Below are 72,089 nucleotides of genomic sequence, written 5' to 3' on the forward strand. Positions count from 1 at the left end.
ATTAGTTGGGTAATGATTTCAGTTTCCGCTTGACATTTCAGATTTTTCCTTAAAAGGCTTGCGGAGAAAGTAGAAAACAGAGTTTCTACGAAGCATTAGGGTTAATTTTTAGGTGAGATTCTAATTGCGGACATATGAACTTCTATTTTTAAATTTTTTTTTCCTTCTTTTCCTTAGTTTTCTCAACAACCAGAGTGCCATATGAAATTGATGTCTGTGGTGGTGACCATTGTTTTTTACTGGGGTTAAAGAAATAGATGTTTTGATGCCCATTTATTTTTGCTAACTCTATTGCTCCAAATTTTCCTTAAAAAAGAATGAATTTTCTCATCTTCACATGTGCCACGCAGTAGTCTTGTGGATTGCAGTAAAAAATTATTTTTTAATATTTCAAATTATATGAATATCTAAAACAAGACCAATATTCATTTTTTCACTAACCTATATGATTTAAGATAAATATGGTGGAGCTATTTAGAGTAAGTAGTGCATCTGCATGGTTTCTATGGACTTGATAGTTGATAATAATCTAGAGTTCTGTATTAAATGGTTGCATAAGGGGTTAAAAATCATTTATAGTACCATATGAGTTAATCCTATGTTGCATTGGATGTGCTCACGGTAAACATCCTCCATTTGAATTTCTTGATATGGAAAAGAAAACAATGTAAGATAAAGGATTCAAAATCATCTTCTTCTTCTATTTTTTAATTTTTTTTTCCTTCTTTTCCTCAGAGTGTCAAGGTTTATTTATGGTTCAGTATTTTATTGTAAAAGGCTGTTTCAATTTTTGTAGAGTCGTACGTTAAGTTGGTGAGATACATGACCTGTGAAATTTTGACAGTGCTATATGAAATTGATGTCTGTGGTGGTGACCATTGTTTTTTACTGGGGTTAGAGAAATAGATGTTTTGATGCCTATTTATTTTTGTTAACTCTATCGCTCCAAATTTTCCTTAAAAAAGAATGAATTTTCTCATCTTCACATGTGCCACGCAGGAGTTTTGTAGATTGCAGCAAAAAATTGTTTTTTAATATTTCAAATTATATGAATATCTGAAATATGACCAATATTCATTTTTTCACTGACCTAAATGATTTAAGATAAATATGGTGGAGCTATTCAGAGTTAGTAGTGCATTTGCATGGTTTCTATGGACTTGATAGCTAATAATAATCTAGAGTTCTGTATTAAATGGTTGCATAAGTGCTTAAAAATCATTTATAGTACCATATGAGTTGATCCTATGTTGCATTGGATGTGCTCACGGTAAACAGCCTCCATTTGAATTTCTTGATGTAGCCAATATGTCATGTAACATAGACAAAAACTTCATATATGAAGCCAGCATTTGAAGTTATAGTGAAGCATCTCTGCAGACAAACACTTGAAACACCAGAGTAGACGGTCTGGGTTGTATTTTACTTTAAAAACGTTGCATGCTTGTGCATGCAACATACATTAGCTGGTGTAAATTACAGGTCTATTAGTGTAGGAAGTTTGGTGTCTTTTACATGACATATAGCCTAGGTCATTTTGCGATAACCTTTTCAATTATTTTTGCAATTATTCTGATCTTTCTTCCCCTTTTTCTGTGTGATAAACACCAAAGTAGATGGTCTGGGTTGTATTTTGTGATAACCTTGAGGCATTATGATGAAATCCTCTGCTTTAGACCCCCATTCTAAGTAGTTTGCTTTCTGATTAAATGTGGTGACTATGTACTTCATTATCAAGTTTGATTTCTACCTTCTCTTCCATCATAAAATAGAGTACTCATTTTGATTTTGATTTTTGTTTTTCTAAACCTTAAATTGATTTGTTAATTAGGTATTCTCTGGATATCACCACCACCACGGCCACTGTCATCGTCTTTGCTTCGAACCCCTTCCGGTACCTCTCTCCCTCTCTCTCAAACCCTGTGTCTCTGAGGTTTAAATTGATGTTCTTTGTGGCTATGTCTGTTCAAACCAGTGAGAAAGAATGTCTATGCTATAGTTCTCTCTCAAACCTTGTGTCTCTGAGGTTTAAATTGATGTTCTTTGTGGCTGTGTCTGTTCAAACTAGTGAGAAAGAATGTCTTTGCTATAGTGACAAATCTCTTTGATCCATGTTTAAGAATTTCAATATTTATTGGATCTTAAAGTATACGTGGTGATTAAAAAAGAAAATTTTACCCATACTCAAAATAATGAACACCTACATGACAGTGGCTAACCAACCTAACTGGGCAAAAACTTAAAAAAGGAAAAGAAGAAAGAAAAAAGGAAAAGGCAACATATAATAATTCTTGCAAAATAAAATTATGAAAGGGTTGGATAGTGCATGAAAAACAAATAAGTGTAGTACCAAGCAAGAAACATATTTACATAACTTCCAGAACATTTCAAGAGAATTCAGAGGTTAAGGAAATAATAAAAGGTGTAGTTGCCTTGCTGCTGCGCAACTCACCTACTGCCACTGCTCTCTCCCACTCTATCTCTACTTTTTAGCAATCAAAGCTTATTTTAGGAAGTTTGTTGAAAATTAATTTTTTAATTTTTTTTAAGAAAACATATAAAAAAATAAAAAAAATTAATGTGACTGAAAATAAATTAGAAGTTAAAAATTAATTTTTATTCAAATTCCCAAAACACGCCGAATTCATCACTCATGAAACATTTCTCACTATCTGTCATCTTTCACATGAATTATACAGCTTTGATTTTCTAGTAGCAATTGCAGACCATCTATATATGATATCTACTTTGATAAGCACTGCACTTTGTGATAGGTTGGTATAGAGGATTCACAAATTATATGACCCCACCTCATTTATGTTTCTTTAGTGTTATTGGATTTTTTTTATATTTGATATCATGATATGTGATCAGATTATTTGATTTGTGTATTTTATATTTTAAAAAAAATCACAAATAATTTTTGTTTAAGAATTTAAATATTTATTGGATCTTAAAGTATGCGTGGTGATTAAAAAAGAAGATTTTACCCATACTCAAAATAATGAACACCTACATGACAGTGGCTAACCAACCTAACTGGGGAAAAACTTAAAAAAGGAAAAGAAGAAAGATAAAGGAAAAGGCAGCATATAATAATTCTTGCAAAATAAAATTATGAAAGCGTTGGATAGTGCATGAAAAAGAAATAAGTGTAGTACCAAGCAAGAAACACATTTACATAATTTTGAGAACATTTCAAGAGAATTCAGAGGCTAAGGAAATAATAAAATAAAGACAAACCAAAACTAATTTTACCTTTCCAATACTGGAGGCTCATATCGCATCTCTTCTGTAATTGGTGGTATAAGAGATTTCGGAACCCATTCATCACATAGCTCATCTATTTCCTAGAAAAACCAAGCAAACACCTAAAAAATGTTAGGTTGTCAAATTGTTTATGGTAAAAGAGCTACTATCTTGAAACAACGGCACATAAAAGACTCATAATAGTTGTTTGGGCCCTTCAATCTTAGTTTTACAACCATTCATGTATACATAATTTTAGCCTCATTTACCTCATTGCCTTTAGAAGTCAGAAAGTTCTCCTAAACTTCAGCTCAATATGTATTTTCAATAATTTACGAATATAACTCCACCATTATTAACACTCTCAAATCCAAGGCAGAGTTGTTCTGCAATTTTCAAATTGGACAAACCCTATGTGAATGGATCAATAATTATCAATTTATCATCATACTTGCATTTGCAAGCAAGTAAACCTCGAACAGCTGCAAATCTATCTATATATGCCTTCCAAAGGCACCTCAATTGAGAACAGCCAATTTTCTTTCTATTCTGAGGTGGAAATAACATGTCCTACATTTTGTGTCTGCATATACAGTGTGTTATTGGGTGGTGGTGGTTGTGGTTTTTATTTTCTTTTTCTTTTTATGATCTTTCCATTACTGGGGACTATTAGTGTGATTTAGGATAAGGTGATATTTAATGCATGGCATGTAATACCTTTTGTTTAGTGTGATGTATGAAATTTTCAGTGGTATCTATTTCACCTTTGTTGACGTTCTTTTGCATAGTAAAATCATATTCACTTTCTACTGATCCAAAACATACCAGTTGGTGGTATATGTTCTTTTACTTCTATTTTTTTTCTTGCCAGTTATTCATACTCAAAGTATAGTCTTTATATGTTAATAAATTGATTTACATGGGTACTTCGCACAATGAACATGCTCTTGTTGACTAAGAAGCAGAGACTAAGGAGCCATTTTAATATTGCTTTTATTTCTTTGAGCCCATATGGCACATTACCTTGACATCATAGATTATGTTATATGTTACTGTTCATGATTGAAAGGCCAACCAACAGAAAAATTATTGAAAGGTGTTAAATAGCATTATAGAAGACTTTGTTTAACCAATGTGTTTATGAAAAATATATAGGTGATAAATTTATTTTGTTCCCTTCCTGTAATTAAAAACAGTAGGTATGGTTTAACCAATGTGTTTCTTTAGTTTTTTTTTTTCCAATACGTATAGTTTGTTCCATTGTTTGTTTGTTCGATTGTATTTTTTTTCATTTTTTATTATGAATTTGGGGTTGTTTGTTCCATTTTTTTTTTTTTTTTGGGAATGTTCCATTGTATTTTTCAATGTGTTAGGTTAGTTTTACTTGATAGTTAGTACAAATTGTTGATTAAACATTTTTTTTTTGTGGCGTACATTTATGTTTGGATTTTCTAAATGATAATGATAAATTTAATTTCAACACTATAAAATTGAAGTCAATTGGGGAAACGAAGAGTTCAAATTTGGACAATTGTTGTGTTTCCATTTCAATACTCTTCATGTTGCTAGGGTTGATTTTAATTTTATCATTTTAATGTGATTGTTAAAATACATCATCGAACAACCATAATTATATAACCAAATATTTCAGGTTGAAGTACAACAGTTATGGACAATATCACTATTTTCGGTAAAGTAAGTGTTTTTATTTTTTTCTCCCTCCATAGAAATTTAAATACATCTCTTATAATGTAAGGCCTATTTATTTATTTATTTTAAACTTATCATATCTAATTTTCTTCTAATAAATGCTTTTTCCCTCATACTTTATAGGTGGATGAAGACTTACACCGAACGGTAATATCAAGAAAGAAATGATTTTTTTTCTTATTTATTTGTACAAAATTTTATTTATCACTCTAAAGTTTTTGTATATATAGATTCAATTTCTTCAAGAAAGAAATGTTAATGTTGTTGTCCGCGATGAGCGTGACCGTAATACTATTCGCATTTGTGAGGTAAGCCTACAAATAACTTATATTCGCATGCATTTTCTTATCATTTTAAAAATATATTTGAATTATATATTCTACTTATTTTTTATGGGCAAAGGTAAAGGAAAGACACAAAGCAATATCAAAGGAGACAGAAAAGGCTATCCCTTCTGGCAAAGGAAAGGAACATGCAAATCCCGTAGTATGGTGTCTCAACAGTTTTAAAAAGTTTTTTTTTTTAATATTTATTAATTTTTTTTTATATAGATTTTTGTAAGAATTGCATAGTGTCATATACTCTTTTCTATGTATATTTTTATGAGTTATTATTTTTAAAATATTTATTCAATTGTTTTAACTTATTGTGAAATATTTTTCTAAACCATGTTAAAGTAAGCATTTGTGCAACATGTTAATGCATTTGTTTGAACATTAATTTGAACACATGTTGCATTTACAACATATCATAATAAACATATAGAAGAAGAAAATGAAAAATGAAATGAAGTTTTTAATTATAGAATATAGATTTTTTTTAATTTTAATTTTACTAATAAGTTCTTAAGGAAAGAAGAAAAAAACAACAATCAATTTTAATATAACGGAAAGAACACGAAGAACGACGAGGGAAGTGGAAACTAGAAAACATTACCCACTAATATTCACATTGTACGTAACCATTGATCTAATATTTATCTTTTCAACGTAGGACAAAAAAGATGAGTGTAATTAGCAACAGAAGTGTGGTCTCTAAAAAAAATAATAAAACCACGCAAAATTATAAGAGGTGTATGGGAGGTTGGTTAATTTAGTAAGTTATTTTAATTTTCTGGTTACTTTAGTAGGTTAAAATAATTCTGTTTAGCAAGATTGTACAATTTTTTTATAATTAGATATGATGTATATGAGAAAAAAAAATGTAAAATGATTAAATACATTTTTAACTTATTTTTTCTTTTAATATTATTTTAATCAAAAAAAATATTTAAATACATACAACTCAAAAAAATGTTTGAGGGGGCATTGTTTAAATACATTATAGATATATATATATATATATATTTTGATAAATACACTAAAGTTTATATATGACTCAACTCAAACCACATTTTAAAATTTTAAAAATGTGTTAACCTACGGCGATTTTTAATTCTGTACTTTTTTTAGATGGTGAAATTCTATAAAAAGTTCAAATACAAATTAATATTTTAACTTAAAATTTTAGCAATGAATTTGATAAATTACATTTTAACTTAAACGAACCGCCATCGTACGATACCTGCTGAAGTCACGGTCGACGGTGGTGTTGCTGTAGATGGTGGAGGAAGTCTTATGTGTGGAGTTTTATATTGCAGTGAAATTATTATCATCTTGAATTGATTTATTATAATTGATTTATGTAGCAATGAAATTATTATCATTTTGAATTAATTTTTTTGTAAAGGATGTGATACTAATATTAATAATTTATGTTAATTGATTTTTGTAGAATATGTGTACCAATATTATTTACACTGTGCCTTTAGGCACGGGTATACACTAGATGGATAATGTCTTTTTGGCATTTGGTGAAATTCCATGAGTTTTTTTCCTCCCTTTTAAATTTTATCAATACACACATTGGTTCTTATGTGACTAACAACTCAACCGAGCGAAGAAGAAAAGTTAGTTAAACTTTGAGAACAAATACATGATAACAGGAATGCAAGAGATGGGACAATCTTCACATTTTATGCACCTAATTATATAATATTCTCATTTTAGGCACACAATGATAATGTGTTATCAAAAGCTGCATTGGCTCAACGTGCACGGCGAGAACGTGAAAAAAATCAAAACTCATGCTCTGCATACCAATTAGGACAACGCCTGCGACGAGAATGAGAGAGATCAAATGAATGTATTAACCCAAGACAACCCGTCTATAACACCCAATTGGTAAACAACTCTATTTAATTCTTGAAATATGTACTCTTACTCTTACTATTACCACTTTATTATACAGATTTTAATTTATTCACAATCCATTTTTGTAGGCCTGCTCCTACAACCCCATCTAGAAATGTTGGTGTGGTTATCCGTGATGAGCACGACCTTAATGTTATTCGTGTTCGTGCGGTAAGTACAAAATCAAGTAAAACATTGTATGTATTTTTATTTATATAAGATTTTTTTAAATCTTTTGAATATTTTATTTATATTTGTTAGGTAAAAGAAAAAGAAAAGGTCAACACAATGTCTAAGGGAAAAGAAAAGGTGGCTCCTTTTGACAAGAGAATGACAAATGCATGTCAAGTGGTATATATTCCTTTTAAAAAATATGAAGCAAAACTATGCGAATTTGTTGCCTTATGTTGTTTTTGTAGAATGATTGTAATATATTTTCCTATAATTTGCTATTATTTATATGTGTTTTCCAAATTTATTTATTTTTATTTGGCATAGATACATGTGTATTTATAATGTACCACATGAAAAGAATAGGAAAAAAGAAACGACGAAATAAAGACAAACTATCTAATGAAAGAATAAACTAAATAAGATAGATTTTTATTTCTTCTTTATTTTATTTTATTTTTTGATAAAAAACAAAATGCATAAAGAAAGAAATGAATACAGATATCACTATTAAAGGTATAAAACAAATAAAATATAAAACAAAATTAAGAGAAACAAAATAAACAAGAAGATATTTCATGTTAAGTACAAAACATTCACATATTTTGCACCAATGACAAAATATTTTCATTTTAGGCACAAAATGATAATGTAATATCAAAAGCTGCATTGGCCCAACGTGCACGACGAAAGCGTGAAAAAAATGAAAAGTCATACTTTCAATGCTCGCAACGAGAACAAGAGGGATCAGAAGAATGTATTCAAGCAATACAACCTTCTTTAGCACCAAATCGTCGCAATCGCGCTTTTCTGGAATGGGAAACAATAACTGAAGATTCTTATTCAACACAAAAATGAACAATGTTTGCCCATCATTCTACATGTTTGTTTTCTATACCAAGCACATCTTTACCTCCACAAAGGAATCGATAAACTACTATTTCTAATCTTGAAATGCATACTCTTACCATTTTGTTTTATAGAATTTTATTTATACACAAATATTCGTAGGTCTACTCCTATAAATCAATTTCTTCAAAAAGATCTATGTACTGATGATGAATTAGAAGATATGCCTATGATTACATCAATTGATGCCCGAATACACAACGATTCTTGCCATCATTATCTTGGCAAGATGGACGTATTATGTCCTTATTGTTCAGCCTTACATTTGGATGGATAAAAAATTGACCAAATCATCTATAAAGCGTCCCTTATTCAGAACTTGCTGTTTGGAAGGGAAGATTAGGCTACCTTTACTTATTACACCCCCTCCATCACTTCAAGCGTTGTATGATGGGAATAATGATCAATTAAAATCCTTTCAAAGTTATACTCGATTGTACAATGCAGCCAATGCTTTTACGAGTCATGGTGCTACATTGGATCCTAGAGTACTTAATGGAAGGGGTCCTATATCATTCACAATTCATGGGGAATTACGACATCGAACAGGATCACTACAACCACAACCAGGGCAGGATGCGAGTTATGCTCAACTGTATATCTATGACCCTGATTCAGCATTAGAAATTCGCAATCGTAGAAATCCTAACTTGAGAAGGGATGTGCTCAAAACTATTCATGATAGTTTGTTGCAAGTCAATGCATTTGTAGCTACATTTCACCAGGCTCATGCCATTTTACATCAATTAGACGCGACAGGACACAATCTACCTGCTCATCTTTATTACAATTCAACAACTGATCAACGTCGGTATAACTTACCAATTGTAGATGAGATTGCAATTGTAATACCAGGTGATGGAACAAAGGTAAGTGGAATGAAAGATATTATCTTACATTTCCAAGAAAATAATAAGTTGATGCAAATTAATGAATGTCACCCAGCATACTAGCCATTACATTATGTTCTATTATTTCCATATGGTGAGCTTGGATAGGAACCTGAGTTGAAATTGTGGAACGTTTAATATGATCGACCTTCAACTGATCGACTTACTCAAATGGATTTTTATAGTTATCGTTTGTTTGAACGACCCACAGAGTATTCAACTATTTTGAGTGGTGGGAAACTATTTCAAGAGTTTTTGGTAGATGCTTGGGCCACAACTGAGAAAAATCGACTGACATACTACAAGCTTAATCAAGGGAAACTTCGGGTTGAGCTTTACCAAGAGTTGTCAGATATTGATCCAGATTATGTGTGACCTAGTCAAATTAGTCAAAGGTTTGTTTTGCCATCTTTATTTACTGGTAGTCCTACACATATGTTTGAAATCTTTCAAGATTCAATGGCTATCACGCGATACAACCAACACCCAGATATTTTTTTTACCATGACTGCAAATCCTAATTGGCCAGAAATTACTTCAGCATTATTGTCACATCAAAAGCCTATTGATCGTCCTGATTTAATTGCCCGTGTTTTTGAGTTGAAGAGAAAATGTTTGATAAAGGAGATAGAAAAAAATAAAGTATTTGGAAATAAAGTTGCACATGTTTTTACAATTGAATTTCAAAATCGAGGCCTCCCCCATATGCATGCACTTTTATTTCTTAAGGGTCCAGACAAAATTCGGACAAGTAGTCAAGTACACAAATTGGTCTGTGCAGAATTTCCAAACCCAAAAGATAATCCTATACTTTTTGAAACTGTCAAATATTGTATGGTACGTGGACCATGTGGTGCTTGAAATCCGCATGCACCATGTATGGAAAATGGTAGATGCAGTAAGAAATACCCTCGAGCTTTCACAGAAACAACAACTATGGATTAAAATTGATACCCTATCTATCGTCGTCGCAATAATGGTTAAGTACATACTGTGAAGGGGAAAGAAGTTGATAACAGCGATGTCGTACCATACAATGCATATCTTTCTAAACTTTTCAACTGTCATATAAATGTGGAAGTTTGTGCCAGAATGAGATGTGTCAAGTATATACATAAGTACATTTACAAGGGTTGTGATCGAACAACGATGGTGTTGGGATCGATAAATGAGATTCAACAATATCTCGATGCAAGGTATATTGGACCTCCAAAAGCTGCTTGGCGAATATTTGGTCATCCTTTGCATGCAGAGATACCAACAGTTGTACGATTGGCACTTCATTTACCTGGAATGCATCGTGTTATTTTTAACCCAGAAGAGTCATTAGAAACGATTCAATCTAGAGCTGGTCAACAAATGTCAACTCTTACTGGCTTCTTTGCATATTGTGCTGCCAATGAAGATGAATGTCCATTCACTTATCAAGAATTTCCACTGCATTTTGTATGGCTTAAGTTAGAAAAAAGATGGAAATCGAAAGAAAGGGGATATTCAATTGGTAGAATGTACTTTGCCAGTTCTAATTGTGGTGAAAGATTTTATCTGTATTTGTTACTAATTGTTGTCAAAGGACCAAAGTCGTTTCGGTCTTTACGCACAGTCGATAATGTTGTGCATGATACATTTAAATTAACATGTATTCCAAGGGGGCTTTTAGAAGATAATGAAGAATGGATACAATGCTTGAAAGAGGCTACAGTTATGAAAACTGGATACCAATTGAGGAGATTGTTTAGTATTATTCTCACCCAGTGCTCTCCACTAAATCCATGTGCATTATGGAATCAATTCTCAACGCATATATGTGATGATCTTGCACATAAGATTCGTACATTGTTTTCCATTTCTAACCCAACTGAGGCTCAAATTAAAGATTATGGTCTCCATCTTTTGAATCAAATGCTTCATGAATCAGGCAATTTTTAATTGACTTCCCACCCATACCACAACCTACTGCAAATTGGAGTACAGTAGTTGGTAATCGATTGATATTCGAACATCAACAACTGCAGAATAAGGCACAACAGGCAGATCCACAAATTACTATTGATTGTCTCAACAATGGACAACAGAATGCTTATAACTCAATCACTTCTTCAATTTTTCAAAATAAAGGAACTGTTTTCTTTCTTAATGGGGGTGCTAGAACAGGGAAAACATTTATGTACAATACGATTCCATTAAAATGTCACAGCCTTAGGCATATCGTTGTTACTGTGGCTTCATCTGGAATTGCATCATTGTTATTGGTAGAAGGTCGCACTGCACATTCAACATTTTCCATTCCGTTAGATGTCTTGGAAAATTCACTTTGTGGGTTTACCAAACAATCATTACAAGCTCAATTGTTTAGAGAAACAAAACTCATAATTTAGGATAAAGTTCCTATGCAACATAGACATTGTGTTGAGGCGGTTGATCGTACATTGAGGGATATTCATGATAGTGAAAAGCCATTTGGGGGTATTACGGTTGTTCTTGGTGGAGACTTTCGACAAATCTTACCAGTTATACCCAAAGGAATTCGTGAGCAAATTGTGAATGCATCATTAAGACACTCTGTTATATGGAAGCATACACATATCTTCACTTTGGATTTGAATATGCGCTTGAATCATGGAGACCATGAAAATGCTATTTTTGCAAATTTCTTGATGGAGGTAACACTACTTTAACCTTTTTCTTTATTATATAGATTATTTTAAATTAATAAATTGTGTTTACACTCATATTTTTTCTAATTGATTTCACTTTTTTTAGATTGGGACTAATCCTCAAAAAATCATCAACCTTCCATCAACAATACACAAATGTCAAGATTTGAGTGAATTACTCTCTACAGTTTACCCACAGTTGAATATGATAGAGACGTCGACCCCAACATTTTAACTGAACGCACCATTCTATCTGCGCATAACGATGATGTCAGTGACATTAATACTACTGCGTTGAATATCTTTCCAGAGAGATTATATACTTATTTTGCAGCAGATAAAATGTCTGAAGATAATGAAATTGATCCTACCATTACAAATAGATATCCTTATGAATATTTAAATTCATTGGATCCTCTCGGGCTACCAACTTTTAAGTTAGAGTTGAAAGTGGGTTGTCCTATAATATTGTTAAGAAACATTGCACCGAAAGATGGACTATATAATGGTACAAGATTGATGGTTACTAGGTGCGACACTCGCATAATTGAAGCTCAAATTTTAACTGGAGAAAAGTTTGACAATTTGGCATTCATTCCAAGGATATCTTTGACACCATCTTCTCAGAAATGCCTTTCCAAATGACAAGACGTCAATTTCCAGTCCGATTAGCATATGCCTTGACCATTAATAAATCTCAAGGACAATCTGTGAAATTTGTTGGGGTTGATTTGCGCATACCAGTGTCTAGCCATGGCCAATTATATGTGGCATTGTCCAGATGTACATCCTTTGATCGTATAAGTATTCTCCTCCCTAAAGATAGTTTGGATTCTACTACAAATATTGTTTATCCTGAAGTGTTGTTGTAGTGTTCCATGTTCATTAAATCATGTTTTATCAAAAGATAACCATGTAGATTTATTTCTATTGATTATATATATATATATATATATTTTTAATAAAATTTTAATCTAATAATAATTGGAAATATGGATTTTTTTAGGATTGGATCGAAAAATTTATGGAGCTTAAAAGGAGAAATACAGCTAGCTTGCTTCGATGGGGATGTAATAAGGTAATTTCAATCTCAACGTATTTTGATATGTATATTTCCAACAAATATACCAATCTATATTTTTTTTTTTTTTTGTTTCCACAAATTACCAACTTGTTGTGCATGTTCCTCATTGGGGATACATACAAGTTGATACAAAGACTTTTTCGAAAGTAATGAGGAGGAAGTTTGGGCAAACACATATTTGAAGACATGTTATTGACACATCTTCTGTAAAGCATACATATTCTAGAAAGCTTCAACCCACTTTTTTTTTTTATAAAGTTTTAACCCACTCTTTTGGTGTATAACAATATAATGTTTGTTTTTCTTATGTAGTTATAATTTGATTGGCAGCAGTAACACTAACTGGTGTGCATTTTAATTTTAATTTCTTTTAATTACAGAGCACTAGCTGGTGTGCATTATTTGATATTTAATGTTTTTTATATTTGATTTGTTTGGAATTATAGAATATAGTCTATTAAATATATTTTTATAATTGCATTTTAATCTTAAATTTAAATAGTGTTACGATTACAATTATATTATAATTCTCATATTATTTACACCGTGCCATACGCTAGTATATATAAATTACAAAATCATGTCTTAAATACAACATGGGATCTATCACTTACAATCTCAAAACACGTTTACAAACTAGTTTCTAATCCTCCTAGGGTAGTTGTACGTCCTCAAATGCTTCAGCTTTGCCTTCGATTGGTATAATAGTCTTCAATACTTGGCATGAAACGCCATGAGCTTTAAATTTCCAGTAAACGCACACATACCCCGTCCCTTTTTCCCAATCCAATACACCATCACATTTATAGCAAGCAAGTAGTGAAGCGCGATATTCAAGTCAACAACAGCAATTTCAATAATAGAGGAAAGGAACAAGTCATTCAAATAGACAACAAAGGTTATAATGTTAGTGGTTAGTATTCTAGAAATCCCCCAAAGAGATTTCATCCTCCCAGCCACAAGAATTGGACACCGGACTATTTAGAACTCCCCCTTTTGCTGTTTTGTTGCAAAACTAACCACGGATGCCTCCCAACGGTTATATACCGCGTAGCGCCAACCGCAGGGCCTCAAAAGGGACAGCGAAAAGAAAAAAGTTTTATCATCCAGAATCCAACCTTATCCTTCCAAAAATGTTTTATCCTCCTAAATGTCCCGTTCGGACCCAACCTTATCTCGCCAACCAAACCATCGCAAAGAGTCTGAATACGTCCATTCCATTCTAGGGTTTACGCGATAACCACTTGCGCAAGACTTGACCTTCAATTAGGAAGCACATCCCATCAATCCATACATAGCACATTATCGTCTCTTCAATATCCAAGTGATCGAAAACCCAATACCACCCCAATTAAGTTTCCTGTTGAGTTAAATGTTTTAAATTAAAGTTAGAACAACTTAACAAGGTAGTAATATCCATATAAGCATGAGCATCATTAAAATAAAGAAAATAAGGAACATAACCATAACACATGCAATATCATACTAAGACATAAGCATATTCATGAACACAAGAGCATAAACCACCCATGCAGAACTAAATTTCCAGATTCAATACCATTTAAAGATTAAAATCAAAAGGGATATTTCAGATCTTTCCCGAACCTAGCCTTCCTATGGTTCGTAGAGAATTTAATCTAGTTTTCAGAACATATTTTGGAAATGTGACAGCTTTTCTAGATTTTTAGTTATTTAAGAATGTTCTAGCGCTGTCCAGATTCGTCGACCGTTACGAAAATTGGAGTTTCTCACAAATCGCTCACTCGTTTTCAATGAAACCAATTTTAGTTGAAATCTAACTCCTTAAGGAAGATTTTGACATAAACTAGAGGTCCAGAATATTTTTATACATTTTTCTATAAATTTTGAAAGTTGGATGAAAAATAGATTTTTCTGGCACAGTTCTTGAAAATAGAAATTTGATGAGAAAATAGGTCAACTAGGGGAAATTTTCCACTTATCTTGTGATGAAAACTTGCTAAATAATATGGATTAAACTCATAAATTTAAGGTGAAGGTGTGCCTTTGGAAATTTTGAGAGTTTGATATGGAAAAATGTAGTCTTATACCGATTAAGAGAAATACAAGAAGGGTAAAATCAAGGCTCAACTCCTTTCATTTTTAACACAAGAATACCATCAAAACACATCTGAAATGAATGTTTAAAACTTCTAAGTGCATGTATTTGAAAAAGGAAAATAAAAGAGAGTTGTGTTGTGGCTTACTGGATTGCCTAGTGAAATGTTTGCACAATTTCTTCTCTTTTCCTCTCCTCTACTACCAAAGTTTACTCTCTTCCCCTTCTTTCTTTCTCTCAACTGAATGTGTAGGTGTGTGAGTGTATGAGATGTGTAACATGTGGATGGTGGTGGTGTTTTTATAATAAAATTGGTGTAAAAGGTCCAAAATGCCCATTGGTTGGAATGGAATGGAATTGAGATGTATTTAGTTGGAATGTAATGGAATGAAGGATCATTAGGGAGTCTAATCATGTATTAAGGCATGATCTAGTTAGGGTTCGGCTTAAGTAGAACCAAGATAGTTACAAGTAAAAGACAACTTTCCTTAATTTGGGGGTACCAATGATACTTTTTCCATGATTTAAGGGATTTGTCTCTAAAGTACCTATGATTGTAGCCTAGAGAGGGTGATGGCTGGCCATGTGCTAGATTTGGAGAGATTTTTGTTGATTTTATATATAGATATGAAGATATTTGTATATAAAATTATTTATTTAAGAAAGGTGCAAGTATATATATGTGTATATGCGCGTAATGGTACTAGTTTGGGGTCAAAATGTGATTTAAGAAAAATATGAGGGCATTGGGTTTAATTTATGAATTGGAACATTTATTTTAGTGTAGAATTAAATTAAATTGCAGTTAGAGAGTTTAATTCGGTTTGGATTTCTTGTTTCGAACAAAAACGCGATCAACCGACGAACGTGATAAAGACCGGAAAAGCCTAGGGTTTCCAAGTGGTAATTTCATATTTAGGGAGTCAATTAGAGTATTAGAAATTATTTCTAAGTTTTCGAAATCGATTAGGGTTTGCGGTTTTTTGTTGGCGCATGTATTTTGATCCTAGGGTTGCAATTAATTAAGAAACCGAGGGACTTCAAGGAAATAATTTAAAAATAAGGGACTATTATGAAATTAAACTTTTTAGGGGCCTCACAAGAGAAAGATAAGAGATTAAAATAGAGAAGTATGACAAAGCAAAAGAAAATGAACAACTCGCCCAATTGAAATCGAAATGGTGCTGGCAATGATATTGGAGAGTTGAGGTTAAAGTCAATGCAGGCTGTTAGCATTGTCCTCAAGATCCCAATTTACAGGATTCTAGAGAGGATCAAAAATCAACCCTATTATAGACTACCACAAAAGGTCCTAGGGGAGTCGATGGGAAGGTTTCACACAAAGTCATGCTCATAACGTGATAAAACAAGGTACATAACCCATGGATGTCAGGCTTTGAAGCAGAATTTAGAAGATCTTATGAGACAGGGACATTTGAGGGATTTGATTGATAAAGAGAAGATGAGAGAGGAGCAGGCCAAGTTGGCACAAGCACCACCTGGAGCACCACCGTTGTCACCCACCGCACTTCAGGTTAAGGAACCTCGAGTCATTAATGTGATCCATTTGAAAGTGTGTCCAAACGAGATTAGGGGAGAGACCCAGAGAGTGAAACACTTAGAACATGTGTTCTAGGTCTAGTAAAAGCAACCTCAGAGAGAGGGATGTCAGGGGTTGATGGTTGATGATATCTTTTACGGATGAGGACTTGAAAGTTATCCAGTATCTACAAAATGATGTACACGTGGTGACCCTTATGATTAACGGATGTCAAATGAGAAGAAACTGATCGATCAAGGCAGTTCTTGTGACATTATGTACGTCAGGTGTCATAAAGAACTCGGTCTTCATAAGGATGATTTGGAGCCATTCGACAGTCCAATGGTCAGATTTAATGGAACGCCAACATGGCCACTGGGGTCAACGAGTTTGAATGTATAGGAAGGGACAAAGGTAGTAACGACGGAATTTACGATGATAGATACTCCGTCACCATACAATGTGATCTTGGGAAGACCTTGGTTACATGCAATGAATGCCATCCTTTCAACTCTGCACCAACTGCTACGATTCCCAACTGAGTATGGCATAGAGGAAGTCAAAAGAGACCAAGTCTAGGTGAAAAATTGCTCCATGGCAGCAATGAAGTACACAAGCAATGTCTAAGATGCGAAGATTGAGGAGATAGAAGACAAAGGCCAAGAGGTCTTAGAAAATGTCGGCAAGGAGCCAGCCGACAAGAGTCAAGAACCATTGAAGAAGATTAAGGTAAATTGAGGAGACGAGGAAAGATTCTTACATATTGGCTATGAGCTAGCTGAGGAGGAGGAAAGAAAATTAGAAGCTTCCGTGAGGGAGAACATGAAGGTATTCGCGTGGACACCATACGAGATGGCAGGGCTCAGCCCTGAGGTCACTTGCCATAAACTAAATGTTGATAGAATGGCAAAATCAATAATTCAGAAAGCCAGAAGACCTACCCTAATCCATGTGAAGGTAGTAGAAGAAGAGGTGAAGAAGTTATTGGAAGCCCAAGCTATCTGAGAGGTCCATTACTCGACATAGCCGTCCAATACAATGGTGGTCAAAAAGAAAAATGGGAAGTGAAGGGTCTGCGTAGATTTTACAAGTCTGAATAAAGGCTTGACCAAAAGACTTTTTCCCATTGCCAAAGATAGACTAGCTAGTGGACGCCACCTTGCGGCATGGCAGAATGAGCTTCCTTGACGCATACTGTGGATATTATCAAATTGCGATGTATAGACTAGACAAGGAGAAGACTGCATTCATTACTCCTAAAGGACTCTACTGTTATAGAGTCATGCCCTTCGGATTAAAGAAAGCAGGGGCAACATACCAAAGACTAGCAACCAAGATATTTAGACCTTATTGGAAAGATAGTAGAGGCATGAAAAGGAATGAGTCATCAGACCATTTTATCATATCTCAAAGAGGTGTTCAACATCTTGAAGGCATTTCAACTTCGGCTAAATGCCTCCAAGTGTGCTTTTGGAGTAGGATCGGGCAAGTTCCTGGGATACTTGGTGACAAGAACGGGAATTGAATTAAGTCCTGATCAGATCAAGGTCATACTTGATCTGAAGAGCCCAACGACAACAAAAGAAGTACAAGTTTTGACCAGCAAAGCAGCAGCTCTGAACAGGTTCATCAGCCAGAGTTTTGATAAGTGTAGACCATTCTTCCAACTACTAAAGAACACAACGGACTTTATATGGACAGAGGCTTGCAAGGTCGCCCTGCTCAACCTAAAGAAGTACCTGACCTTTATATCCTTGTTATCAACTCCAATTCTTAGTAAGGAGTTATTTTTGTATTTGGCAGTTTTAGACCACGCAGTTAGTGCAGTGTTAATCCGAGAAGATGAAGGAGAGTATAAGGCAATTTACTATTTAAGTAAGACCTTGGCAAGTACAGAGACAATATATTTTCTTTTAGAGAAACTCACACTTGCCTTGGTGATGGCGGCAAAGAAATTGAACCATTACTTCCAGACTCATAAGATCATAGTGCTAATTAAGCACCCATTGACCTCTTATAGCATAGAGACTCGTCAAGGAGGATAGTGTGATGGTCTATCATTCTAGGTCAGTATGACATTGAATAGAGACCAAGGACAACAATCAAAGGACGAGTCTTGGCTGACTTTGTTGTTGAGTTCACACTAATGTGATAACGAGGCCCAAGCCTGTGAACCTCAAATTGGTGAATGTAAAAGAACCCGAAGGAACACAAATGACAGTATATGCCCTTAGGCCAGTAAAAGGTAAGGGAACCCAGAAGGAAGAGTCTAAGAAGCCAAAGCCATGCATCATCTACATCGGCAACTCCTTCTACCTCTTTGTTGACGGAAGTTCAAATCGGTAAGAAGCGGGGGCATGAGTGGTTTTGATTTCACCAAACAGACAAATGTTGGAGCAATCGATCAGATTAGGATTCAAGGCCTCAAACAATGAGGCGGAATAGGAGGAATTGATTGTTGATTTGAAGCGGGCTGTAGCAATTGAAGTTGATGAGGAAGTCATTTATGGCATCTCTCAACTCATCATCAATCAAGCGACAGACGAGTATGTCGCCAGAGATGAAAGGATGATGGCTTACGTCAAGCAACTCATCAAGTTGTTAACCTAGTTCAGGAGTTGTCTACTTCAGCAAGTTTGTTAAGAAGATAACAATCATGCAGATGCACTAGCAAACTTGGCTTCAGCCATAAAGTCAGACTCTCCCAGAACTATTATGGTGGACTACTCGTCAGGCCCAAGTGTCGACCCCATGATCACAGAGTATGAGGCAATGTGTGTCGAATTAGGCCCAAGCTGGATGGACCCCCACGTCAAGTTCATAAAAGATGGCAAACTACCAGAAGATAAAAAAAGAGGCGCACAAGGTTAAACTCAGGTCAACAAGATTCAGCTTGTCGGCCGAAGGTCATCTTTACAGAAGATCCTTTACAGAACCATTGTTGTGATGTGTGCACCTTTCACAAGTGGAAGACTTTTGCTTGAGATCCACGAGGGAGTTTGTGGCAGTCATGCAAAGGGCAGATCATTAGCCCATAGAGACTTCTCACAAGGATACTGGTAGCCCTATATGCAGAAAGATGCAGAGGTATACGTAAGAAAATGCAAGAAGTGTCAAAGGAACATACATTTGATACATTAGCTAGCTGAAGACCTAAACCTGGTGTCCAATCCTTGGCCATTTGCCTAGTGGGGTATGGACTTGATTGGACAATTGCCTAAAGCCACTGGCCAGACAAAATTCCTCTTGGTGGCCACTGATTACTTCAAAAAATGGGTGGAGGTTGAGCCGTTAACCAAAATCTGAGATGTAGATATAAAGAACTTTATCTAGAGGAATATCATTACAAGGTTTGGAATTCTGAGAGTCATTGTGGAAGACAACGGCACCAAATTCAATAGTAAGCTGATCAAGAACTTTTGCTCCAAATACAAGATCAAGAATTACTACTCAACGCCTACTCTTTAAGAGGTGAATTTTTACATCTTTAATCACTTGTCTCCTACTCTTTTTTCAGTTCTAACTTTATTTTAATCGTGTAATTGTTGTAAGTACTCATGGATGTGGATGGAGTAGGATTTAGCCACCCATCCATTGAGTTAATAGCTTTATCCTTCCCTTCTTGCTCTCTTTAGGTTAATTTCATTATTTTTATGTACCTTGGACCCTTGTGGATGTGTTTGGGAGTAGTTATTAACCATCCATTCACAAGTTCAATAAGTAGAGTAGCTTTTCTTGTTATTACACTCCTCTTCTTCACCTATCATATCTCTCAAGTGTATCAATCCATGTGTTTCAACTTCTTACTCAATAGGGGTTGTTTCATAGGATTGCTTGGGTGACCCATGGGATTTGATATTGAAAAGTTGTGTCCTTACCCTTTTCATTGAGCATTTTGGAAGTAAAACAAGAGATTTTGGGTCCAAGGAAGTTGAAACCTCCCTTCTCAATCAACTGTTAACATAGAAAGGGGTGTAACCATCCTTGTCCTATGACTACATGAAGAGTTTTCAATAAATTTGATGAATCTCTTGTTTTAATAAGCAAAAAACTTCCACCAAGAAATGATTTGCATTAATTTACGCTCTCCACTTAACAACATGGATTTGGGTATTGATTTTCCCTTACTAACAAAGAGAAGGTGTAGGTTCCTATCCATTGCTTGGGCTTGAATGTGTTCTTGTTTTTTTTATTCATTTAAAATATTGCAAGATATTTGTTGTATATATCTGTTTATATTATTGTTGAGGGTTATAGCCCATCTACTTCATCCTCAAGTGATCCTTACGAGCAGAGGAGTTAGAAGGAATGAGCACCCCTCAAAAAGTGTCTTTTGGCCTCTGTCCTGGAATTCTACAATGACCTAAATCTCAGTCGGAAGAAGAATTCAGCCAGCCATTTTCCTAATCGGTCGGCCCATTTTGTGTCTGGCCGGATGTCTCCTCCCAAGAACAGAGCAAACAATTTCTGGAGAGTGCTCTTATGGATGGTTCTGGAACTCCTAGATGATTTATTTAGTATGATTTGTTAGATTCAGCAATAGTTTGGCTAAATCGATTCATTTTTGTAATAATTTCTCCATCCCCCCTCTCTTTCCCTTATTATTTGTTCATTATTGTAATAATCTATCTCTCTCCCCTCCTTTTTTATTCGAATTGTTGTAATAACTTCAACTTCACGTCTTTCTAACCCTTTTATTTACCTGATTTTTGTATATGTTGCACAACATCACGTTTTATTTATCATACTTGTATCTTGCATCCATTTTCCACGCATTTGGGTCTAGTTCTACATTTGTGAAATTTGTTATTTTTCAAGATGAGCACATGCGTTGCCCCATGTCTTGAGATAATATCCATGTCATATCTTAGCATCTGGACTCCTAGGCACATGTTGTGTATATATTGCATTAGTTGTTTGTATATAGGATCATGCAAATATGTATATATATCTATACGTTTCTTGGGACTCGCCTTGGAGTAATAGGTGATAAATTTTTGGTTTTACCATATTACATGTACATGTTCCTTATTACACCTATTTCTATATCATGAAGTGCTTAGTTGAGATATCTATTTAAATGCTAGTGGATTTGATTTGTGTTGCTAGTATTAGAATGTTATTGATTTGTATGCTTTTAAGTTTGTACAAAAGGCTTTTCGAGAAATGCATGAAATCAGAGCATAACTAAAATTAGTGGTACAATCCATACTTGCATGACTCATATAGTGATGATGGCTTTATTAAATAACCGGAACACATATATTGATTATAAAAACCACATCATGACTTAGTAGAGGCCGATCTTTTGATCGGGTGAGGAAGGTAAGTTCCCCTCTTATACCTATTAATGACATTCCCCTCTCATATCTAAGATCTCGAGCTGAGACACTTTGGTTATGAAGGGCGATGGCCTTTGGCACGAGTCACGAGTTTTCTAATTTTTCCAAAAAATCAGGGGTGACTCTGAAATCTAGTGATATAGTCCATTTCTGACAAATATTTTGCAATAAAATGAATTTTCTATAAAAATTATTGGATCTGGACTTTCATTTTCTGTTTCACATTGCACTAGTGATATTAGATTGGAGATTGGGAGTCTGATACTAATTAAATTTCCATATTTCAATGTCAAACTTCCCATTTGTTTATTTTTTATTTTAATATATTTTAGAACAACAATATATTTTAGAACAACACTAAAAAAAGAAATAGAAAATTATGGAAAAGTCTAAGGTTATAAGGATATAAGGTATTAGATTCAATCAATATTTTTTGTTGATGAGAAATTCATTCTTTGTAAAATAGTTTTGTGAAATTTTATTTTATTTTATTTTTATTTTTTTGTTGCTTTTGGAGGACATTTTATTTTCATTTTTATCCCTTAATTTATCTGTTGACTTTTCATTGACTATCTGTTCAAATTCATATCTATCTGTTCAAATTTTTTGATTATCTGTACAAATTTATATCTATCTATCCAATTTTTTTTTTACTATCTGTTCACTTTTTTCCACTTATCTATTTAAAATTTTGCTTTTACATCTATCATCTCTCTCTCTCTCTTGAAATTCTCATTTTTAATTTATTTGTTCAAATTCTCATTTTACACAAATCATATCCACTATTGAAAAAAAAATTATTTGTTTAATTTGTTTTTTCTATCTGTTAAAATTATCTATTCATGAATCTACTATATGTTGGAATCCTTTTTTCTCTTCCCTTATTTGTTGTAATATGTTTCATCATCAACATCAACAACACCAACAAACAAACAAACAACATATATAAATAGGGGGAAAAAACAAACAAACAAACAAAACATCATCATCATCTTTATCAACACCAGATCTAATAATTGAACAAATCTGAGCCTATCTGTTCAATTTTTTTCTCAAACTTCTATCTGTTCAGTTTACAAAATAAAACATAAAAATAAAAATAAAAATTGAATCTGTGAATGGATCCAAAAAAATCCAACAGATCTAAAAAAAATTCCTACTATCTGTTGGACACATACAACACAAACAATAATTTTCATCTTCTCTTTTTTGTTATCAAACCCAAGCAGATACATACGTATATATATATATATATATATATACATATAGAAAAAGAGAGACTATTTGATTTTATGGGATTGTCTAGGGTCATGTCCAAGGCAGCAACACTTGACATTTTCAGCACACTCTACCGTAAGAGTACAGAAGGTAGCGCTAGAATCGAAGAGAAATGAGAGACAACCATGGAAACTCTACTTAAGCTTCGACTCTCTCCACTCCACTCATGAGTTTCAGATCATCAAAGTCGAACATAGAGTAAGCTCTCTAAATATATCAAATTTGTCCTCATTGTTGGAAAAATCTATGATGATGAGCTGCTTCGAGAGAATAGGGACGAGATCTAGGGTTTGATGGCTATTCACGATGGTGATCTAGGGTTTTGATTGGAGAAGAGAGTGAAAATGAAAGAAGAGAGAAGAGAGAGTTTGTTTTGTCACTTCCTCAAGACCTCAGATTTGTCACTCCCCCAAGACCTTCTTCTCCGATCGTGAGCACAGCGTCATTGGGAACGGTAGTAACGAAGTTAGAAGGTAAGGAAGAGAGAGAGAGAGAGAGAGAGAGAGAGGGAGAGAGATTTTAGATGTTAGACGCGTGAGATTTGAAATAGAAACAGAAATAAAATGCGTGGGGTGGAGGTAGTGGCAGAGTGTCACAGGCCGACTCCTTTAGAGGCGCAGCGGATCAATTTTTGCCTGTGTGGCGCTCAAACTCCGCCAAGTTTAAGCCCGCCATAGCTCGTTGACAAATCGAGTGTTGATGATCTCACCCGTTTGAACATTAGGTCCCAATGCTTTGTCAAGCAAAACAACTTCACAAGGAAGCTCCGTCTTCACCCGGATGCCACAAGGAGGCCTGACGCCTCAAGTGCACCAAGCACGGCATAAGTCGCTTCATAGCGCCAAGCTTACGTCAAGGTAGGTGCTCGCCCAACTTAGGTTCATGTCATCAAGGCGCCTAGCCACACAACAATGTGCTAGCGAAGGTCCTCAACTTAGCCGACAAGCCAACATTGCACGTTGGGTCTTTAATAGCATCTCGAAGTGTCGCAGGGTCTAGCATGCCTCAATAGATGTATATTGGATGGCCGCTTGGTCATGCGAAGCCCACAAGCCACCGAGGGTCAAACTCTTGCCCACGGCGTAGTCCTCGTGCCAACACGCGTGCTAGATTCCGCTTAAGGCCATTGCGCACCTTAGCGTTGCACCAACGCGTAGCATGAGTAAGGTGACGTCTCAATCCGTAGCTTGCTCGTAGCATAATGTAGTCCCTCAATGGACGTAGTCGTTGCATAGCTTGATGCCTTCATTCGATAGCCCACATATGCGGTGTCGCCTTCCAACCGCTTAGCTTAAGCCACGGGATCCCCTCGTGCAAGGTCGAACCCAAACCAAGCACTAGAGTTGGCACACGAGGCCTCTAGTGGTGCCTCGATAGCCCATTCGGTCCAAAACGAGTCCCAAAGATACCATATTGCGTGGCATAGTGGAAACAACGTAGTGAACCTCTCCCTCGGGAGAGACGCGCAGTGCCTACATCTTCGCACCGTCCACGGGGCTCCCAAACCCACATGGAGACTCTAGACACCCCTCTGGATGCCTACAGCCCGCCCTTGAGTTGCCCCAAGGTTGCTCACTTCAAGTCCAGTTTGGACGGGGAGGTTGGTAGGCAGCACACCATACCCCCTTATAGTAGCTTGTTAAGCCCTTCTTCATCTGGCAGGAGGAAACATCATACATGTCTGAGGAGTCATAATGACTTATATGGGCTGTGGCTTTGTCTTTTGTTGGCTATTGGTGGCATACATGCCTTGGGCTACTTGGGGCCAATGTTAGGCCACGTTGGGGCACTTCCAATGGCCACTCTTGAGCACTCAAATGGCCACACCACTGCGAGCGAAACGTCACGGAGTTGGCCTTGCAAGGCAACCCGTGACACAGAGCCAGGATTTTGTCTTAGAAGAGGCACCTTTGAATTAAAATTTTAATAAAAATCATAATTTAACTTAATTTTTATTTGATGGTAGGACTAAAAATTAATGCGATGCAAAAACTATATTTAAATATAAGGTCAAGTTAACTAATAACTATCTTTATTGTTATTAATTTATTTTATATATGATGATTATCACGGTTTAAAAAATAATTACATATACCCTCATAATATATGAAAATAAAATTATATTAAGATGCACACACATAAAGAGATATAGTGAGGATAGAGAAAGAAATGAGAAAATGATGAATAAATAATATACAAAGGCTATTATATATTACTTGTTTTTTTCACCGTTTTGAATAATTAAATTACATGGCAATATATTATTAGTTGTCATTAATTGTGTAATAATTATGTGTCGTATAAGAGGTGATATAAAATAGTGACAAAATATCAGTGATATATAACATTTCTCTACTATAAAATTTATAAGAATTTTTTTTAGCATAATTAAACATTTAAAGTGATAAATTAAACATTTAAAAAAAAAAAAAAAAAAAAAAAAAAAAAGAGTAAAGAAAATAATGATATAAAAATTTCAAGATATTACTTGGATTAAATTGAAATATATATTTTTATTAGGGGAAAAAAATAATTTTCCAAAAGTTGAGGGGGGGCACGTGACCCCTCTGGGCCTCACGTGCCTCCGCCCCTGCGTGGAGGGATATTTTGGTCATTTTACGGGAGCTTGTCCTTATGGACATAATAAATTATCGCTTAGACTTTTGGGTAAAGAAAATCTAAGATTGAAATTTTTGCGCGAACGCCCTAAAAAAAGATGTTCTTTCTATCACACATTTTTTGACTTATTACATTCTGGTTGCTTGGGAAACTAACTACTGGTAATATTGCTTCTGTAATTGTAAGTGCCTTCCTTTGTTTTAAATCTATCACCGGAACAAATCGAAGCTGCATAAGCATCGAAGCTGGGACTAGCACTAACCTGAAGGTCTTTATCTCTCCACATTTGTGTAATTATTAAACTATATGCTATTCATGGGCTGAGTATTCAGATCTACACGGTGGGTTTTCAATATTCGTAGAAGGGGTTTTCATATCTACATTGTGTTGATATTTAAATAATAATCGGATCTATAGATCTACACAATGAATTTTTGGCTTCTTTGTCATCCATTTGTGAACCATCTTTTGGCTTTCGTTGTTTATTGTTGATTTTTTTCCCTTCATTTCTCTTGGGGCTGCAACCTACGGGTTGATGTGCTAGGGTAGAAGGCCATGAGTTGCTAAGTTTTTCTCTTTCCTTAGTTGTGCAATGCGTGGGGTTGCCATAGAGAGGAGGGTAGGTGGTGGATTTTTGTGAGTTATGCTGTTTGATTTCCCATTTCATATTGGTGGTGGACACAATTATTCGTAGAAGGATGATTAGAATCGAAGATGTAATTAATTTTAGTTTGGCAAGACTTTTGAAATTGAGTCTGTAAAATTTTAATGTTGTCAGAAGTATTGGGAAATGGCTTCCCTCCTATATCTGCGATCGGACTAGAGGATGTTGTTCGGCCTGTGATCCATTGTCTCATGTGTTGATTAAAAAAAAAAAAAAAAACCATTGCCTCATGTGTAATTTTTTTATTTGTTTTTGGTGTGATAAGCGTTTTGTAGTACATTGAGTCTACAGAATTATTATTTATTTATTTTGGCATCACTTCAATAATTCATTGCAGTCTTGCCTAAGTTATAGCTCTCCAATAATTCATGGCAGTCTTCCCTAATATGCCTATGATGTCTTTTACATGAGGTGAGAAGCATGCTAAGTTTGTGCACAACACACTCATGCTATTTAGAGATACAGGGCTATAAATTCACTTGGAAAAATATCCAAAACCAAAATTATGAAAAGTCATTGAGTGTCACCAACGACGCTGACGTGGCAATGCCACAAATACTTCAACACCATTGATTTTTGTGAGACCAACAAAACTGAATGGTGGTGATGAGTTAGTGGCATTATAATGGGTGACATTGAATATTTTTTGCAAAACAATCTACTTGGACCTTATGCAGTCAATTTTTTTTAAGGAGTGTTGCAACAATCCCTTCTGAATTTCTAAAATAATAAAACAAATCATTAAATTTTTGAAGATCTTTGAGGTCAAAATTTTATTCCTATTTTGCTCTTCAACTGTGCAAATAATTTTCTAGCAATTGTTCATTCTTGAGTTCTATTTTTCCTTTTGTTTTAATGTGTGGAATAATCTTAGTTATGTTGTCACAGTTTTTCTTTTCAGTAGCCATTATGAGTTGTTTTTCCCTTTTGTAAGTATTTGAGTTTACGGTTAACTTTCTTTTTTTTGTTTTCTTTTTTCTTTTTCATGGCTGAGCAAGTAAATCAAAACCGCAAATTAGGAAGGCTTCAAGATTACCAAGGCTAAACTTTAGAATATCGTTGTCACCAAAACGGTCGCCCTTACAATTCTAAGAATGTGTTAATTGACCTTGGTTATCTTGTTACATTTATTATTATTTTTTATATGTGCAAGTATTATCGTAAGTATTTAAACTTAGTGTTAGCTTGTGGAAAAAAGAAAAGAAACAAATTCTCTTCAAGGTATTTTCCACTAAAACAATAACACAAATTCTAAGTTGATTTATTTCACATGATAATCACAATTTATTCCCATCTCTTTTTTATTCCAGCTTTAATACATTTACAAATTTGAACTTCAAACAAAAATGTAAAGGGCACTAGCTAGAATGCGGCCCCCTCGCTAGCATATCATAAAGTAGTAGTAAAACCCTAATCCATATACCTCTTTCTGGCATCTCTGCACATTTCAGTTCGAGTTTATGGATTTGTCCTCGTACAGAAATTGATTAGTCTATCAATACTGCAACATAAAAACTGCTCAACATTCTCAACGGAGCATTTGTTATTGACCGTGTACTACAAACTACAAAAACTAGACTAGAGCAAAATCTGTCATCCATATAAGAAAATAACTCATCTCATCATTTCAGTCGGACTTACCAAATGCATCCGGGCATAAGTTAGGTGGCTGTCTCCTAAATATGATCCCTCTCCAGCTCTGGATTTCATAATGCGAAATTGAGAAAGAGTACAGTAGCAATCCCGAATGTGAATATTGTACAGCTCCATAAGAATGTATTTACAAACTTGATTCCAAGGCCACTTCAAGTGCTTGGTTGAAATGGATGGCCTAAAAGATTTTATCCCAACAAGGAAACTGAATTCTTAAACTTTTCCACCTGTTTATCAACGAAGGATGCATACCCAAGATATGTTCCGGCATGAAATCATGCCTCGTCAATATACCCACCACCGGCAATCTCTGCAAAGTAAGCAAGATTAGCTAATAAAGACTGGTTTTTGTAGCTAATAAACATAACTAATCAATAAAAATAACAGAGAATTGTCATTTGGAAAAATAAAAGTGAAAATTCATCTCCTTGCACACATTTTCTAATTACCTCCTTCCCCAAAATTCAAAATTACCATTTTATCTCATTACACATTTTGTAATCCCAAAAATATCTTTACCTCTCACCTTTCATCTCCCTTTAAGCCTATCTAATCTTTCAAACCCTAACTCCACACCCACACCAAGCACCTCCGACCAGCCCCAAGTCCTCCCCACCACCGCGATCTGGCCCCCCACCATCTTTGACCATCCCAACCACCCCTTCCTCCAAAGCGATAGCCCCTCTCCATCCCCTAACCATCACAACAGCCCCCCACCACCACAATCTAGTCCCCATACCCACTGTGAACCAGATCTTGGGTATTTAGATCTAGAAGGCGGCGGGGAAGGGGTGGCACCACCAACAGCGGAAGTGGCAGCAATGGATGGATGGTGACGGGGAGGGGATGGGTGGGTAGAGAAACTAGGGTTTTAAAAATTTTAGGGTTTTGAGGATATTTTGATACTTTTATGTAAGAATAAAATTGTAATAAAAACAAATAAATTATTAAGGGTGCTAGGAGATATTTTTGCGATAAATTATGAAACATAGCATTTTATGCATGAGATGAAAGTCAGAGGTCAACCAAATAGTTACCTCGGTAAATCTTACCAACAAATTTGGCCTAATTAAACAAGAAGGTATGTTTGATATAGAAAAATATAGTATGAAATTTTGAATGGGATATTATCAGCATCTCAAATAATAATGGGAAAATAGATACGACAAAAAGTTGTGAAAGCAAAGAAAGCAGAAAATCTAAGAAAAAATGTTGGAAAATATTTCATAAAAATCAACAAAAAAAAGCCAAGAAAATTTATGCTTTTAAAAGTAAGCATATCGGGGATATTGTGTAGTTTTAAGGCCAATAGAGATGATTACAAAATGAGAAATATTATACAATTACAAACTAACAAATCTTATAAATTATACTTACGGATGTACACCAATCATATTATTAAAGTGGGTCGTATTTTCAATTCCAAACTCCAAAGTTTCATTATTGTATAGCATTTTCCTTAAAAATAAATCATAGAAATGTGCACATCTGAAATAGCTCACAGTTTTAGGACTTAGTAAAAGGAGGATTTGGTAGGAGCGGTAGACAATGTAAAGAAACTTTAAAGGTGGAAAATCATCACATTGTCCCAAGCTAATGTATTTTTTTTAAGGCAGTGTTTGATAAGGCTGGAATAGAATGGTCATTTCGTCAAAACACCCATTCTCATGTTTGGTTTGGTAAAAAAGAAAGGAATGTACATTTCAATAAGAATCACCATTCACCGATTTAGGACAAAAGTCCTTCCATTGGAAGGCCAAGGAATAGCTATTCTATTCCTGCCCAAAATCATTACAATAAACCAAACACTACTTGAGTGCCATGCTACTGTGTATCCTACAAGTGCGTAAGCTAATCTTTTACGTAGAAATTGCATATTCATAGTAATAAAGAAAATAATAGATAGGAGAAAAGTTCTTACACCAGAAAATTTAGGGATAACCAACAGGTGCCTTAAACCAACTTCTCGGAAAAGTATGAAAGCCTTCGCCAATGACATTGTCTCCACAACAGTATATGGGGAAGCATTAGTAAAAGGATGCAAATCAACAAACATCTCCATCTCTTCCTCAGTCAATTCTATATCTTCTATTTTGTCACCATTACCCAAACCCTTCTTTGCAAAATCCACTGCTGTGAATTGATTAAAGTCATCAGTGCCTGTTGGTACTGGAGTTAGCAAGAAAGCTTTTTTCTTTAGTAACATGATTAGATGGGCACGGAGCACCAAACCAAACAGAACTGGAGATACAGAAAGCAGAGGCTCATCTATCACAGGAAACCCATTGTGCCTTGTAGTTCTGAGAACGTGTACGATGTTACTAACCTTCTCAATGCCATTAAAGAGCTGAAGTGGACCTGTGACCACATTCCCCACTGTCAATTGTCTCATGTAAGGCTCAGCATGAGCTTTTAGGTAAGGAAAACCCTTCAATTTCATTATAAGGTCGTAAATATTTCTATTGAACCCATCAGCTATAGTCTTTGAAACTAGAAGAACCAGCATTATGAGGGGTAGAAGTAATAGATTATTGGTCAATTCTAGGATAATAACACACAAGGAAACTGTCATCCTCATAGATCCACCAAGAAGTGAAGCAGAACCCAGGACAGCAAAAAGGCCGTGGTTAAGATTTGAACGTGAACCAATTAGCATTCCAACTAAACGTCCATAAGATGCACCAATCAAGATAACAGGTATAAAGAGACCAGTAGGAGCCACAATCCCATAGCTTATGATACTGAGGAAAAAGCAGGTGACGAAGAATATGAAAATAGATGATAAGTGGAACTCAGCGTCGGTGTTCTTGCTGAATAGGTTTTTGATTGCATCATCATTTGTGTTGAAAATGAGGCTGGCAAGATCATTATAGTGATTAGGAGGGCATTGGAACTTCTTGTAGTTACCAGACCGACCAATTGTTGGGCAAGCTTCTGTAGCATCAATTGGGCAAGTCTGGCAAGATGCAAGCCACGGTAATCCAAATAAAAGACACGATGTAAAAATGGAAATTGAACAGGCAAGAAGTATTTTGTAAGCAGAGCCTTTCCTGGAGAAGGGAGGTCAACAAAGAAGATTGAGCCCACCATGATCTTTTCTATTATTCATATGTTTAAAGCACAGAATGTGTAAGACAACAGCAAAGCAAAAGAGAGCTTACTCATTAATTAGACTGTAAATCCGGAGAACCTTTTCTAAAAGAAAATTGTATAAACTTCCCAATATGCCCCCTATCATGCCAAGAAGAAAAACAGGAGGTACATCCACAAGGTGATATGTAACATTTGCTGAAGTGACATCAAACATTATAAGACCCCCAGTGCCAAATAGCCCACATTTGCCAGTAAAGCAAAAATCAATCAGAGCCCGAAGCACAATTGCAACAACTGCTGTTGTGAAAAAAGCTCTCCATAAAAGGGCACCTCTCCACCTGAAGAACAAAATATTAATATAATGTTTTAGACAATGCTAAATTTTATCATGAGCAATGCACTATTTTTAGCACTTTTTATTTACAAAAACAACAATATGAATATGTCAGTTACCAATGCACATACCATTCATGGATTGCAACAGCCTCAACAAGCTACCCAGCAACATACAATGATCTCAAAACACACACACATAAACAGAAGAGCAACTTTATAAGAAGTAAGAAATGAAAACCTTATATGAATGATGAACTCTAAATTCCCCAATGTAACCAAATCTAGTAGTCAAATTAGAAGAAAAAAAAATTGGGTAGGTATCGAATTAGAAAATTGATAGCACCAAAAAGAAAAACAATGCAAATAGATGGGTTAACTGTACCATGATGCCATTTCTTCAAGAGCGAACAACACACCACCAACTGGGGCACGAAAAGCAGCAGCTATTCCAGCAGCTGATCCACATGTAACAAGATCTCGTCGGTCTCGGTCATTCTTAAAAAACTGTAACCATTTCCATGTCAACCTGTATTTCTTTGACCCACCCTGACCCATTAACGCTGCAACACATGCACCAGTATGCACCATGGGCCCTGCCTTTCCAATATGAAGAGATGATGCCACGGCAGAAATGCTACCAATGATCTGTACAATAAATCAACATCAATATGAGATATCTAACTTTCTAACAGGAAAATTACATGGTATTTGTATGAGGTAAAGATCGTGTGTTTCTATGGGCATGTGACAAAAGATGTGTAAGCAATCAACTGATAGATATTTGGCAAAACTGTCGTAATGTCCAAAAATTCCAACAGGCATAAATAACTTGTCACACATTTGATTCGGAACAAATCATGCAGTGAGGCATTCATAAAGTTAGATAAGCAAAAATGGGTAAGCAAATATCTTTCCATGAATATGTTTTTCATTATCTATAGGCATAAACATCTGTGGGTGCAACAAAGATATCTTGTTTCAAATTACGCTCACTGATTTGAAGGCTTATAATCTGCCTCTTGCAAACAAAAAGTGGGGATGACACCCCAAATTGTATGAAGAGTAAAATAAGAAACATAATAATTATAAAAATAAATGAGTATCAAGAAGAGAAGAGAGATAGTAAAAAAGCGAATATGAACATGCAAATTAGGTAGGTCTACGAGGAACGGACACTGCATTTTAGTCATGATAGCAGCATCTGACACACGCACAGTTTGAACATGCCACGTGGCATATCAATTTTCTTAATGTGTATCATATGTTTGGATTGGAACACATTTTTGGACATGTTTGGGATTTTATTGGTATTTTAGAAAGTTACTTTGACAACCGAAGTATAATAGTTGAAATAATAAATTGAAAATAAAAAATAAATCTAAATTATTCAATGTTTGTTTTGTGCTCTAAATACAAATCCATCCATTGTGAAGTGAAGGAACATAACTAACTTAAAAAACAGACCATGCGATCTCAACCATTGACGGCTTCCATCTTCGACCATGACCACTTAAAAAACATGACTCTCTCTCTCTCTCTCTCTCTCTCTCTCTCTCTCTCTCTCACACACACACACACACAACCTCCTCTCACTCCTAACTTTTCCCTTTCATTCCTCTTCCCTACACCAGTTGCTGCTTTCTGGTGGTTGTTAATGTCTTTTTCACAGTAAGTGACCATCTTAAATGTAAAATGAAAGAAGTGTATTGCCACAAAAAAAACAAAGCCCAATGTGTGTTTGGGAGGGGAAAGATTGGGTGCACATCTAACATTTGGCATCGTGCACAAAGTGGTTTTCCCGAAACTTGAACCCATAACCTTAAGGTTATTAGGCCAAGGTTTTACCATAGAACCAATAGTCCCTCCTAAGCCATGTTTGTTTGGGTGGACATGAGCTTGGGATTGGACTAATAGTCTAATAAAATTATTAATCCGATATTTGGTTAAACAATTGAAGTAGGGACTAACAATCCATCCAGAAATGGTATCTCACATATGATAGACTATTCAATCCCACAGTGGGGGGGTGGGATATAAATTGGAGGACTAAGCCAAAGTCTAGACTATTAGTCATTTCTTATAATCCTACCTCAATCCAAACATAGGATAGGATACACAATCCAAAAGGATTCGTAGTGCTAGGACTATTAGTCATGGAAATGCTAATCCAACCTAATGCAGTCCGCCCAAACAAACATAGCCCTAGTGTATTGCCACAATAGGAACCAACTATAAACTAAAAGTTCTTTTACTCTTTTTTTTTTTTTTTTTTTCTTTTGTTTTAGCTTTTGATTTATTCATTAATTAGGTAATTGTTTATATTAGGAGTTGATTGTTGTGCTTGTCAAAGTTTTGACCCAAGTCTATTAGAAAATTGAAACTGTGAATTGTAATGTGCATAAGAAATCAATAAAAGACCATCATTGATGTATTGTTTCATGACCTTAAGGATGAAGTATGCAATTTTTTAACTTGTAAATCTTACAGTAATACATTTTGCAACTTAGCAATGCAAACAGCTGTTTCAACAAATGGGCTTTCCAGACAGCCCCAATGACCAATCTTCGAATGAATTGATAAGGAATCCAATAAGTCCAACATTGATTCCTTTAGATGTATCAATTGGGCAATAACATCCATAATGATTAGGATGGATATCTCTTATCCAAAGAAAACTGGCAGAGACTGTCAATCCTCCATATAGACGAAATAACTCAATTTTTCCCATGAACTATTTTGTGTAAATGAATTAGTTCAATCCAAAACTTGAGATAATGGGCGTAAGCCAAAAAAAAAGACTCATAAGTAATGGTTAATGAAGTTGGATTGAAGTTCCCAAATTCTACGGAGTTGGTATTAATTTATGCCCAACTGCTCCACATATAGTTCTTGAAACCACATTTTCTAAATGAATAATCTAATTTGATCTTGTAAAAATCAACTACAAAATGAAAATGTTTATTTTTCAAATGATTCATATCATCAAGTGTACGCATTCCAAATTTTCCTTTTTTGAGGAGTGTGTTTTGCGAAGACTCTTCTCTTGTCAAAGCTCTTACAGATTTAAAGTAAGTCTCTGGATGCAACACCTCCATAAGTTAAGGCCCTACTCAATTTGTAAGCAACAAACCTTAAAATAAATTATTTTTCCCTTGCATGTGCATCCTATGCCTAAATATCACATATTCGTTGTGATTTCCATAAAGTTTCCCCTTAATATTTTCATATTTTTCAAGTTATCTAGCCAAAGTTTTAATTTGTGTTGGTGAATATTGCTAGAAATCACCAGAAATGAAAAAAATAAAATCAAAAATAGATATAAATTTTGGGTAACAAACTAGTTAAGGCACAAAAATCTCGCTCTTTTTAAGGAGATTCAAGAGCTCTAATTGGCAAAGCCCACAAACTAGTACAATAGAATTTATCTTCTAGCTTGTCCCCTCCAGGCTCCAAGATATAATAGCCCTATTTGTTGTATAACACGCACCAATTATGCACCATAGAAACACCCTCTCTTTTTCCCCGATAATCCAAGTGTTTTTTCCTAGTATCCATTATAATTTAGTTTAATCGTTGGTGAATATTGGTAGAAATCACCCTAAAAAATGAAAACGATAAATTACAACACATAAAATTTTGGTAACAAATAAATTAGGCTAACGCACAGAAATCTCATATCTATTTAAGCAGATTCAAGGCCTCAGCAGTTGGCAAAGCCCACAAAACAGTGTAACAAAATTTATCTTCTTGCTTGTCCCCTCTAGGATACAACAGCTGGACTATTCGTCGTATAGCTCGCATCAATTTTGCACAAATGATTGGGCCCAAAGCACCACCAAAAAACACCTTTTTTTTCCCAATAATCTTTAAGTGTTTTTTCCAATATCTCTTACAATTCAATTTCTAAATATTTATAGTGTTTTTTCCCATTAGTTTTTCATGTTGGTCAAGAAGCGTTCTTATACAACTTTATTTATTTCTTCTTCTTTTTTATTTATTACTTTCTCATCTTTTTATTTAATACACACACATCAATTCATCCTAAATATAATATTTTACTTGCACAGGGTTTTAAAAGAAATAATTTATTTGCACAAGGATTATTTTAAAAGTAAAACATACAACTACCTTTATTATCTATTCTACTGAGCAACTCCAATCGGAGAGGCAAGTGAAGCATTTTGCCTAGACTTATCACATAATGGAACCCCAATAGAGTAGGTAATACGGTAAGCAGTTTGCCTCATCCTCTCCTAGGCAAAGTGGTTAGGTTAGGTGAAATACGAATGTAATTTTGTTTTAGGCAAAATGACTATTAGTGTTGGAGTTGCTCTAGCCAATAACCTGGTTAATGTTTCCCTTATTGCAATTTCCCATTTCTACTTCGTCTTCTATTAAGTGAAACATCCCTTATAACAAAAGCTTCAAAGCAAGACAAAGCACAAAGTCCTTCCTACACAGTGTAAGCCTACTCCTTCCAATCATTGATTTGATTCTGAATATGAGCAAAATTTATTTGTCAGGTGTGACAACCCCATCACGTATTATACTTATATTTACTTAATTATGAATGCTAATTATGTGTTTAATAATGTGATTTTGTATGCATATTTGTTCATTGTTGAAATATCTGTTATGATTTCTGTTTCGGATTCGAAATTGGCCTTAACGACTTCAGAAACCAAAATTGATTAATTTAATGAAAATGGCATAATTTTTAGAGCCTATTGAAAAGTTTGATTAAATTTGATTCAAATTGAATTAATTAGATTAAATCAATTAAATTAAACTTTGTTTGATTAAGCCTTAAGCTCTAATTAATTAGCTTAATCCCTAATTAGTGTATTAAGTTAATCAAGCCTATATATATATATATTAGGTGATGAGTTTAGCTTATTTTGAGCTCAAGAAAATCTGCTGGAAGTTTCAAGAGAGCAAGAGAGACTTCATTTTAGAGAGAGGGAGTATAGCGATCCCGGGTTTACCCTTGTTGTATAGTGATCCGGACATGTGTCCGTGGATGTTGGTAGTTGAGTACTATTTTGTTTACATCCTTTTTCTACGTATTTGAGTTATAGGATGTGTTGGGCGGATTTGTTTCAGGTTGGTTGAGTTTAGAAACCAAAACTAGTTGCCCAGATTTTTGGCCTGTACGCTCGAGCGGAGGTGTTGGCGCTCGAGCGGGTAATACACCCATCCAGTATTTGTTGTGCAGTGTTGTACGCTCGAGCGTAGAGTTGGCCGCTCGAGCGGATATGTGTGAGTGGACGCTCGAGCGTAGGGTTGGGAGCTCGAGCGGAGGCCTGGTTCTGCAAAAGTGCTGGGCGTGTGCATTCTGCGCTCGAGCGGAAGGTTGGCCGCTCGAGCGGAAGTCTGTGAGTGGCCGCTCGAGCGGGGTGTTTTACGCTCGAGCGGAGACCTGGGTTAAAGTCCCGAATTTGTGACTCTTCAAATCACTTTTTCACTTTCTCTTCTCTCTCTTACTTTTCCAAAATCACCATTGTTGAGCCTCTCACTCTAGACTCTACCTTCTCTCTAGGTTTTGATCTAGTAGGAGTGATTTACTCACCTTTGGCCTTTACAAAAAGGTTGTTGATCGTCGAGGGCTTCATTTTAATCTGAAAATCTTGGGTTTTGGAGCACGTTGAGTTTTGTCGTCTTCTCCTTTGGGACTCCGAATTTGAGGTAGGGATAACCTACTCCTCTCTATGGGTTTTGTCTTTAAATTTTGGTATTTTGAGATGTTGGGCTTGGTTTGGTAATTTTGTGAAAGTTTGGGGCTTTTGTGTAATTTTACAAAAGTTGGGGTTTTATTCATAATAAACCTAGATGCATGTTTGGCATAGAGAAATGGAATGATTGTTGAATCATTGATGAAAATGGGACCTAAGGGTTGAAATGTTAATTATGGGAATTGACCTAATTACATTGTTTAATTAATTGGGATAATTAATTGAGAAGAATGAAGAAATGAAATGTTGATTGAATATCCGTTGTGCATTTATTTTCTGTTTAGAAATAATTGCTTTGGGCTATCGGTGGAGGATAGTCGTGATTGTTGTAGACAATGCATGATGATTAGGCAAACTGAAACTAATCAATGAAATGTGTCATGGAACTTGACGGTTGATAGAATACATTAACTGTATGTATTGGGTGATTGTATATAGAACCAATGTGTTTATATACGTTATGTGTAGAGGAGGAGAAAGGGAATGTACTCCGCGGTTTAGGGGAAGATAGGGGATGTACCTCTAAACCGGTTAGTGTTGGGAGAAGATAGGGGATGAACTCCGTAGATACAGCTCATATGCTTGTCTAGAAGTGAAGATAGAGCTTATATGCTTATCTTTGTGATGTGTGGATATAGCTCATATGCTTATCTGTGGATATTGTGGTTATACATATCTGTTGTAGAATGTAGATATAGCTTATTTGTTTATCTGAGAATGTGGATATTGTTGATATACATATCTGTTGAGAATGTGGTTAGTGCTTATATGCCTATCCGTTGAAAAAGGGAAAATGAAAGGAAACTTGGACTTGTAAGTCGCTTGACATAAAGATGTGGTTTATGTGATTGTATCAGTGTTGGCCATCTATCAATTGCTAATATTTTAGGCATTGTTCATGGTTGGTTTAGTGTATTTCTACTGGGCTGTGGCTCACCCTATATGGGAATATCATTTTCAGGTGCAGGAAGCATGCCACCTCCAAGGACATAACTTGGGAGGCTAGAGACGGACATGTTTTGTCGTTTTGCTTTTGATGTATTACATGTAACTTCAAGCCAAGGGCTTTATGTGTAAACGAGTTAGTACTCTTTTGTTGTAACCAAGTATTAACTTGGAAAGCTGTAAGCCCGTAGGGCATTTTGTTATGATGTTAACATGTAATACTTATATAATGGAACTCTAATGAATAAAGGAATGTGGTTAGTTTATATGTAAATGCATGTCTTATCTGATGGGTTTATTGTTATTATTTTGAGGGCGTTACAAGGAGAGAAGAGACCTTGGAGATTTTGCTAAGCGATTGAGGAATTGTGAAGAAAGGCTTCAGAACTAGTTAGAATTGGTGCAATTGAAGACCTTAGGTAAGCTCTTGAACCTCAATTCATGAATTTTAAGTCATCAATTATGTGAATTCAAGAAGATTATAAGATTAAATTCAAGAAATAGCTTGAAACATGATGAATTTGGAAGCTTGGCATACATGCATGCATAATTTTTTGAAGTTTCATATTTTTGAGCATGATTCATGTCATCTATGTTGAAATTAGAAATCATATTATACATGCATTCATAATTCATAAGGTTTTGAAGTTGAATTTCATGTTTTGTGAACTTCGGAAAAAAATTTAAAACTACATGATCCATGCATGGGAATTTGAGTTTCAATCATGAAGCTTTAAGCTTCAATTTTGCAAAATTATGAAGTTTTTGAGATAAGGGTTTAGAATTGGCCTTGTACTCATGTTTTAGAAGAGTTTCCATGGTTTGAGATGTTTCATGCATGAATCCACACTTTGAACATATGTTTTGGAGTTCAAATTCTGCTCTGGAAAACCCAGAATTCGGCCTCACAACTCAAGCGAACAAGTTGTCGCTCGAGCGTACTTATCCAGCATCCAGTAGTTTTGCAAAGCATTACACATGGCTCGAGCGACCAAATGACCGCTCGAGCGACCTCAGTATATTTTGCACCTTGGCTCGAGCAACTATCGAGCCTAGATTCAGACTATCCAGTACTTTTGCAGACCATGTGGTCCGTCCGCGCGACCAATGTTGCGCTAGAGCAAAGTGCCCTGTCTCAACATGTTTTGAAAAGTTACATTATGTCCATATTTGCATTCTCTCTTCCATCCAAGCATTCTTAGACATGAATTGAGCATCCGAAATAAATTAATGAGTTAGAATAAGACTTAAAAGAATTGAATAAATTAAAGAGCGTTTTGAATAAGCAATGTGATCCAATACGTATATGTTTATGAATTGTGTAGGTTCATCCACGAAGTTGCATCATCAACCAAATCACTGCTAGTAATATCTTAGTAAAGATATTTTTGTATACATTATTTTCTAAGTGATACTAATGTGGTAAGTTTTTCCGAACTTATGATTTTGTGATATGAATGATACTTCTATTTGTCCAATCATCATGATATCTGTAAATGTGATTGATGAGATACAAATGCGTATGATGGATCTAAGGTCGTTTTGCATATCTGAATTGGACCTAAGGTCGTTCTATATAAGTTGACAAGATGGACCCAAGATCGTTTTGAATTTATAATAAGTGTAAATATCTGTTATGTGTTGATCAAATGGTATTGATTGGACTCAAGGTCGTTCCACCAAGTATGATCTGTCTGTTCTGAATCTCTGAGATATGATGGACCCGAGGTCATTTTACGACAAGAATTTGAGTATGAAGTTAATTACGTTATATATATCAGAACTCATTCATAAAATCTCTTTACTCAGATGTTATTCACTAGGTTTTAACTCACTCCGTTATATATATATATATATATATATATATATGTATGTAGATAGGTGAACAGTGGGATGTCTAGCCCTAGTGAACCTGTGAAGGATTACCGAGTTCATGAAGTCAACCTTGAACGGCCTGTCATATGAGGCTTTTGTCCCTTTTATTTTTGTTGGTCATGTTTGACCACGTTTTGTACTTTTAACTTTCAAGTGTTGTAAGATGATGTTCTGTACTTGTGCGGAATGGTTTGTTGATATCTGTAATATGTATATATATGATCCGTGAGTTATTAATGTATAAAATGCTTTTGTTTATGTCATGTATGCACAGTCCATTAAACAAAATTTTATAATTATGCTTATGCTTCTGAGCTCATATAATTAAATATGATTTGAATTTCGTCTGAGGCCATCGGTAATCTTATGATTACTAGCCAGTTGTGATCCAAACCTCTAGGCCGGGTTCAGGTCATCACATCAGTTGTCACCCAAATCACCTTAAGCATCCTTCCAACACAAATTTAAAAAAGGTTTTTGGGCAAACGCAATGTCATCCACAAGAATATACCAATTATCCAAATAAAACTAGGGAAACCTTGAAAACAAGACAGGCCAACCATTAAGAATTCAATATTACCTTAACAAGCAGAGTCCGTAGAGAAAATATTCCCGGGGCGTCTACGCCATTCAAGTAGGCTTTGACTTCAGGTATACCCGAACCAGCAGCCTCGGGCGATATCAACGCCGTGATTACACTAGAGAACAAGGTGAGAACAAAATTTGAGGCAGCAAAAACAAGAAACGCCGCCAGAAACCTGCACAACATCAAGAAGAGTGACTTTCCACAAATTACAAGAAAAAATAAATAAAACAAAAATTGAGAGTTGTACTACGAACTTTCTAGCCAACATCATGTCGGAAGTGACGACGAACTTATAGCCAGCAACGTTCTCGACGGCGAGATTGTTGGTGAAACCGACGAGACCGACAACGATTCCGATAGCGAAACAGAGAGTCCACTTCATGAATATGTACTGGCATATTTGGATCTTGCTCCGACTCCTCCAGTCTTGCTTGAAGAAATCGTTCTCTACAATCCTTCCAATTCAAAAAAAAAAAAACAAATCAGAAGCCTACTCAATTGCAATATGTAATAAATGTAGAGAGATTTGAGAGTGACTCGTAGTCTAGGCTTTCGATGGGGCAGAGGTTTGAGCCGACGATTGCTAGCTGAGAGGTGGTGTTGGAGGCTGATCGACGGAGGGAGTGATGAGGGAGGAGGGGCTGGATTGGAGACTCTTCCTCTGCATTGTTGTACATGGCTATCGCTTTGCTTGCTCGGTGATTGATTCTATCTAGAGAGACAGAGAGAGAGAGAGAAAGAGAGGGAGAGAGAGAGGATGGGATTGGATTAGTGGCGAAGAGAGACGTACAGAGGTAGAGAGAGAATTTGCAGGGACAGAGTCTCGACGGGCACAGTCTCCTTCCTTGCCTTTCCTTTCTAAACAAAAGTTATTTGGTGCTATTCTAATAGCATCTTTCGTTGTTCCATAATTTTGCACAAATTGACATTCTCTTTTCAACAAAGTCATAGGTCACGTTTTGGGTAAATGATATTTTAATCTAAAATCCAAAAAAAAAAAAATTATTTTAAAAATTCAATCCAATTCATATCAAAACTCCATGATTCATTTTTATTCCTTCTACTTTTTTATTATGTTTTTGTAAACAATTAAAAAATTAGTCTAAAATTCTTAATTTTTTTTATCTCATATTTTAGTTAAAAAAAAAATTACCTATAAATTCTATTTTAGAGAATGGTAATCCATTTAGTCTTAATAATTTTTTATAAATCAATTAGTCTCATTAATTTTGAAAAAATAGATTTAATATATTATTTAAAAATTAGATTTATATTTATATCTTTATTTCTATTATGTTTCCTTCTTCTTCTTCTTTTTTTTTTTTCTTTTTTCTTTTGTGCTAAAAAGGTAAGGCACATGATACGAGAATCAAATTTGAATAAATTTTTATATGAGAATCTTTTTTACTTGAAAAACATTCCAAAAGGATGTATGTTTCTTCAAACATTTCAAAAGGAGCACAAAAACTCCTTAATAAGTTCTGAGTGAATGTATAATTTCAAATTATGACACTCCAATGTAATACTCAAACGTAACACTCCAAAAATATTTTTTAGTGTACTTTTTTCAAGTATAACATTCCAATTTATATTTCAAAAAAAAACCCCTTATTATAACACTCTAATGTAACATATATAAAATTTTCTTAATGTACTTTTTTCAAACGTAATACTCTAAAACAAAATATATGGGATTCTTCAAAACCATTCTAAAATGAGTATAAAAATTCTTTAGTAAATTTTAGACAAATGTATAATTTCAAACTGTAAATGTTATGTTTGGAAAATGTACACTAAATTTTTTTTTAGTGTTTTTGTATGTATTATATTGGAGTATTACGTTTGAAATTACATGGAATGGAGTGTTACATTTGGAAAAAGTATACAATTTTTTTTTTTTTTTTGTGTATTACATAGGATTGTTATGATTGGAAAAACTACACTAAGGAATTTTTATTGAGTATTATGTTGTAATGTTTGAGAAAAGCATACTAAAGAATTTTTTAGTATGTTATATTAAAGTGTTACGTTTTTGTTCGTAATGTGAGATTTGTTCCCGAAGAAGAAAAAATTCAAAACCTCTATAGTACAGATTGTCCAAATGTGTAATTTCACATTTGAAAAAACCCACTTTTATCCCTCAAAAATTAAAACCAAATATGTAAGTGACTATTCTTTTATGTAATTTCTACTTTAATGGAACCTTTGGGCTCATAAGAAAAAAATAGAAAACTAAACAGTTCACAAAATCACATTTTAATATTTATTAGTATTTCACCCAAAATAAAATAAAAATTAAAAAAAAAAAAAACTACTAAGAAATCCTCTTCCCAAACTACCCTTAAAATTTCATCAAATTAGAAATTAATCAAATCTTTTACTAAATTTTTAATAATTTTTTTTATTGAAGTTTGATAAAATTATTAAAAATTGGAAGTTTGGAGATAAGTTTTATTTTTTATTTTTTATTATTACCTGAATCTGTTAAATGAGGCTTTTGAGATAAATTAACTATTTACAAAAAAAAAAATAATAAAAAATTTAATTCTCACCATTAGAATGAGTTATATCACATTAAACAAATTTAATAGAAAAAACAAAATAAAATGTTTGAGATGCTCTAAGATAAACGAGTTGGTTTAAGAGCCTATTCATTTTTAGAGTTAGGTCGGTTAGAATTATTAGTGTAGAAATTATTAGTGAACAGATTGTTAGTGTAGGGATTAATAGTGAGGTATTAAGAAAAATTATATTTGTTTTATGATCACCGAATTTGCAAGAATTCATGATTGTTTTGTTATTCTATGATGGAATTAATTAATCCCTTCACTAGGGGTATTTCTAATCCCAGGAAACGGTTAGTCTCGTGGTCATTTCTGCAAACAAATATTATTTTAGTGGTCTCTACCTCCATCTTAGTTCAATCACAACCCCTATCACCAAAGCAAACAAAGCCTAAGAACATATTGTATTAATGTGATTGATATATATATTTCCATGTATCAAATCACTACTTCAATTTTGATGAATGTAGTTTAAATTGAGAATATTATGTAGGATCATTGGAATGAAGAGAGATCATAAAATCCAATCGAAAGTTGTAAAAATTTATTGGAATTTATTTCAAATTCTACCAATGTAAATAGAAGCACACCATACATATATTAAAGAGAAAAATAATCATACACATATTTATGTAATTCGGTCCAAATGAACTACATTTATGAAAGAGAGAGAGAGAGAGATTCCACTATTATAAAATAAATAATATATGTGAGATGATCAAAATACTCAAAAGTCACACCACTACCCGAATCTTATACTCAAGGATAGTTGAGCCCTAACTTACTCCGATGCCTTACGGTATTTTTTTTCCCAACCTTTTTTTTTTTTTTTTTTTGTGGTAAACAGCGAACTAAAATATATTAAAAAGGCAAAGTTCTAGGGTATGAAACCCCTCTTGCATCATCATACAATTTATTCGAAAAATAAGAAGAAACAAAAGTAAAAACATGAAATGCTTTAATGACATTACTACTTTGATTTGCTAGAATGTCTGCGCACTTGTTGGCTTCTCGATAAACATGATCAATCGTCGTGATCCCGAGCTACCTCATGAGGTACCTGCAATCACATATGAGATTACTAAAATGGTGTCGTAAAGAAGGTTCTTGCATAATTAGATTGATCACGGCTTTTGCTTCTAACTCTACAAAAATTTCCGACAATCCCTAGTTCATTGCCAATTTCAAGCCATCTCTAAGGGCCTAAAACTCTGCCTCTATAGCCAAAGCTATGCCTATATTCCGAGCAAAACCTGCAACCCAACAACCCATCCAGTCACGAATAATACCACCCCCACTGGCTATACCAAGATTACCCTTAGTTGTACCATTAATAATATTGAGCTTGAAAGTTCCACTGCGAGGGGGTTTCCAACCAATAGGGAAACTAATTGGGCCTTTATTGAGCTTACCTATGTCGATAATATGTTGCCATTCCAAGGCTCTAGCCACCACCAATGAAGCCCTAAAAGGAGTCGAGTTGGTTTGAAAACAAATAGAGTTACAATTTAACCAAATGGTCCAACACACATAAGGAAAAAAGGTTACCCAAATTATAGAGGATGGATGGGTTTCACCTGATTGATAATTCAATTTGAACCAAAAATGAAAATCAACTGAGAAATAGAGGATGGCCTTAGTGGGAATGCCAATACAAGACCAACAATGAACATCAGAGTGACATTCTCTAAGGACGTGGTCAAAGGTTTTGGGAAAGCATTCACAAACTAGGCAAAGATTATCATCGACAATCTACCTCTGGAACAGCTAGGTTTTGGTGATGAAGAACACGCCAAACGAAGTGAAAGATATGCGTGTTAGTAGGAATAGCCCACACCCACCTCTAATTGGGAATGGCAAGTGAGGTTTGGAAATCCTTAGACATAAAGTAAGCACAATTGCTTTTGAAATTACCATCGGATGAGTGTTTCCAAACACGAACATCATCACCAGAATTGAACCAAGAGGGTGAGATACTTCTAATATTTGCAAGAATTTCGGGGGTTGAATGAAAGAAATGCGGGAAAAATCTCATTCATTGTCTACCCAACAGTCACGCACTAGGATGGAGGAATCACTAAGAGTTAAGGGACCTTCAATACAACCCGTAAAGGACCACACTTGGCCTAATCATCTATCCAAAACCAAGTGTTTCTATCATTTTTAAGGAGCATTTTTCGATCCTCTTTCAAGGATGTCAGTACCCTTAAGCATACTCATCCTCCATATTGGTGATGCTTTGTTGCAAAATCTCTCAGTGTTGTTATACTTCATCTTAAAAGTTTTAGCCCACAAAGAATTATCCTCACTCAACAATCTCCAATTTAACTTAGCCATCGAGACTTTATTGATCAAACTCATTTGCCTAATTCCTAGCCCACTAAGGTTTTTGGGTTTGGTAACCGAGTCCCACACCACACCATGAACTTTCCTAAGCTCCGAATAAGATCCCCACAAAAAGTCCTTGTTGATTTTATCTATGGTATTAGACACCAACTTAGGGACGAAATTACACTACATAATATGTGCTAGAATGGCACATTCACCGCTTTGATGAGTGTAGCACGACCCGCAAAGGATAACAACTCGTTTTTCCACCTAGCAAGTTTCCCTTAAATCTTATCAATCAAGAATTGGAATGACTTTTTATTGGGCCTGGAATAGTGGATGGGATAGCCCAAATACTTGCCCAAATTCCTAGTGATAGGAATCATTAAAATACATGCAAGTTGTTGTTGAGTATTATCTTGAACATTCGAGGAGAAAAGAACTTTGGATTTACCAAAAATGATTTTTGGCCTAGACAACGTGCATAAATCTTGAAGAATGATAGAGATACTATGCCAATTGGCCTTTATGGCTTCTCCAAAAAGGATAAGATCATCTGCAAAAAATAGATGAGACAACAATGGACCAGTTCTTGAAATGCTAATAGTAGTCCAGCTATTATTATTACAATATTCAGAGATCCTAGAAGACTGGTACTCTAAGCAAAGAATGAATATGTAAGGAGAAATAGGATCGCCTTGCTTGATTCCCTTAGAGGGAGTGAACTCCTCAGTGTAAAGAACTAGAGGTCACACAAGACATGATGAGGTCAACCTTAACAAGCAGGAAATTAAAGGACCTAAGCATGGTATGAATGAAAACTCCATTCTAACCTATCATAGGCTTTATTGAAATCATGTTTGATCAACATATTCCCTTTCTTGCTATTTTTCTCCTTAAAACTATGCACCACTTCTTGCACAATGATGACATTATCAATGCCTCTTTTACCCTAGATAAAGCTGGTTTGTAACGGATTGATGAGATCATCTAGCAGATGCCTAAGCCTAGCAACAAGAATTTTAGTGATGAGCTTATACATAGTGTTGCAAAGACCAATAGGACGGAATTAAGTGATCACTTCAAGATTAGAGACCTTAGATTTCAGGATCTATATGACTAGACTTAAAAGCATTCGAAACCACTTTCACAACCAAAGGGGCAAGAGTATTCCAAAACTTGTGGAAAAAATAGGGTGGAGATCATCAAGTCCGGGAGCCTTCTAAGGCTTAAAAGTCCACAACACTCTCTTGATTTGGTCAAGATAGAGTGTAACCATGAAGGTGGAGTGATATGTCGAAACAATAGGAGGCAAGAAATGGAAGATCGGTTCGACACGGCGAGATTGAAGAAAGGAGCAGGTAAACATATTCCTAAAGTGGGCAAAGATGTTAGCCTTAATAATATCAACCTCATAAACCCAAGCATCATCAGAATTTTTTAATGCAAAGATTTTATTATGCTTACGATGAGAGATGGTGGTTTGGTGGAAATATTTAGTATTTCTATCTCCATCTAGAATGAAGTTGACTCTACTATTAAGAGCCCAAAATTCCTCCTCCAAATGAAGAATGCGATTATAATTAGAAATGAGAGACTTTTCAAGCTAGAATAAGAACTAAGAAGGGCTAGAGTTACCCCAAGTATCGGAGACCACAACACTGAGGGAAGGATCAGATAACCAAATGGTTTCAAACCGAAAAGGCTGAGTCGAAAAGGGTGGTAGGGTGAGGTGAGTGTGCAAAAGAACAAGGCACCGATCCAAGTGAAGTTTAGAAAGGTGAAAAAATTATTATTAGGAAAAAGTTGAGCCCAACCCACATTCCAAAGACTTCTATCCAACTTCTCACTAATGAAACTTCCCGACTGTCTTCGATTGTTACAAGTGAAACGAGGACTAGAGAAGCCCATGTCAATCAACCCAAAATGGTCTAAGTACTTCTTGAATAGCAAATCTCTCCTAGTATTTAATAGGTTGTCCTCCAAATTAGTTTGCACTAGTTAGTACTTCAATGAAATCCCCCATTAATAACCAAGGCATATTATGGGAGTTAGCGAAAAATTTGAGGTTTTCCCAAAGTAACTTCCTAAGATTAAAATGACGACTAGCATAAATGGTGGAAAAAAGCGACAAAGAAGGTTGAGACAATACTCGGATACATGCATGGATCTCTTGGTGCGTGACCCAGAGGACATTGCAATGGATTTCAAGGCTATTCCAAAGTAACCAAATACCACCAGCAAAACCAACTAGCTCAGCAATATGAAAATTTGGGAATTCCAAACTCTTGCAAATATCAGTGCCCCTATCTCCACTAACATGAGTTTTAGTAATGACAACAAGTTGGAGGTGATGTTCCTTAACCAGACTACAGAAATGCTTTCAAAAATGGGGGTTAGCCGCCCCTTGACAGTTCCAGAAAAAAGCCTTCATTGGAGACTTAATCAAGGGTAATGGAGGGAGTGCAAACTCCTCTTTCTTCAACCCCTCCTCCTTCTGTGAAATCCATTATGGGCCTAAAACTTCGACTTCTACGGTGTGAAAGTTTGGAAATAACTAAATCGAGTGCTCAAATGCTAGGTTTTCTTACGTTATGTAAAAGTTGGTGATAACTCGTAGGCGTCAGAGCAATGGAGAATTCTCTACCAATATCGCTTGGTTGAGATGACCCCTGAGTGTAATCTCTCATGGAATTGAGGCACGTTGTAGATGGTCTGTTAAAGGTAAAATGGAGCAGGGAGAAAAGTCTCATCTAATAGTGGTTCCAACACAGGTTGACTGTTTGGTAGCAGTCCCAGGCTGGACATGACTACTTGCTTCATCTAGATTAGTTGACAAAGGAAGTCTATTGCGTGGGTGAATGGGGTTAATAAGAAGGTGACAATCATTGTCTGACGATGTAATATATGGAGTGGTAGAGGTAAAAATGGAGAGAGACTGATATACATATTCATTATCTCTAGATCGTATCATCCTAGAATCTAAGTTGGGTCCTTCTAGAGCATTTCAAGTAGCTGATCGTCCACCCTAGAGTACCTAGTTGTTGTCTCTATGAACCAGTCTTGCTGGTTTTGACCTTGTACATTGGTCAATCTAAAAGGGATGGATGGTTATATGTGAGGTTTTGGTTAGACAACTGCATTGCTGTGAGGGATTCTTGCGTGATTGGCTTAATGAGACATGGTGAGGCTTCAAGTGAGAAAGAGTAATGGGTGAAGAAATTGTAACACCCTGAAATAATACCGATACCTCATACCATAATATCTAAAAGAAAACTTAAACACGCAAAATATTAACCTTTCATTGATATCCCTTTTTCCTTCCAAAAAATGGCATATGCATGTATACATTCATAAATCTTAGATCTTGAATCTATAGTATATGACATGTGTACATGAATAGAAATAAAAAGGAGATATAGATAAGCTCATGCCCTAATGGCTACATCTTTCCAAGTCAATGCTTGGGTACGACAAAAGTGAGATCAACGCAATACAGTTAAAGCCTATGGTTTGTACAAAAATGGTTACATTAAGAAAATAAAAGAAGCTCTTGACTCAAAGTCCTCCCAATCTATGTCCTTGGTGGAGGCATATCAACAGCATCTGAAAGTTGTTTTCCACGTAGGGTGAGCTAAAGCCTAGTAGAGATACTTTAACACAATTTATGAAACTTAACGAAGTTGTAAGGTGAATGTATATGCATGTCATTTGCCAAATTTGTTCCTTTCCATCTCAAAACAATGCAATGCTAGGATTATATATCAATTCATGAAAATATCCTTTTATATCAAAAAATAAAGCACTGGATACAAAAACACTAGGAATCTCTAGGTACACGTTTGCCAGTAGGCTATACAAGCACTACCAAAGTTATTTTACCGGTACTAACCAGAAGGATTGACACCTAACCACGCGAATTTTTGAACTTTCACCAAGGACACACATGCCAACACTATAAACCACACCCCCACCCACACCCCCTAACTAGATTCACCAAGGTATACATCTCTTTTTCTAAAAAATAATACATTTTCAATATTCAAGTATGAAACAATGCTTGATGCACAATATATGAGAAGTTAGTTTCAATTTAACCTAATCCTCATGCAATTTCTACAACAATCAAAGACTATCCTCCACGAATAGCCCAAAGCAGATATTTATACTCAACAGATAATTTTCCAATAACAAATAAGATCTCATAATCTCAAAATGGAAGTGATAATAAATATCCAACTCCACTCTTATCATCAACAGATACATCCTTCATATCTTTCAAAATCCAACATCCTTTCCTTTTCTTTCATAAATCAAACATCAATGCTTTCTCAATAAAATCCCTTTATTTTCAAAATCACATTTTAGAAATGAATTTCCAATACAACCAACAATATACATACTTCCACAACCCTTCTCAAGCATTTATTTGAAAATCCCTCTTTTATATTTCACAATCAAACCCTAGATTTAACCCAAAAATTCCCAAATCACTAACCCTTTCTAGGTAGCAAATAACCAAGTTAAGGATTATACTAAAGGTTGAAGAAATCCCTACCTCAATAATAAAAGAGGAAGAGAGCAAGGGTGAAACTTTGACAGAGCCAGAAATGAGATCCTCTTCGATTAAAATGAAGTCTTCGATAAGCTCTACCTCTTTCTCCAATGAGCAATGGTGGGCAAATCAATGGATGATGGAGTATTTGAGGTTTTAAGCAAGAACTAGAGAGAGAGAGAGAGAGAGAGAGTGTGTGAGTGAAGAAATTAGGGTTTGGAAGGTTTTAGTGTGTGTATGTGTGTGTGTGTGTGTGTGTGTGTGAGAGAGAGAGAGGAAATGAAAAAGTGATTCAAAAACTCCTTTTCTTGAATTGATACATGCGCAAATCACTCGAGCGACCAAAATACCGCTCAAGCATAAGACACAATAAGTGAAACCGAGATGCCTCTGATCACCCTAAACCATACTATCATCTATAAACTCCATCCACCTCATTTGCCTCAAATTCAAGTCTTTCTATGAGAATAGATATTTTAGACTCTTGTGATCAGATAACACCTCATATCTCTCCCTATACAGATAATGCCTTCAGATTTTTAAGACAAAAATCATTGTTGCTAGCTTTAAGTCATGCATAGGATAATTTCTTTCATGTGTTTTCAATTGCCATGAACTATATGCTACAAATTTCCCTTCCTGGATCAATACACAACCCAAATCTTCCCAAGACAAATCACAATAAATCAAGTAACCCAAATCCCTCTCCAAAATAATCAAAACTAGAGTAGTGGTGAGTCTAATCTTAAGTTCTTGGAATGACTTTTCGCAATCATCACTCCACACGAATCTAACTCCTTTACTCGTCAATCTAGTCAATGGCAAAGCCAGTCTAGAAAAATCTTTCACAAATGTCGGTAATACCTGGCTAAGCCCAAGAAACTCTAGATCTCAAAGGCGTTCTTAGATTGCTCCCAATCTACATTGCGTCTATTTTAGATGAAACTGCAGTCACCCATTCCTCGAACACCACATGGTCCAGAAACTTAATTTCGTTGAGCCAAAAATCATACTTCCCGAACTTAGCATACAGACTATGTGCTCTAAGCAACTCAAGTACAACCCATAAGTGTTCCTCGTGTTCCTCATTGGAGGGTGTGTAGACTAAGATGTCGTCGATAAAGACGACCACGAACTGATCTAAGAACTCATAGAAGACTAGATTAGTTAAGTCCATAAACGAATTCAGTGCATTGGTTAGCCCAAAAGGCATTACTAAGAACTTGTAATGGCCATACCACATACGAAATGTCATTTTCTGGGCATCCTTTTCATTCACCCTCAACTGATGATACCTCGATCTCAAATCAATCTTCGAAAAGCAATGTGACCCCTTCAACTGGTCAAATAAATCATCTATTCACGGTAATGGATACTTGTTCTTGATAGTTACTTGGTTTAACTTTCAATAATCAATGCACAGCCGCAATGTGCCATCCTTCTTCTTGCAAAGAGAGCCGGTGCTCTCTAAGGCAAGGTGTTAGAGCAAATAAAGACATTATCTAATAAATCATGGAGCTGCACCTTCAACTCACACAACTCAACTGGCATAAACCTATATGATGCCATAGAAATTAGAGTCATGCCTGGCGCTAAATCGATAGAGAACTCAATCTCTTTATGTGGTGGTAATTCTGTAAGATCCTTTGGAAAGACATCCAGATACTCTCGAACTACTCTAGGAAAATCACCCTGAACCATACTACCCTCATTAGCTACCGAGATGGCGAAAACGAAACTCAACACCCTTCAACCCTTAAGGTCATAAAATAGAGGAATAAAACTGTCACCCCGATCACACATAAAGTAGAAACACTTTCCTAATGGTGTACACGCCAACACCCTCCTACGATGGCAATCTATCGAAGCCCAAAAATACATCAACCAATCTATACCTAGCATGCATATCAAGAACAACAAAATCAAAAAAGAGTCCACAATTTGCGACCTCAATCTCACAAAAGTGGCATACTCGACCCAATGACACTTTACCCCTAATAGGTATCTCAACAAACAGAGAAGACTCCAACTGATCAAACTCCAACCCCAAAGCGAATGCAAATGAAGATGAAATGAAGGAATAAGATGCCCTAGTATCAATCAACACATTGGCTAAGGAATTGAATAGCAAAAAGTTACCTCTTATAACATGAGGTACAGGCAATTACTCCAACGTGGTCATAACAGACACATGTACTGGAGGCCTCTGATCAACTTGCTCACATCTCGAAGCATGAGCCTAAAGAACTGACTGAGCTGAAGTGGCTCCCTGGTTAGCCCTTGAGGCCTGAACAACTGGCTAATGGGTCTGTGTTTGCCTCGAACTAGATACACTAGATGTGCCACTCGATTGAGGGCAAAACCTCCTTAAATGTCCAAACTGCCCACACTAATAATAGGTAGGTGGCTACCCTCACCCTTGGCTTTGACTTTGAGAATGAGTCGAAGACGGTGCAGACTATTGCCTTCCTCCTCTCTATAGGCAAGATAGAGACTTGTGGCCCGACTGACCACAGTTGAAGCATGTGAACCCACATTGGTTACCTCTTTTTGAACCTGAACTCAGCACAGGAAAAGTGGAGCTAGACTGCAAAGTCTAGGACTGCTGCGGGGTAGAACCCCTCTACCTTTTGTTGTCCTTCGCATCTCCGTAAGACTCTTGCCCTCTCTACCTAAAGGCTCTCATTTGTTCCTCCTCATTTGAATCACCAGCTCCAAATAGGCCACCGATTGGACAAGGCACCCATCGTTTTGCATCATAGACATGTCCACCTTGAAAAGGAGTCCGGTCCTCACTCTCTTCTCGAACTCGATACAATGGCATTCCTCCATCACTATGAGTTCCAGTGCAAACCTCGAAAGACTAGTGAAGGCTGCCTCAAACTCGGCCACTAGTGTACTCAACTGCTTGAGCTTCAAAATTGTTCCCTTAACTTCTCCCTCACTGTGGGTGCTAAAAACTTATCCTGGAAGGCTTTAACAAAAGCCTCCCAAGTCACCTCAATACGACCCCTCGAAAACTTCCACCAGTGAACCACGTCTCCCTTCAGCTAAGAGGCTGCCAAGGTCACCTTTAAACCATCGTATTTGATGCCAAGCATCTCAAATGTCTTCATCATCTACTCAAGCCAGTCATTAACTTTCAGTGGCTCCTTTGAATCCTTGATAAACTCACCCGAACGCGACCAGAAGAACTCTCTCTTTAGAAAAGATGGCCCTGTCTCTGCAACATGGGCCTGGAGTTGATTCTCAGCTTTGAGAATGTCCATGGATTCCCGTAATGCTCTTGCTATTTGATGGGCTAAGGCGCCCATTGCTTGCTGACTTACTAGCTCGATCACGTTTTCATGTCCAACTCCTTTCTCATGTGCCAAAATTTCATCCAGAATCGGCACTTATTGCCGTCTAGATCTACCACACCTACCACCACCACATCCGCGTCCTGATATACTAATAAAGGTAACACAAAAATTTAGCACATTTACAATGTTCCATAACTAATTTACACATGTCCTAAGACGGTGGACTACACAACAATTCACTCTACCTAAATACCGAATCACGTATTCACAAACGAATTTGTTTTTTTGATAATGACCATTCCACGACATTGCCATAATTCCTGTTACAATTAGCAATGATCAAGTACTCTTCTAACGGGACTTCTAGGAATTCGTAGACACAACCAATATCTTAAAAACTAAATTATATACTCATTTAATCACATAAACATGTTATCACATAGCATACCAGATACGTTCATTATTATCTAGTGAGACAAACCCATTATGGTAATAACCACTTCTCACAAGCCCAAAGTATTTAAACTCGGTAAGTTTTGATACCAAGTTGTAACACTCCCAAAATGTAACAATAGAATAACCCATAATATATACCATAAATGCAGAAAACTAATAAGGTAATCGTCTTTCATTAATTCTCTGGTAGACATTACAATAGGTGCCACATATATTACACATTCATAAAATCCTAAATTCTGAATCTATAACATGTGACACATAGCACAAAATAAAAATAAAAGGGAATATAGATAAGTTCATGCCCTAATGGCAACATATTTCCAAAACAATGCTTGGTTACAACAAAAATGGGTCAAGCTCAAAACAAATAAAAAGCCTGAGGCTTGTACAGAAGATATTTACAATATAAAAACGAATGAGTCTTTAGCTCCAAAATCCTCACAAGCTAAGTCCTTGACAGAAGCATATCATCAACACTTAAAAGTTGGTTTCCACATAAGATGAACTAAAGCCTATGTAACAACCCCGATCCGTAATTAACTACTAATCCATAATTAAGACTGCTAATTAAGTGTTGAGAATGGAATTATGTGCTAATTGTGTATTTTCTATGCTATTTGGCTTTCTATCTGTTACTCGTAGAAATATCTGTTTGGAATTTTGCTTTGATCTGAAAATTGAAAGGCTTATCGACATCCGAAATCGAAATTGGTTACATGAATATATTATTTGGAATATTTAGAACACTTTGATAAGTAATTAAAAATTGATTCAGTTTAATAAATTAAATTGTATTTTAATTGGGTTAATGTTCTAATTATTTTATTAAGCCACTACAGCTATAAATATGAGATTTAAACTCATTTGAGCTCATATTCTCTTCATTTCCTTAGTGCAAAAATCTGAAAATCAAGTTTAGAGAGAGTGAGCTCAATTCTAGAGTGAGAAATGGAGGAATTGAAGAGAAATTGAAGGCTTTGGCTTGAATTCTTCAAGATTGTATAAAAGCAAGAGCATTTGAGGACTCTAGGTGAGTATCTAATCCATAATTCTTGAAGATTATACGATTTAGAGTTGAAATTATATAAGATCATGTGCTTGTATCTAATTAAAGATGCCAAGTAATTGAAGAAGTCTTATATGCATGAATGATTTGTCATGATTTTTTGCTTTTGATCAAGAATATGTTGTCTAAGTTGATTTTTGAAATTTTTTTATACATGCATTCAAGAATTGAGATGTTTTGAAGTTAATTTCCAGGATTTGAAAGTTAAGAAAAAGAATTTGGAAAAGATTTCTACATGCATGCAAAAATATGAAGAGTTTTGCTATATTGAGTTTGATTTTGACTATTCATGTTGAAATTGTGAGTAATTGATACATGCATGTTTGATTCATCAAGTTTTAGAGTTTAAATTCATGTTTTGAAAGGGATTTCTCACATGCATGGAGCTTTTGAGCTCAATGTTGTTAAAAACCATAGAGATGAAGAAAAGAGTTTATAACACTTATATGCATGGAAGTTTTGAACTCAATTTAGCTAAATTGATGCGTTTTGAGCAAAGGGTTTGTAATGGATCATGTGTTCATGTTTATGGAAGAGTTTTCAAGCTTAAAGAACAAGCCATGCATGAGTTTTTCCTTTAAATTTGCATTTGGAAGCTCAAGACTCTGTTTTGAAATCCTAGAAAATTTGCAAATCGCTCGAGCGACGGATTTACTACTCGAGCGAACATAGCAAGCATCAAGTAGTTTTGCAGTCTGTTACAGACTGCTCGAGCGACCACTTGGTGGCTCGAGCAAACCCTTTATGTATTGTTTGATCGCTCGAGCGAAGGAGTTGTGGCTCGAGCATAAAATGAGACCATCTAGTACTATTGCAAGCAGAATAGTTTGCTCGAGTGACCGAATGTATGCTCGAGCGGTCAGGCCATTTTCAGCATATTTTAGAAAGACATTATGTGTTCGTATTTTCATTCCCATCCTTTTTCTGAGCATATTTAGACATGAATTATGAGTCATTAATGAGTAATAAGCTAAGAAATGACAGGAGTAATTAAATTAGGAAATATGCGACAAATCCGAGAATGTGGTTCATGTGTACGAGTTATGAGAAATGGATTAAATAAGAAACCAATGTAAAGAAAGCTAAGCCGCAATGGCCATACAGATATGTAATGGTGAAATATGTTTTGTGCTATGTACATTTGTGACGGTAAGTTAAGATTTGGAGACTGATCAACCATTTCTGGAAGCCCACTATGAGTAATGTTATTGTAAAGCTATGCTCATATGAATTATGTTTCAAATGTGATTTGATAAGTTATGATTTTTGAAATGATATTTGGTTACGTAAATGAATGTCCTATGATTGAAATTTATTATGACATCTATAGATAGTAGCAAGTTATGGGGGACGGCATGTTAATGCGAGTTCATGACATATATATGATTACAAGATCTCGTTGGCCACTTGACAAAGTGGTGATGTGTTTAATCGGTATCTGAAACCGATTACTCTAGTCAGATGACAATATGATATGTTCTATTGGATGTAGCATTATTATGTTCAGATATGAGAATTGATTTTGTTATGATCTGTTTTATGAATATGACATGTTCGGAATTCATTCACTAACCTCTTTACCTTAATATTATTTACTGGGCTTTAGCTCACAGTGTGTATATATATGTAGGTGAGCGAGTGCAAAGTTAGGTCTAACGGCACATGTCTGGACTTCTGTTTTGTCAAGCTAACCACTGTACCTCACGTGGAGGTTCCGAAACTATCAAGTGATCTTGGCTCTGTGTTTAAGGCTTAAGCCTCATTTTCTTTTGTTAAAGATGTTTAAGGCACTTTATCCTCTATCATTCAAAAATAGTCAAAGACATTGTGTGAATTTAAACTAAAATGTAACTTAACTCCATTAACAATATGTGAAGGATGAGCTCAATACCTTCCTTGTTTCTCCTTTCTATTTTCTTTGGTTATAAACATAATTTTCTTTTATCTTATTCACATACTAACTTAAACATCCTAATTTGATAACCTAATTTTTAGGTTTTAACTTAATTAATAATTTAATTAATAATTTTTTTAGGGGAAATTATAGCATAAAAAAATTATAAAAATATGTGAGGTGCAAGTTATTCTGTGATGTAGTGTAAATGAAAATTTGTGGAGTACAAGTGTCACTCGCAATCCTTTGTTTGTGTAAAAAAAGAATTTACATACTACTGATATGTAATTTCAGCTTTTTTATTTTTATTTTTTTTATTTTTTATTTTAAATATACAGATACAAGAATAAATTTTGCGAAACAAATTCATCAAGAGTAATTAAATTTTAATTCATTTTTTCAGATTGGAGATTTCAAGACTTGAATGTGTATGTGATGTAGTGGTGCTGATGGGTGGTAGGTGAGGAATAAAGAAAGGCATGGTTGTTGGGATGAAGGGGTTGATGAGAGAGTTAGGCTAAAAGTAAGCGGTTGTTGGGAGAGCTGAGAGGATTGCGGTAAATCGTGGGTGATGGGGGAAAGGACAGTGGCAGGACTAGGTGAAGTACGAAGGGATAGTGGGATAAAGTGGGGGAATGGGTAGGGGTAAGAAGCACATATATACTCCGAACTAATTATAAGAAGAGTTCAAAAAAAAAAAAAAAAAAAAAAAATTTATATAAAAATTTGCTTCTGGTATTCTCTGCGTCTTTTAATGGAGAAATTTGAATTCAATAACCTGAAAGTTCTTCAAACGTCCTGATCATCTAAGCCAACTCCACATCGTTATCTCATTCACCTTTGTTGTCTTTATTCGTATTTCACTTGATATAAAATAAAGGATATAATATGACGTGAAATTTATTCAGAATATTTAGCCTCCGTTTAGGAAGTGGGTTGGCTTTTTGGCTTTTTGACTTTTTTGGCTATTTTAGCCTGAGCTTAAAAGCTTGGTTTGGGAAGGGCTTTTTGGCTTTTTGGCTTTTTTGAGTTTTTTTGTGAGAGAAGAATGTAATGATTATGGGTTGGATGTGATGTTTTGTTTGTTATGGCTAAAATAGCCTATTTTGTCTTTTGTGGCTAAAATAGCCAAAAAAGCCCAAGAACCAACTTGCCAAACAGAGGCATAATGAATAGGATATAAGTATTGGATAATATATCCCCAAGTCATGTTTTTTGACTTGATATATAAGATTGGATATATGTTATGCATGTTTGTTTTACAAAATATATTGTGGAATATAACAAGTAATTTCCAAGATTGCCCTCATAATATTATATTATATTAAATTCAAAATTTATATAAAATTATATTAAATTAAATTAAATTAAATTAAATAATATTATATTAAATTCAAAATTTGTATTAAATTAAATAATATTTATATTAAATTAAATTCAATAATTATATTATATTAAATTCAAAATTTTATATTAAATTATATTATATTATATTAAATTAAATTCAATAATATTATATTAAATTAAATTAAATTCAATTATGTTATATTAAATTCAAAATTTGTATTAAATTATATTATATTAAAGTAAATTAAATTAAATAATATTATATTATATTATATTGTATTAAATTCAATAATTATATTATATTAAATTCAAAAAAATATATTAAATTATATTATGTTAGATAGACAAAAGGGTAAATTGGACATTTTACATCATATCCCAACCATGGGGATATGATATAATGAGGGGGGTGGTATTGTATATCCTTCACTTTTGGGGATATACAATCCCGCCGGATATTATATTCCCTTCAAAAAAAAATTACAAACATGGAATATATGGACTCTACTGGATATATTATCCAATCACAATCTTCATATCCCCCAATCAAACAAGGTCGTAGGGAAATACAGCTAGGGGTTGGCAGAGGAGATGGGTGGCGGTATTGAAAAATTGAAATTGAATGTTAAATTTTTTAAGTAGAAAAGTTGTTTAATAAAAAATTTAAGTGTTGAATTAAAAATAAGTTATTTGATATACATAAAATTAAATTTAAAGTTTATTATTTTAATTTTTATATTGTAGTGGCGGTGGTAGTGAGGGTAGTGGTAGGGGCAGTGGTGGTGGCGACGGCGGTGTGGTGGTGTTAATGGTGGTGGCGATGGTGACAGTAGCGATAATAGTGGTAATAAAATAATGATAGTATTTATGGCAACAATGATAATATGATGAAAGTGGTGATAGTAGTGGTGGTGATATGATAGTGGTGATGGTGGTGGTCATGTTGATAGTGAGTTTATAGTAGTGCATATCGATACTTATATTTAGTATTTTTAAATTTAGTCAGAATTAAATAAATTTTATATGACTTATTTTCTTATGTTTTAGCCTACATTTTAAGAAACACTTAAATTTTTAAGTGATATCAATTAAAGCATGTTTGTTTTGCCACCTATAATTTTTTAAAATTTAAATTTCGTGTAATTAAAAAATAAGTATTTATGATATCTTATTATACAAATTTTAATTTTATTTTGTGTCTAATACTTATAATTCAAGGGATTTTAACAATTTTTTAGAATTTTATTAAACAATTTTAACTCTTTAGAATACAAAAATTTTAACAATTTTTGTATTCTAAAGCTACTTAATTAAAAAAAAATTCAACAGATCACCTTTTTATTTCTTAATTTTGTTTGTGTTAATAAACTATAAATTTTAACAATTTTTGTATTCTGTAAACTACAAAAAAAAATAAATAAATAAAAAATGTAGGGGTTTGATGAAGTAATCTGCAAACAGCAAGATAGATTCAGAATTCGTAAGTGTGAAGAACATGGTATATGAACAAGATATCAATCACAGAAGTAAAGAAGCACGCGATATGTGAGATTAGATACAGAGCACATAGAAATTAGGAATGATGTGTGTAAGAATTGAGGAAATGCAAAATTTCTAAAGAATCTAAGTGCAAAAACATGAGAACATGTTCAGATAGTTGAAGAGCATGAAGAACACAAACTCAAACACAGAAATTGAAGGGTTAGAAGACTTACAGGCTTGAAATGTGAAAATGAAAGCCGGATTCTTACTTGCCTGGATGAGACGTCTCGATTGATCAGAATGGATTGCAAATGCAATCGCCGAAATAAGTTGGACGGGGCAGTTGCAGAGAGCTTCGAGTGGGCAACAATGGCGGTTTGGAAGAATTTTGGAAAGAGAAAAACTGAGAAAGATCAATTGCAGAATAAAGAGACAGAGAGAGAAGAGTAATGAGTTTTGTGAAATTCAAAAAGGCATCAAACCTGTATTGATTTCAAATGCCTAGGGAGATGTGACCGCGTTAACGTTCGCTGACGTCAGGTGGCATGGGGCAGCATTGATGGGACGTGTCCGTTGACGTGACATGCACGCTCTAGTGATAAAGTGACGTCAGGTGGCGTGGGGCAGCATTGATGGGACGTGTCCGTTGACGTGACATGCACGCTCTAGTGATAAAGCGACATGTGGACACGACAATTGAGTTTGTTATGATGTGACAACTTATAAATCTTGGGTTCTTGAATTCTTGAACTAGCGAGTCACGATCTCAGCTAGTAGTGTGATCTTGGTTGAGATGTTGGATTTGGGTGACACAAAACATGTTGATTCTTGATTCTTGATGAGAGGATGCTTGAGTCCCTATTTCTTGAAGCCGATGAGTCATGATCTCAGTCGAAGGAGTATCTCTAGCATGTTGTTTAGCCGACATGTTGGGAGATCAGACGATGTAGGTTCTATCACCCCAGGATGTTGAGTTAATAGAACCTAGGAGACAGTTGTGGGGACATATTTTTAGGGTTGTCCACGTAGTCAAGGTTATTAGCCAAGGTGCCACATGGACGAGCCATGTTGCCAAGGTTGTTATGATATTGCCGATATATGGTACGATAATATTGAAATCCGAGATTGTCGAATAGAGGACAAGAGTCTTAGGTATGTTGAGATATTCTGTTTGAATAAAGATAAGCCTCTTAAATGGGATCATTCTTATCTAGTTGAGAGTCCGGGATAAGTGTTGTATTTTTGAGTCCTATGAAGTGATACTTCTAGGGGACGAGGGCACTGTTAACTATAAGAGTAAGGCACCCTCATAGGTCTAAAGTACGCTTTAATTGAGAGTTATTTTGCTTGTGCTGATATCTTGTGAGATTGTTGACTGACTTGATCGTCGGAGTGTCCCCAAGTGGACGAGCCACCGAGTATTTTTTACTGTCTTGTGTGCGGGTGTTTGGCTTAATCTATTTCATTGTGTGCTCTCCAGCTAAGTTCCCTAGATCTCGACAGAGAGATCTGTTTGGTTGTAAGGCCGGAAATAAACACCTACATATATTAAGGAATATTAATGGATTAATTATTTTTTTTAAAATGATTTAATAAAAATTAACCAATAGAAATTTTTTTGATTATTTAAAAAATTTAAATTCTAAAAAAATAATATAAGAATTTTGGGTTTCACAATGATTTCTCGTTACGCGTTTCCATATATATATATATATATACACATAGATGACTTAGCTGAAATGGCTCAATGAAACCATAAGGTACCGTTTGATAACACTTACGTTTTCAGTTTTCTGTTTATATTTACAAAAATTTTAAAAATTCAAACAAAAACTTGTTTGGTAAAATTTTTGATTTATAAATCAGTGGTCTCAGTTTATAAATTTGGCCAAAAAATGAAAACACAAAAAATGTGTTTCCGTTTTGAGTTTTGAGTTTTTTTTTTTTTTATCACCCAACACTAGCCAGCACCCGCCACCATTTTCCACCACCGTCTTCCGGCACCACCACCCACCACCCACCCGCCACCACCACCCGCCACCACCACCTGCCACCACCACCCACCACCCGCCACCACTACCCACTACCCACCACTACCCACCACCCACCCCTCGCCGCCGCCGCCACCACCACCACCACCAAAATCACCCACCACCCACTCGCTACCACCTACCACCCGCCACCGTCACCGACCCACCCACCACCACCACCACCACTTGCCACCATCACCCACCCACCCACCACCCACCCGCCATCCGCCACCCACCTGCTGCCACCACCTACCACCACCAGCACCCACTCGCTACTACCCACCACCCGCCACCGTCACCCACCCACCCACCACCGCCCACCCGCCATCTGCCACCCACCCGTCATCCGCCATCTACCTGCCACCACCACCCGCCACCACCACCATCACCACCCACTCGCTACCACCCGCCACCGTCACCCACCCACCCATAACCACCACCCGCCACCACCACCCACCCGCCATTCGCCACCCACTTGCCATCACCACCAACCACCCATCACCACCATCACTACCACCACCACCCACTCTGTAGCACTTGAGCCCTTTAAAGCTTTTGGTAAATGTATTTGAACCCTTTATTTTATTTTGGGAATCTTTGGTGTTATTGTACCTCAGTTTTGGAGGTGTGCAAATTGATTTAAACTTGTTGGGATTGCTCGTTCACGCTCGTTCGCGTTGAAAAGTCGTTTGGAAACTTGAAAATCATGTTCTGGGGTTGACACCGGTCTTAGCGGTGTCAACACCTTCTCTTTTGCTTGCCATAAGGGTCGACACCAAAGCTGGGAAGGGTCGACCCTTGTTCTGAATTTGTTCACTGCATTTTGGTGTCGACACCAGCCTTGGTGGTGTCGACACCTTCTCTTTTGGTTGGCCGCAAGGGTCGACACCAAAGTTGGGAAGGGTCGACCCTTGTTCTGAATTTGCCCACTGCATTATGGTGTCGACACCAGCCTAGGGAAGGGTCGACACCTGCAGTGCAGTCACACTTAGTGTTCCAGATTTCTTCGTTGGTGTCGACACCTGTGTTGTGAAGGGTCGACACCTGCGACTTTTTCCCAGATTTTTCTCACGGTTTGGACCTACTTTTTGGGGATATTTTGACTAGATATTTTGAGTTGACTTTGGGGCTTATATCTATTTTTGACAGTACTATATAAAGGCCCTCACTTAACCTTTTCTTTCACTTTTTCTTCCCTTTCCTCTCTCTAAACCGTGAAACACCTTCTCTCTCTCTCAAAGGGCACTTTTTACTCAAAGATCCTTAGATCTACTTGTTTGGAGACCTCTACTCACCTTGCTCCTTTGAGATAAAGTGTAGAGCTTGTCGAGGGCTTCATTTTGATCGGAGCAAAGCTTGGTTTCTCCTCCGTTGACTTTTGGGTTTTCTTCCTCCTTCCCCTTCTAAACTTGAGGTAGGGATTTCCTACTCCATTCTATAAGTTTTGTTCTAAGTTTTGGTATTTTGATATGTTGGGGATACTTTGGTAATTTTGGAAAAACCCCTAGTTGTTATAATAAATTAATTTATATAATTAATTTAGGAAAAATTGGGGAATTTAGTTGAATTCATGGAATTAATGAATTTATTGATTAAATGGAGTAGTAGGTTAGTTTAATCACTCACCTATGGAAAATGTTGGAATTACGTTAGTTGATACATTTATTTCCTGTTTAGAAATAACTGTTTTGGACTATCGGTGGAGGATAGTCGTGATTGTTGTAGACATTGCATGTGGATTAGGAAAAACTGAAACTAATCACATTGGTTAAGTCATTGATTTAGACTGTTGAATTAATACAGAAAATACATGTATTGATTGTGTGTTGTATATGACGAGTGTTTAATACATTGTATATGCATTTTTGTTTGGGAGGAGATAGGGGATGTACTCCACGGTTTAGGGGAAGATAGGGGATGGACCTCTAAACCGAATTTTGTTTGGGAGGAGATAGGGGATGGACTCCATTAGCATCACTTTTATGTGTGCTTATTTATATAGAAGTGTTTTAATGATACAGCACTAAAATGTGTATCAAACTGGAAGTATGAAGTGTTTTGATTTGAGCTTGAGTCTCATTTGTTTGTTGACATTGGAAGAATGTGAATATGATATATATATAATTCACTATTGTAAGTTTGGCCAGGTTCTGAGCCATATTGATAATGTTGGAAAGTGAAACGTGACGTTGACAATAGTGTCATGAGATTGGATAATGATGTAATTGATTATCTTGGTTAACCATCTATTGAATGCTATTGCTTTATTCAATGCTTATATTTGGTTTAGTATATTTCTACTGGGCTGTGGCTCACCCTTTATGGGAACATCATTTTCAGGTTCAGGTGATAAGCTACCTCCAAGGACTTAGCTTGGAAGGACTTGGATTTTGAAGACTATTTTCAGTTGTTTGCTTTTATTTGTTATTACATGTAAACACTCAAGCCAAGGGCTTAACTTGTAGTTGAGTTAGTACTCATATTTTGTGTCCGAGTGTTGGCTTGGAAAGATGTAAGCCCGTAGGGCATTTACTTGATGTTACGTGTAATGCTTTTCAATAAGAATACTCTGATGAATGGTATAATGGTTGGTTTTCTTTTATTAATGCATGTTAATGTTATATATATTATGGGTTTATTTTGAGGGCGTTACAACTTGGTATCAGAGCGTACCAGGTTTGAAAACTTTGGGTACGTGGGAAGTGATTAGTATCACAATGGGTTCGTCTCGTTTGATAGAGACTTAGCGTAATGTTATATGCTTATGTGATAACATGTTTATGTGATTATGTGGGTATGGAATGTAGTTTCTAGGATGTTGATTGGCCCCTTGAGTTTCTAGTAGTCTTGTTGGAAAGGCACTTGATCACTGCTGCTTCCAACCGGAACTATAGTAACGCATTGGGACTATCATTATCCGGGAATGAAGTTCGTAGGTGCTTATGTGATTATGTGCTTACGTGGAATGAATTATTGTTGTCCAATGCATTAGGACGCGAGTGTTTAGTTTCGGCACATCTATTAATGTGCTAACGTCTTTGTTTCCTTTATTAGGATGTCAGGACGAGGACGAGGACGCGGTAGGCGTGGTAGGCCGGGTAGACAGGAGGTGCCTGTGCCAGAGGAGATTCCGGCAGTACAGGAGGGAGTTGGCCAGGCCAATGTGGCCGAGCCAGTAGGCCAGCAGGCTATGGGCGCTCTAGCCCGAGAGATAGCAGGGGCATTCAGGGAGTCAGTAGGCATTCTCAGAGCTGAGAATCAAGCTCAGGTTGTTGTTGCGGATGCAGGACCTTCCTTTCTGAAGAGGGAGTTCTTCCGGTCTAATCCGGAGGAATTTGTGGGTGATCCTAAAGACCCGCTTAAGGCAGATGAATGGCTCGAACAGACAACGAAGACGTTTGAGATGCTTGGCATCGAAGACGAGGGGTTGAAAGTGACCTTGGCATCTTTCCAGTTGAAGGGGGATGCGGGTCAGTGGTGGAAGTTCACTAAGTGTCGTATAGGAGGTACTTGGGAGGCTTTTGTGAATGCTTTTCAGGAGAGGTTCTTATCTCCAGCAGTCAGGGAGAAGCTGAGAGACCAGTTTTGTCAGCTTAAGCAAGCGAGTTCTTCTGTGGCTGAGTTTGAGGCTGCATTTACTAGCTTGTCCAGGTTTGCACCTGAGTTGGTGGCGTCTGAGGAACGCTGCTGTATTGAGTTTGAGAAGAAGTTGAGGCGTGGACTCAAGCTGCGAGTTGGGGGAACTATGATTCGGGATTATGGGCGTATGGTTGATGCTGCAGCCCATATGGAGATCATGATGCAGGAGGAGGAGGAAGGGCAGAAGGGCTTCAAGAGGAGTCAGGATGGTCAGAATGATGGTAGGAGACAGAAGGGTTTTAATCCTCAGCAGTCTTAGAGTAGCTTTTCTAGATCGACTTTTCCTGTGCCGAGTGCTAGTTCGGGGAGAGGCAGTCAGGGAGACATTACCTGTTTCAAGTGTGGCCAGCTGGGCCACAAGTCTCCAGTTTGTCCTCAGAGGGGAGGAGTGCAGAGAGCAGCATCATCTTCGGCTCGATCTCAGAGCCAGAGTCAGGGTAGAGGCCAGCCACTCTCGTGTTATCAGTGTGGTCAGCCGGGGCATATGAAGAGGTATTGCCCGCAGTTGGGTGGCACACCTGGTGCATCTGGTTTGAGGCCGATTCAGGGTCAGCAGCCAGCTCAGTCGGGTCAGGCCTCGAGGGCCAATCGGGGGGCTTCATCGTCCCAGTCGGTGCAGCAATCTTATGCTCCTAGGGGTGAGCAGGTTGATCAGAGGTCGTCTGGGCGCGTGTATGCTGTTACCGCGCAGGATCTTGTGCCGGCACCATCAGTTGTGAGAGGTACCTTCTTGTTTTGCAACTCGGTTGCTAATGTTTTAATTGATACGGGAGCATCTCATTCCTTTGTGTCTGCTGCATTTGCATCTGTTTTGGAGTTGGAGTTAGCACAGTTAGCATCTCCTATTTGTGTAGTGTCACCTCTTGGGGGTGAATTGATTTTGAAACAAGGCGTTAAGGGTTGTGATATAGAGGTTGATTATCATAGAATCCCATTTTCCTTTGTAGTTATGCCTATGAGGGGTTTCGATGTTATTTTGGGTATGGACTGGTTATCATCATATCGGGCTGTTATTGATTGCTACCGCCAGAGGGTCACTTGTTGTACCGTGAGCGGAGAGTATTTTCATTTTCTGGGGGACCAGGTTGGTAATGTGTTGCCACCGGGGTATGTTCCGCGAGGACGGAGTGAGCTTAGTGGTCTACTTGCTAACCATTCAATTAGTGAGGATGATGAGTCTCAGATTGTGTTACCAAGGGTGGTTTGCGAGTACTCGGACGTTTTTCCCGAGGATCTTGTTGGTTTGCCACCGCATCGGGAGATTGAGTTCTCTATTGACCTGGTGCCCGGCACGGCGCCGATTTCTATGGCACCTTATCGTTTTGCCCCAGCCGAGTTAGTTGAGTTGAAGATTCAGCTCCAGGAGTTGCTAGATAAGGGCCATATACGTCCTAGTGTTTCGCCGTGGGGAGCACCGGCCCTCTTTGTTAAAAAGAAAGGTGGTGCTTTGAGACTTTGTATAGATTACCGGAAATTGAATCGGGCTACGGTTAAGAATAAGTACCCTATGCCTCGTATAGATGATCTGTTTGATCAGTTGAAGGGTTCCCGTTGTTTCTCGAAGATAGACTTGAGATCGGGTTATCATCAGTTGAGAGTCAGGGAGGAAGATATTTCGAAGACGGCATTCCGTACACGGTATGGCCACTATGAGTTTCTGGTGATGCCATTCGGGCTCACCAATGCACCGGCAGTTTTTATGGATTTAATGAACCGGATATTCCGGGAGTTTTTAGATAGTTTTGTGGTCGTCTTCATGGACGACATCCTTATTTATTCACCTTCTGAGGAGAAGCACAAGGAACACTTAAGAGTGGTGCTTGAGTTACTTAGAGCCCATAAGCTTTATGCTAAGTTTGGGAAGTATGAGTTCTGGCTAGAAGAGGTCAAGTTCTTAGGCCATGTAGTTTCTGGGGAAGGTGTGTCTGTTGATACATCCAAGACTGAGGCAGTGCAAGATTGGGCACAGCCTAAGAGTGTGTTTGAGATCCGCAGTTTTCTGGGGTTAGCTGGGTATTATCGCCGGTTTGTGAAAGATTTCTCCAGATTAGCTTCGCCTTTGACTAGATTGACTCGGAAGGGAGTCAAATTTGTATGGAGTGAGACTTGTGAAAAGTCGTTTCAAGAGTTGAAAGTTAGACTGACCACTGCTCCAGTATTGATTATTCCAGAGAGAGGGTTGGGTTATGCAGTCTATTGTGACGCCTCACGAGAGGGTCTGGGTTGTATGTTAATGCAAGAAGGGAAAGTAGTTGCCTATGGCTCACGTCAGTTGAAAATTCACGAGCAGAATTACCCTACGCATGATCTAGAGTTAGCAGCTGTGATATTTGCCTTGAAGATTTGGAGGCATTATCTTTATGGTGAGAGGTTCGAGGTGTTCTCGGATCATAAGAGTCTGAAATATTTGTTTACACGGAAAGACTTGAACTTGAGGCAGAGGAGGTGGATGGAGTTCATAGAGGATTATGACTTTGAGTTGCATTATCATCCGGGAAAGGCCAATGTAGTGGCCGATGCCCTTAGCAGGAAACCTGTTGGTGACATAGCTGGTATAGCCATCCGAGAATGGGAGATGTTGGGTGCACTTGGGGAGATTGATTTACTTTTGGGCGAATCCGTTGAGGCTGCGGCCTTGTTTTCTGTTGTTGCACAGCCTACACTTGTGACTCGAGTGTTAGAGGCTCAGAGAGGTGACTTTGAGGTAGAATCTCTTCGTGAGAAGATTTCCAGTGGGAAGGTTGAGAAGGGTTTGACGGTGTATCCTGACCTGAGTGTGAGATACCGAGACCGTCTGTTTGTGCCGGAGTCTTGTCGAGAGGAGGTACTCCGAGAGTTTCATCATTCACGCCTTGCGGTGCATCCGGGAGGCACTAAGATGTATCGGGATTTGGGTCGCCAGTTCTGGTGGCGGGGTATGAAAAGAGATGTGGCAGCTTTCGTATCTAAGTGCCTTACTTGTCAGCAAGTGAAGGCCGAACATCAGAGGCCAGCGGGTTTGTTGCAACCCTTGCCCATTGCCGAGTGGAAGTGGGAACACGTCACTATGGACTTCGTTGTGGGCCTTCCGAGGACTCAGCGGGGTAGTGATGCTATTTGGGTGGTTGTAGACCGGTTGACTAAGTCAGCGCACTTCATTCCTATGCGCGTGAGAGATTCAGTCGATCATCTGGCCGATGTATATATTCGGGACATAGTGAGGTTACACGGGGTTCCAGTGACGATCGTCTCAGATAGAGATCCTCGTTTTACTGCCAGGTTCTGGCAGAGTTTGCAGAGTGCCTTAGGCACTAAGTTGACCTTTAGCACGGCTTATCATCCTCAGACTGACGGGCAGTCTGAGCGTACTATTCAGATCCTTGAGGATATGCTTCGAGGGTGTGTTCTAGACTTTAGTGGGTCGTGGGAGAGGCACTTGCCATTGGTGGAGTTTGCCTACAACAACAGTTTCCAGTCTAGTATCGGTATGGCACCATTTGAGGCCTTGTATGGCCGACCGTGTAGATCTCCTGTTTGTTGGGCCGAGGTGGGTGATGCATCTCTGTTGGGGCCGGAGTTGGTGAGGGAAACGACGGAGAAAGTTGAGCTGATCCGTAAGAGGCTTGTTACAGCACAGAGTCGTCAGAAATCTTATGCCGACCGTAGGAGGAGACCTTTGGTGTTTGACATGGGAGATCACGTCTTTCTGAAGATATCACCTAGACGGGGTTTGTTGAGGTTTGGGAAGAGCGGGAAGTTGTCCCCTCGGTTCATCGGTCCGTTTGAGATCCTTGAGAGGATTGGCGAAGCTGCTTATCGTTTAGCTTTGCCGCCACAGCTGTCCGGAGTACATGACGTGTTTCATGTGAGTATGCTTCGGAAATATGAGCCGGATCCATCACATGTGTTGAATTGGACCGATTTAGTGGTTGATGAGGATGTCTCGTATGAGGAGAGACCGGTTCGGGTCTTGGATAGGCGGGACCAAGTTTTGCGAGGCAAAACCATCCCTTTGGTCAAAGTTTTGTGGAAACATCACGGGGTGGAGGAAGCCACTTGGGAACGTGAGTTGGAGGTCCGAGAGAAATATCCGGATCTATTTGTGGATGTTTGAGTATATGTTGTGTATTTTGTTATATTATTGGACCTTAAGAGTATTGAATATATCTAAGGTTGTAAAACATGGTATATGTTTTGGTTTAATGGAAGTTTAATGTAACATGGCATATGTTGATTATTATTGTTGGGATTGGTTTAATTGTGACTTTAAACACTTGCTTTAAAATTTCGGGGACGAAATTTCCTAAGGTGGGGAGGTTGTAGCACTTGAGCCCTTTAAAGCTTTTGGTAAATGTATTTGAACCCTTTATTTTATTTTGGGAATCTTTGGTGTTATTGTACCTCAGTTTTGGAGGTGTGCAAATTGATTTAAACTTGTTGGGATTGCTCGTTCACGCTCGTTCGCGTTGAAAAGTCGTTTGGAAACTTGAAAATCATGTTCTGGGGTTGACACCGGTCTTAGCGGTGTCAACACCTTCTCTTTTGCTTGCCATAAGGGTCGACACCAAAGCTGGGAAGGGTCGACCCTTGTTCTGAATTTGTTCACTGCATTTTGGTGTCGACACCAGCCTTGGTGGTGTCGACACCTTCTCTTTTGGTTGGCCGCAAGGGTCGACACCAAAGCTGGGAAGGGTCGACCCTTGTTCTGAATTTGCCCACTGCATTATGGTGTCGACACCAGCCTAGGGAAGGGTCGACACCTGCAGTGCAGTCACACTTAGTGTTCCAGATTTCTTCGTTGGTGTCGACACCTGTGTTGTGAAGGGTCGACACCTGCGACTTTTTCCCAGATTTTTCTCACGGTTTGGACCTACTTTTTGGGGATATTTTGACTAGATATTTTGAGTTGACTTTGGGGCTTATATCTATTTTTGACAGTACTATATAAAGGCCCTCACTTAACCTTTTCTTTCACTTTTTCTTCCCTTTCCTCTCTCTAAACCGTGAAACACCTTCTCTCTCTCTCAAAGGGCACTTTTTACTCAAAGATCCTTAGATCTACTTGTTTGGAGACCTCTACTCACCTTGCTCCTTTGAGATAAAGTGTAGAGCTTGTCGAGGGCTTCATTTTGATCGGAGCAAAGCTTGGTTTCTCCTCCGTTGACTTTTGGGTTTTCTTCCTCCTTCCCCTTCTAAACTTGAGGTAGGGATTTCCTACTCCATTCTATAAGTTTTGTTCTAAGTTTTGGTATTTTGATATGTTGGGGATACTTTGGTAATTTTGGAAAAACCCCTAGTTGTTATAATAAATTAATTTATATAATTAATTTAGGAAAAATTGGGGAATTTAGTTGAATTCATGGAATTAATGAATTTATTGATTAAATGGAGTAGTAGGTTAGTTTAATCACTCACCTATGGAAAATGTTGGAATTACGTTAGTTGATACATTTATTTCCTGTTTAGAAATAACTGTTTTGGGCTATCGGTGGAGGATAGTCGTGATTGTTGTAGACATTGCATGTGGATTAGGAAAAACTGAAACTAATCACATTGGTTAAGTCATTGATTTAGACTGTTGAATTAATACAGAAAATACATGTATTGATTGTGTGTTGTATATGACGAGTGTTTAATACATTGTATATGCATTTTTGTTTGGGAGGAGATAGGGGATGTACTCCACGGTTTAGGGGAAGATAGGGGATGGACCTCTAAACCGAATTTTGTTTGGGAGGAGATAGGGGATGGACTCCATTAGCATCACTTTTATGTGTGCTTATTTATATAGAAGTGTTTTAATGATACAGCACTAAAATGTGTATCAAACTGGAAGTATGAAGTGTTTTGATTTGAGCTTGAGTCTCATTTGTTTGTTGACATTGGAAGAATGTGAATATGATATATATATAATTCACTATTGTAAGTTTGGCCAGGTTCTGAGCCATATTGATAATGTTGGAAAGTGAAACGTGACGTTGACAATAGTGTCATGAGATTGGATAATGATGTAATTGATTATCTTGGTTAACCATCTATTGAATGCTATTGCTTTATTCAATGCTTATATTTGGTTTAGTATATTTCTACTGGGATGTGGCTCACCCTTTATGGGAACATCATTTTCAGGTTCAGGTGATAAGCTACCTCCAAGGACTTAGCTTGGAAGGACTTGGATTTTGAAGACTATTTTCAGTTGTTTGCTTTTATTTGTTATTACATGTAAACACTCAAGCCAAGGGCTTAACTTGTAGTTGAGTTAGTACTCATATTTTGTGTCCGAGTGTTGGCTTGGAAAGATGTAAGCCCGTAGGGCATTTACTTGATGTTACGTGTAATGCTTTTCAATAAGAATACTCTGATGAATGGTATAATGGTTGGTTTTCTTTTATTAATGCATGTTAATGTTATATATATTATGGGTTTATTTTGAGGGCGTTACACACTCGCTACCACCCACCACCCGCCACCGTTACCCACCCACTCACCACCACCACCACCCACTGGCTACTACCTACCACCCGCCACCGACACCCACCCACCCACCTACCACCACCATCCACCCGCCACCAGCCACCACCCGCCACCACTAGCTACCCACCACCCACCGTCACCACTTTCCACTACTGTCGTCTGCCGTCACTTGTCATTTCTCACTCTTTTTTATATTTAAATTTTTTTAAAAATATTTTGTCAATTACCAAACGCGTTTGTTGTTTATGATTTTCTAAAAATAAACAAAAAATAAACAAAAATCAATTTATAAAATTTTTATAAATATAAACTGAAAACGTAAACGTTAC

General features: G+C 36.5%; 2 protein-coding genes across 3 annotated transcripts; one reads left to right on the top strand and one right to left on the bottom strand.

Annotated features, from left to right (window-relative positions):
- Positions 1–10,309: 10,309 nt before the first annotated feature.
- LOC114322230 (uncharacterized) lies at positions 10,310–17,618 on the top strand. The gene is made up of 6 exons (XM_082900920.1): positions 10,310–10,914; positions 11,079–11,450; positions 11,562–11,823; positions 12,824–12,895; positions 16,372–16,512; positions 17,421–17,618. The coding sequence occupies exons 1-6, from the start codon at positions 10,310–10,312 to the stop codon at positions 17,616–17,618; spliced, it is 1,650 nt and encodes a 549-aa protein (XP_082757046.1).
- Positions 17,619–27,681: 10,063 nt separating this feature from the next.
- On the bottom strand, positions 27,682–41,565 carry LOC114322206 (Voltage-gated chloride channel family protein). 2 transcript variants are annotated; one of them, XM_082903480.1, is made up of 7 exons: positions 41,179–41,565; positions 40,896–41,096; positions 40,636–40,813; positions 31,886–32,148; positions 31,236–31,505; positions 29,996–31,124; positions 27,682–28,384 (listed from the first exon to the last, which is right to left on the bottom strand). In XM_082903480.1, exons 1-7 carry the CDS (start codon positions 41,316–41,318, stop codon positions 28,253–28,255), a joined length of 2,313 nt encoding a protein of 770 aa, XP_082759606.1. In that variant the 5' UTR covers positions 41,319–41,565; the 3' UTR covers positions 27,682–28,252. The 2 variants fall into 2 exon arrangements, with proteins under 2 accessions (XP_082759606.1, XP_082759607.1); XM_082903481.1 differs by having other exon boundaries at positions 41,432–41,545.
- Positions 41,566–72,089: the final 30,524 nt, after the last annotated feature.

The sequence above is a fragment of the Camellia sinensis genome, chromosome 13 (genome assembly GCF_055761805.1).
Source record: "Camellia sinensis isolate YWXY chromosome 13, ASM5576180v1, whole genome shotgun sequence".
Taxonomy (NCBI): Eukaryota; Viridiplantae; Streptophyta; class Magnoliopsida; order Ericales; family Theaceae; genus Camellia; species Camellia sinensis.

What these genes read in the sequence shown, in the direction of transcription:
- LOC114322230 (XM_082900920.1), top strand. Translation starts at nt 10,310, where the DNA reads ATGGTGTTGGGATCGATAAATGAGATTCAACAATATCTCGATGCAAGG. An exon ending in TTTAGTATTATTCTCACCCA is followed by an intron (nt 10,915 to 11,078) that starts GTGCTCTCCACT and finishes TTCATGAATCAG; the next exon opens with GCAATTTTTAATTGACTTCC. An exon ending in TTGCAAATTTCTTGATGGAG is followed by an intron (nt 11,824 to 12,823) that starts GTAACACTACTT and finishes GGATTTTTTTAG; the next exon opens with GATTGGATCGAAAAATTTAT.
- LOC114322206 (XM_082903480.1), bottom strand. Translation starts at nt 41,318, where the DNA reads ATGTACAACAATGCAGAGGAAGAGTCTCCAATCCAGCCCCTCCTCCCT. An exon ending in GACATGATGTTGGCTAGAAA is followed by an intron (nt 40,814 to 40,895) that starts GTTCGTAGTACA and finishes GATGTTGTGCAG; the next exon opens with GTTTCTGGCGGCGTTTCTTG. An exon ending in ATTTACAGTCTAATTAATGA is followed by an intron (nt 31,125 to 31,235) that starts GTAAGCTCTCTT and finishes TCCCTTCTCCAG; the next exon opens with GAAAGGCTCTGCTTACAAAA.